Raw genomic sequence first — 71775 nt, 5'->3', positions numbered from 1 at the left:
CTGTGAGTCTTTGGTCGAGAAGAAATTGATGACTCCTTCTGCTGCTCGTGGGAACTCGTCTGCTGCCGAAAAGTTCATCATTGATCTAACTTTCCCCAATAGGACGAAGATGATCCTTGAGCCTGAGCCTTTGAAACCTACTACTCTAAAGGTAACCGCATCCATTGCTGAGAGATTTACCCAGCAGAAAAGTTCGGTAGTGTCTCCAATGTCCAGGTTTGTATTGAGGCATCAGTCAGGAGCTAAGTCTGGCTTCGCTTCTAAGAGGCTCGCCGCTATGAAGAGCGGGAAAGTGGATTATGCTGCTAAGGTGGTGTCTAGGCCTGCTCCTTCTTCTGCTGTGACTGACTCGTCTGCTGAAAAGGGGAAATCTGCTCGCATGGGCAGTTGTGAGAAATCCACTAAGTCTGAGGTTGGAGAGTTTCCCGAAGTTTGTGCGCTGCTGAAAGTTGACCTGCTTGAAGACGTTAATGCATGCGCCAAGTTTGCTGACAGTGTTGGGAAAGTTGTTGTCCGTTCAGACTCTTTTGCGAAGCGTCCTGCCTCAAAGAGGTTGCCAGTAAGCTTGAGTCCAAGGAGATGGCAAAGTGTGCTGTCTGCTAGCGAGAACCTGAGAAAAGAATTAGATAAGTTACAGGGTGCTCACATTAGGCTTGTTGATGAGAATGTGCAGCTAAAGAATGAGAAAGTTAGTCATGAAGTAGCGCTTGCTTCTTATCAGGCCAATTTCTGCAAGCTTGGCTATGTACACCATCTTTAGGGCAGGCCGTCGGATTATAAGTTTTCCGAGAAAGACTTCGAGACTTTTTCCATTTCTCCAGTTGATCTGCTTAATTTCTCATTTGAGGCTGCCTTTGGTGGAGCAGCTGAGGGTTAGGCAGTCCAAGCAGAGGCGGCTGAGGATGAGCTAATGGAAGCTTTAGTTGCTGAGAATGGCACAGCTGCTGAAGGCGTAGCAGTTGAGGAACCAATGGTTGAGCAAGCAACTAAAGAGTGATCATTTTGCTTAGACTTAGGAGTTTTTTCTTTTTCCTTTTCGTTCCACCTTGCTTAAACTTTGTTGGCCTTCGAGCGGGTTTATCAATTTGCTAGAAATTTAATAAACAGCTTTCCTTGTTTTTGCTTCATCCTTCTATTTTGCCATGTCTTTTGTGAAACTTTACCGTAGGACGGGCAGCTGGGTGAGCTGCTTCAAAGAAGCAGTTGATCCCACGTCGTCACTTAGGTATTAGTTTTGTCTTTGGGGCTTCAAGAGCCTTACCTGCTAGAGGCGACTTGCAAAACTGCGTAGTAGAACGGGCAGTTGAGTTGGCTACTTCGATAGGGCAGTTGACTTAGTTGAGCAGCTAAGGGTCAGGCAGTCCAAGCAGAGACAGCTGAGGATAAACTGATATAAGCTTTAGTTTCTAGGAATGGCACAGTTACTGAAGGCGTGGCAGTCGAGGAACCAATGGTTACGCAAGCAGCTAAGGAGTGGTCTTTTTGCTTAGACTTAGGAGTTTTTTCTTTTTCCTTTTTGTTCCACCTTGCTTGAACTTTGTTGGCCTTCGAGTGGGTTTATCAATTTGCCAGAAATTTAATAAACAAGTTTCCTTGTTTTTGCTTCATCCTTCTATTTTGCCATGTCTTTTGCAAAACTTTACCATAAGACGGGCAGCTGGTGAGCTGCTTCAAAGAAGCAGTTGATCCCACGTCGTCACTTAGGTATTAGTTTCAGCTTCGGGGCTTCAAGAGCCTTGCCTGCTGAAGGCGACTTGCAAAACTTCGTCGTAGGACGGGCAATTGAGTTGGCTACTTCGATAGGGCAGTTGACTTGCGTGGTCACTTTAGGCTTCTATTTTGGCTTTGATGCTCATAGAGCTTTTCTTGCAAGAGGAAAAATGCGAGATTTCTAACTATAGAGCCGGCGGCCGAACTCATGCTCCCGTAGGGAGCAGATGAGTTCGCGTAGCTACTATAGTTGTGAATCTCAGCTTCAAATGGCTTCATGAACCTTTAGCCTTCATAGGGCGTATTTGCAAAATGTTTAACCTATAGGGCAGGTGGCTGGACACGTGCTTCTTGTGGGAAGCAGAGGAGTTCGCGTAGCCTATATGGTTGTATTTCAGCTTTCAAGTGGCTTCTAGAACCTTGGCCCTCCTGGGGCATGTTGCAAAGTGTTTAACTTATAGAGTTTTCGGCCGAACTCATACTTCTCGTAGGAAGTAGAGGAGGTCCGTGTATCCACTATAGTCGCACCTTAGCTTTAGAGTGGCTTCTTGAGCCTTAGCCTTCCAGGGGTGTGTTGCGAAGTGTTTAGCTTATAGAGTCGTCAATGAAACTCATGCTTCTCGTAGAATGCAGAGGAGGTCTACATATCCACTATAGTCGTACCTCCGCTTTGGAGTGGCTTCTTAAACCCTGGCCCTCCCGGGGCATGTTGCGAAGTGTTTAACTTATAGAGTCATCGGCCAGACTCATGCGTCCCGTAGGAAGCAGAAGAGGTCCGCGTATCCACTATAATCGTACATCGACTTTGTTCCAACAAAACTTTAATCATAGATCGTCGACCGAAAACGCTGCTTGTAAGTAAAAAGGTGAGTCCATGTAGTTATAGCAGGTGTAAGTCTCGACTTACGGATTGCATTAGGCTTTTAGCCATTGGGTCATCGACCAGGCGCCTTACTTACAGAAGCAAACGACCCACGTAACCACTTTAGGCATTATCCCTAGCATTTCGAAGGCGTTTTAGGCACTTCATGAAGATTAACGTCTCTTCCAATTAAAGACGCTAATCTTCTCGATTAGCGTTTTAGGCACTTTATGAAGATTAGCATCTCTTCCGGTTAAAGACCCGGGATCCCGCAGAATTGAATCCTTCAATTGGCTAAATCTATCATTGGGGAAAGATTATCGTGGCCAATTCTGGGAGTCGTCCGGCCCAGGTAGTAGTTGCATTCAGGGGGAATTGAGCAGTCGTATAACCCATCCACGTCTGGATATTTTGGAGTAGTTTACCCTCTCGCATTGGAAAGTAAACCCTAGATGGGTGTCGGGGAATTAGTTTACCCTCTCGCGTTGGAGTACTTACACTATGTCTACGTGGTAGTAGGCATCTTCTGCTTGTCACAAGGTTGGTCAGTTTGTCTATGCATTTGGCCTAGGCTTGTGAATAATTTCTTCAATCTTCATTGAAAATATAGGCTTTTATTAACTTTGCTCGTAGGCAGTAATGGCATAGCAACTGATAATTCTCGGCATGCGAGGTTTTGTTCGTCGAGCTGCTTGAGTCTTCAAACTTTTTGTCTTGAATAGGGTCCAAGAAATGATAGGAGGTCACACGTAGTACTTCCTTAGGTTGTAGGCATTCCACTGTTTGTTGATTTCTTTGTTGCTCATAGTGGTGAGGGTGTAGCTGCCCGTTCCGCTTACTTAGCTAATTTTGTACGAACCTTCCCAAATGGGAGCCATCTTTTTGGAGCCTTCTCGTCGGACGGTGATGAAGGATTTTCTGAGGACTAAGTTTCCTGGCTGGAACTGCCGAATTTTTTCCCTCTTGTTATAGCTGGAGATGAGCTACTGCTGATATGCCGCAATACGGGTGATAACTTTCTCGCGCTCTTCCTTTGCCAGGTCTAAGTTGGTGGCCATCTCCTTTTCGTTCTACTCGAGGTTCGACAGTACAGTGCTGATGCTTAGCATTACGACGTTAGGAGGAATGATCGCCTCAAAACCATATGCTAGGGAGAATGGAGTTTCACCGATTCCTCGTCTTTTGGTGGTGCGATATACCCATAGAACACTAGGGAGCTCGTTTGGCCACTTACCCTTATTGTCAAAGAGGGTCTTCTTAAGACAGTCAAGGATGGTCTTGTTGGACACATCAGTCTACCCGTTGCCTTACGAATACCGGGGCATGAACATGTGCTGCTTAATGCCATATTTTTCGAATAACTTCGTCAAATCTTTGCCCATGAAGTACGGACCATTGTCAGTGACGATGGAGTGTGGGATGCCGAAGCAGCAAATGATGTTCTTCCATATGAAGCGTTCTATGTTCATCTGGGTAGTTGTAGTGATGGGTTCAGCTTCGACCCATTTTGTGAAGTAGTCCATTGCTACAATCATCATGCATCTACCCCCAGTGGCAGAAGGCATTGATCTTACCAATTCAATCGCCTACTACATGAATGGCCAATGCCTTATTTGCGGGTAGAGTTCATTGGTAGGTAATGCGGGCACGGGCTTAAAACGCTGACAATTATCACATCTTTGTACATACACTTTAGCATCTTGATGCATGTTTGGCCAATAATAGCCAGCATTGAGAACTTTTTTCGCCAAGGAGCGGCCTCCAGAATGGTTTCCACATACGCCTTCGTGGATTGAGCTAAGAATCTTTAGGTCGTCAAGAAACGATAGGCAATGGAGATAAGGTCATGAAAAGGATCTTTAAACGAGGATGTATTTCCACATGTAGTGGCACGCTGCCTTCATCTGGAGCTTTCTGGACTCCAGTCAATCTGCAGGGAGTGTTTCATTGACTATGTAGTTGATAATGGGACCTTGCCAACTCAAGGTTATGTTGATCTGCGCCACCTCGACTGCTGGTTCTTCATCTATGCTTGGTTTTTCCAAGCACTCGACTAGGATGGAGTGCCTGAACTAATGGTCTAGCACGAAGCCTAGGCTTGCTAGTGTGTCTGCATGGGCATTTTCTGCTCGTGGAACTTGAGTGAGTGTGTATGCTTGGAATGTCGCTAGCTATTCTCGTACCTTATCGAGGTATCGGGTCATCCTTGGATGCTTTGCTGCATACTTCCCTGAGGTTTAGTTGGTGATCAGCTGGGAATCAAAATAAATCGCGAGCTTCTTCACCGCTAGGTCTTTTGCCAATCAGAGACTTGCTAGTAGGGCTTCATACTCCGCTTCATTGTTTGATGTTTTGAAGCTTAGAGTGATCCGTCTACTTGAGCATCGAACCATCCGAAGTAGTAAGAACTAGACCTGCCCCTAATCCTTAGTAGTTGAATGATATGTTGACGTGCAAGCGTCAGAAATCTCCTGTAGGTGGGGCTAATGTGGCTACAGTGTGCTCAGCTGCCTCTAGAGTGTTTCTGGGCTAAGTTGCTGTTTTCATCTGAATGTTAGTCATTTTTCGAGCCTTTAATGTCATGCATTTGAATTGTGCGGAATATCGCGTCATGATGATGATTGTGTATGTTTGAAGGTACATCTTGGGGTTGCAACAACTGGCGCCAAAACCAAAGTTTTGATTTTCAAGTATCTGGTTTCTGCATCGAGGAGAGTTTTTGAACTATGAAATACAGGTGGTCGGGCCCCCAACTCTTCTCGTATGAGGGTAGAGCTCATTGCTGCTCAAATACCACCACATAGATGCATAGATCCTCAGCTGCTTCCGGCTCAGGTTGCTCGGTAGGTCGTAAGAAGAATCGGCTGAGTGCAGCTGCTCGTCAGGTCTGACCTTGGATCTCCTTTAGAGTAGTAGGGGACTTCATATCCGGGATCGCTCAAATCTTCTTTGGATGTGTGTTCAGCATAGTTTGATCACTGCTTAAGGTCAAGAAAGATGTGTTCGGCGTCTTCTCTGAGTTTCCATCCTGATTCATCTGCCAGGGCATTGTTGACCTTAACACCATCTTCCTAACTTGCCTACTATGATTGTTATTGGGTGGAGGTAAAGTCGTCTTTTTGCACTTCAGGTGCTACTTCTGAGGCGAAAGACTTATTCGTCGACTCCTTGAGAACTTGGTGTATGTCTTAGGCGCTGTGCCTCCTTTTGTTGGGGACCGGTCTCTGCGTCTGTCCCCTGGCCTGCTTTTGATGTTTAGCGGTTTATCGCTTGCTTTCTTCTAAGTCCGTTCCTCTACTCTGCATGGCTGCCCAGGAAGCTTCTGGGAGCACTTTTCTTCATCCCAGAAGGAGTGCTTTTCTGCCAAAGCATAAGAGTTTGCCAATGACAAGTTCTCGCCCATAATCAATTCTTTGAAAAACGAGTGATCTGTTGGGAACCTCTTTCGCAAAGCTGAGCATGCGATGTTATCATCGCATCCGACAATCTTGGCTTTCTCCACCTTGAATCTCTTGACGTAAATGCGGAATGATTCCTTTGGGTCCTTCTTCATGCTGAAAAGATGGTCAAACTTTTTCTTAATCGAGCGGTATGACGAATATTCCTTAGTGAAAACCAAGGAAAGTTCGCTGAAGTTCCGGATTAAACGTGGAGGCAGGGTGTGGAACTAGTCTTGCGCCTTGCCTTAGAGCGTCATGATCAAGATCTTGCACATGAGAGTGTCATTGTTGGCTGATAGGAGCATATTCATGCGACTTAAATGGCTTGTTCTCGTGCATTTACGTGATGTTTCTTTAGTTATTTTAGTACTTTAAGCTATTTTCGTGTGTTTGTAGGTCCAAAGGGCTAAAGGAGCAAAAAGATGCATTTTGGAGACTTTTGGAGCACTTTTAGGCTAAGGATGGATAGCTTATGCTTGGAGCCAAAGTGTTGGACGAAATTGAAGACCTAATTGAAGACCAAAGTGTTGGAACCTTGTTCCCTTTAGTTTTAGGACATTTAAACCTTTCCTAATCCCAATCATGCCATGCATTCACACCATTCTCTCCCAAAACTGTGCATCTCCACAATCCCATTCATCAACACATGCATCCACATGCATTCACCCTTTAAACCATTAAATCCACATGCTTTCCTATTCAATTAAATCAGCCACATGCATTCATCATCATAACCTAGCTGTCATTCCACTTCATTGCACATGCATCTTCAAATAAATCAGATTTCCATCATATTCACATGCATTCCATCCTTTAAAACATTGCACATGCACTCCCCTTAATTAATTAAGCCACATGCACTCCCATCCATTTCATCATTGCAGCCAACACATGCTTTCACATGCATTTTCAGATTGTCTCCTTGCACATGCAGCCACATATTCATTGCACATGCAATTCCAACCCACATGCATCCTTTAATAATTCAAACATGCAGCCACATTCCCTCCTAGCTGTCATGTTCCCCCCATTTCACCTATAAATAAGCATCCATTGCATTCACACTCATTCATACACATTTCAGTCACAACACTCTTCCATTTTCAGAATGTAGACATCAAACCACAACACCTTGCCGTGCTCTCCCATACAATCCAAACACCATCCTTCCATTTCCACCACTCCTCTTCCATTCATCCACCACTCCCCAAACCATTCACACCATCAAACTATCCTTAGACCTTGTGCTACAAAGAAGAGGAAGATAAGAGGGCCTAAACGTTCATACAATTCAAGTTTGAGTTGTTGGAATGTTTAGGTGTTTCTTTGATTTCAATGTTTAATTTCAATACTCTTTGTTTTGTACGAATGAGGAATGGAAGAGAAGAGTGCCTAAACGTTCATACAATTCAAGTTTGAGTTGTTGGAATGTTTAGGTGTTTCTTTGATTCTCTTTATTTTGTACCATGAGGAACTAAAACCCCCCTTGGCTAGGGGGGGATTCGAAATAAATGTTTATGCATGCATTTTGATTTGATTACTTCTAATTGCGTTTCATAAGTTGTGGATTCAATTTGTTTAACTGTTTGATTGATAACTTATTTATGTATGTTTATTGAGAGTGCACGCTTAATTTTCATGCATGAATATGACGCTAGAATATAAGTGAGTTTCACCTAATCGTTATGAACTTATATTCACAAGTAGTGGAGGTTGCTTATAAACAATCGCGTTAAATGAATTCTTGGCATGAGTTTCATGCTCATCATAGTAACGAATGCCTCGTCAACACTTATAGTTTTCATAATGCTTAATGATCTTTGATTGTATCTTTATTGTGCTGTTCACGTAAAGGACTTTTGGAGAATGTAGTGAATTGCGTTGCGCTAACCCATCCAATTCATTAACTTAAGGAAAACTTGACGGTTAATTTAAGCGGACCTAATTGACCCGGGGTGATGAGTTTCATAATTTATTGAAATGCAATTGGAAATCGTTTTATTATGCAAGTGTAACATATGTGGAGATGAACCCCTTAGCTAGCCTTCATTCCATTCAATTCTATCACACATTCACATTTACATTTTGCTTTAATTTACAATCTGTACATTTAGTTTAAATTCGTCAAAACCTAAATCCCCCTTTACTTTATTGTCCAATTTAGTTAGAAAGTGTCTTAGTTTGTGTTTCTAAGTGTTTTGAATCAATTTATTTCCCAATTTCGTCCAAAGTAGTCAAAGTGCTCAAAACTGCCCAGATTGTGTTTTTAAGGCAGTTTTGAGTGTTTTGGTGCAGTTTTGAGTGTTTTGGTGCTGTTTTGAATCTTTTAGTTTGTTTGAGTGTTTTAAAGTTTAGTTTTGCATTCTTTGAGTCTAGTATAGTGTTTTATATTGTGTTTTTACGTTTTTGAGTCAAATCCAAGTGATTAACAATCCCTCCTAATCCCCGGTCCAGAACGATCCCTACTTATACTTATGCTACAATTGTCAAAAAGAGGGTTTAATTTGTGTGCGTATAAATCCCGCATCAAATTTTGGCGCCGTTGCCGGGGATTAGAAAATTTGCTAATCCCTTGGATTGTTTTATTTTCGTTTGTTTTTATTTTATTCCAGATTCTTATGTTATTTTGTTTCTTGTTCTAGGTACCAGTTTATGACTCGGAGTTCTCATCCGATTCGTGAACATATCCTGGAGTGATTGGGTTCTTCGTCCGGCTGCAAGACGTAACAGAAAGCGCTACTTGGGAGGCAACCCAATGCATGTTCATAAAAAAAAATAAAAAATAAAAAAAATAAAAAAAAAATAAAAAATCATATATTAAATAAAATAAAAAAAGAAGATACTAAACATGGAGAAAGATGGAGCCTTCACAGAGGTTGTTTGCGTGAAGCCACACTACGAGGCATCGGAGCAGAAGGCATCGGAGCGGAAGGCATCGGAGCTAGAGCATTCCAGGCCTCAATACTTGGCCAAGCGCTGGATGACCCAAGAAAAAGGTGCCTCTGGAGATAAGCAGCAAGCTTTTGACGGTCACTTTGAATCCGACCTTCAGATTCTTGCAGCTCATCAAGCTTCTTCTTCATGCCCGCCGAATAGTTATTTGCAAGCACATGCAAACTTCTATTCTCGTACTTAAGCTGTTTGATCTCCTGCTTAAGACTTTCCACCTCTCCCATCAACGATTCCACTTGGCGGGACCGAGCAAGCAAGCGTTGGCCCATGTTGGACACAGAGCTCGCACACTGAACACTAAGTGCGAGGGACTCTTGAACGGCCAACTCATCGGACCGTCCTGACAGCAGCCTACTATCTTTTGGAGTGAGGAGGTTCCTAGCTACTATTGTAGCTGTTGTGGCGTCCTGCATCACAGAGTCTTCACCTGAAAGAGGACCGTTAGAAGATAAGAAAGAAGGGCGCCATACGTTACCTTGACGCGGCGCGCCCGTATCACTGCTGAGACTCAATTCTAAGCTAAGGTTCGATGGGTTTGCCATTTTTCAAAAGTGTTCAAAGAGATGGGGTGGATGGAGTTAATTCTCAAAGGGCCGGAGTCGATTTTCAAGAATGGGAAATCTTCAGTGTGTGTTTGTTGTGGTGATCGATAGCTCTATAAAAAGCCAAGGCGACACGTCCACCGATTCAAAAAGCCGGAATTTCCGGCGTAATTTAGGCGACGCTTTCTCAGCTTTTCAGAAGACATGTTCAACTTTGTCAAAAGATTTCTTCTTTTCAGAAAACACGTGGAGGCCATCATCGCAACTACACATCTTTAGCCGACAAGCGCAAAGTCCGGCGACGCTTTCTCTGCTTTTCAGAAAACGCGTGCAGCTTTGTCAAAAGGAGCCGCATCCGCACTACTACGTGTCGTTCAGAAAGCAAAGGGGCGCCTGCTCAGAAATCAAAGGGGCGTCGTTCAGAAATCGAAGAGGCGCCACTATTTCAAAAAGCCGGATTTGCGGGATCAAAACGTTTGTTGACAAGGGTAAAAGAACAATACCACCACTTGATATTATCTCTATATATGTCGACCTTCGTCTTTTATGGCAAGGCAAACCTGAAGAAAATGCCCAACTCTTCCTCACCTCTGAGGGTGCACTCCCAGCAAAGCCTCTTGAAATACTCAATTTTTTCTCCCCCAAAGATGATACCAGATGCCTGGAGTACAGATGACCCAGGAGGAAACGGCACAACAAATACATGTGCTGATTCATTCACCGCTTCTTCAAAGGCAAAGGTATCTCATATCATCAAGGTCAAAAGCAAAAGTATCTCATATCATGCTCTTTCCCTGTCTTTTTCTTTGTCCTTGTTCTTACTTGCATGGCAAAGTAAAAGAAGCAATCAGCCGGCACTTGGAGTCAGTCTTCCGATCTGGAGCCGACTGCCTGGAATCTATTCCTGATTGCTTACCTTGCGTTGCTCTCGAGTAGTCATCTTCAACGGTTGATACACTTCCAGAGAAGGGACCACTTCTGCAAAGATTGAACAAAGAAACAGAGAGAAAAGAAGGAAGCTCAGACCTTCGGGGGAGACCAAAAGAAATCCTGCTGCTCAGTTCAAGGGTAGCACAAAGGAAAATCAACGATGGGAGGAAACCAGTTCAAGAGTAAGCCTGTGGAATCACAAAGATCAAAGCCTCAATGCAATCACCAAGGAGAAGAGGGAATTTACACTCCATAACCAGATTTGCGTCCCTAAACTCTTCTCTTTGTTAATTACATTTTGCCATGTTTAGTATGTTTAAGTGCTTTTTGTGTGTTTACTTATGTTTTGTGTGAATCTATGCTTAAAACATTGAGGACAATGTTTGATTTAAGTGTGGGGGGGTAACTAAGTATATTTAATGCAAATTCGTTGGATTTTATCACCCATTACTTCAAATGTTGTTCCTTGCTGTTTTAAGGTGTTTTTAAGATGTTTTAGAGTGTTTTTAGTGTGTTTTGTTTTATAACTCCGAAAATCACATAAAAATTTGAAAAAAATGTTTTGAAAAGCCTAAAAAGAGTGTTTTGAGTCATTTTTGTGTGTTTGTGTCTTAGGGTACCTTCCAACACAATGATAAGGATTTGGTTTGTAATTGCATGACGGTTAAAAAGAGTTATAAACATAGAGAAAAGTTTGATTTACTCTTGGTATATGCTTGGTTATGGTTATAATGTATGACTTCACATGCAATCATAAAAGAAAAATTCGTTTTTGTAACATGCTTGAAGGAAGGAACTCAAACAAACGCTACAACCTTGTGAGACTCGAGCCATTACCTTCGTTGGAGAGTTATTTTCTGTGATTCTTTGTTTTCTAAAGTTGTTGCATGATCTCATTATTCCTTGCTTGGTTGCTACTTAGAATGCAATTGTATCATGATAGAACTAAATGCTAGAACTTATATCCGTTTCATTCAAAGCATGACATTGAATTGCATAACATATATCAAGATGAAGTTGTGTAGTTGCCACCATAACCAAATAGCCTTACTTCCCATATTTCGTATTTGTTATTAGTTTTAACCCCGTTGAGCCTCGTTTAGCCTATTTTCTTTGCTAACCACATCACCCCTTACCTAGCCTAGATTAGGACCATCCGTACCCTTGTTCTTAAAGCATAGTAAGCATGACGGATAATGAATTCCTTTTGATTAATATGTTGCAGAAAATAAGTGTGGGGGAAGGGATTTTTGTGTGTATGTATGTGCCTAAGTCTTAAAGGAGGCACGGGAAAAAGAAAAAAAAAATGTGAGAAAAAGAAGAAGAAAAGAAAGAAAAAAAAAGAGTGAAAATAAGTGAGAATGGACTCACAAGTGTGATTGTTGAAGAAAGGGCCCAAAAAGTTTGAATATGGCCCTAAGTTTTGTGACTTCCCCTTGGGTGTTCAAAGTTGACTTCTGCGTTCTAAAGGGAATTCTAAGTGCCTAATTCAATACTTTGCTCACTATTGCTTTAAGAATGTTTGTTTATCCTTCACCTTTCATTGTTAGCCAATACCCTAGCCCTATTACAACCCTTTGACTTCTATCTTGATTGTTATGTGTTTCAATTTGTGGAGTTTGAACTTGGTATGAGCTTATGGTGTCACTGGTTCTCGATTCTAATTAGTAGCATTCCATTCATGAGATCATACCTAAAGATGCTTATTAACTCCAGAAATTGCTCTCTTTATGATACATATATGTGAGTGTTCATTTTCATGTTTACATCAATCTTCTCACATATAACTAAGTTAGGGTGTGGAGTTAGAAAATCTGTGTGAAAATTGAGTGCATATCTTGTAAGGATTTGAGGGAATTCTCTAAGGCATGTTACTACATTCAAATCATGGTTTTAAATGCTTAATTGTGAACTGGTGACTATGAGTAAGAATGTACTTAAGTGTAAAGATGGCTAAAATCTGTGGGAATAATGATTTTTAACTTGTCATGTGCATTGGAAATCCCTGAGACGATTGTTGGAAGGTGTAGGTTGTGTTTTGTTCGTTTTGTCTAGTTTCGTGTTCTTTTGTTGTTTTTGTTTTGCCCGAGGACTAGCAAAAGATAAGTGTGGGGGTATTTGATAGGAGCATATTCATACGACTTAAATGGCTTGTTCTCGTGCATTTACGTTATGTTTCTTTAGTTATTTTAGTACTTTAAGCTATTTTCGTGTGTTTGTAGATCCAAAGGGCTAAAGGAGCAAAAAGATGCATTTTGGAGACTTTTGGAGCACTTTTGGGCTAAGGATGGATAGCTTATGCTTGGAGCCAAAGTGTTGGACGAAATTGAAGACCTAATTGAAGACCAAAGTGTTGGAACCTTGTTCCCTTTAGTTTTAGGACATTTAAACCTTTCCTAATCCCAATCATGCCATGCATTCACACCATTCTCTCCCAAAACCGTGCATCTCCACAATCCCATTCATCAACACATGTATCCACATGCATTCACCCTTTAAACCATTAAATCCACATGCTTTCCTATTCAATTAAATCAGCCACATGCATTCATCATCATAACCTAGCTGTCATTCCACTTCATTGCACATGCATCTTCAAATAAATCAGATTTCCATCATATTCACATGCATTCCATCCTTTAAAACATTGCACATGCACTCCCTTTAATTAATTAAGCCACATGCACTCCCATCCATTTCATCATTGCAGCCAACACATGCTTTCACATGCATTTTCAGATTGTCCCCTTGCACATGCAGCCACATATTCATTGCACATGCAATTCCAACCCACATGCATCCTTTAATCATTCAAACATGCAGCCACATTCCCTCCTAGCTGTCATGTTCCCCCCATTTCACCTATAAATAAGCATCCATTGCATTCACACTCATTCATACACATTTCAGTCACAACACTCTTCCATTTTCAGAATGTAGACATCAAACCACAACACCTTGCCGTGCTCTCCCATACAATCGAAACACCATCCTTCCATTTCCACCACTCCTCTTCCATTCATCCACCACTCCCCAAACCATTCACACCATCAAACTATCCTTAGACCATGTGCTACAACGAAGAGGAAGATAAGAGGGCCTAAACGTTCATACAATTCAAGTTTGAGTTGTTGGAATGTTTAGGTGTTTCTTTGATTTCAATGTTTAATTTCAATACTCTTTGTTTTGTACGAATGAGGAATGGAAGAGAAGAGTGCCTAAACGTTCATACAATTCAAGTTTGAGTTGTTGGAATGTTTAGGTGTTTCTTTGATTCTCTTTATTTTGTACCATGAGGAACTAAAACCCCCCTTGGCTAGGGGGGGATTCGAAATAAATGTTTATGCTTGCATTTTGATTTGATTACTTCTAATTGCGTTTCATAAGTTGTGGATTCAATTTGTTTACCCGTTTGATTGATAACTTATTTATGTATGTTTATTGAGAGTGCACGCTTAATTTTCATGCATGAATATGATGCTAGAATATAAGTGAGTTTCACCTAATCGTTATGAACTTATATTCACAAGTAGTGGAGGTTGCTTATAAACAATCGCGTTAAATGAATTCTTGGCATGAGTTTCATGCTCATCATAGTAACGAATGCCTCGTCAACACTTATAGTTTTCATAATGCTTAATGATCTTTGATTGTATCTTTATTGTGCTGTTCACGTAAATGACTTTTGGAGAATGTAGTGAATTGCGTTGCGCTAACCCATCCAATTCATTAACTTAAGGAAAACTTGACGGTTAATTTAAGCGGACCTAATTGACCCGGGGTGATGAGTTTCATAATTTATTGAAATGCAATTGGAAATCGTTTTATTATGCAAGTGTAACATATGTGGAGATGAACCCCTTAGCTAGCCTTCATTCCATTCAATTCTATCACACATTCACATTTACATTTTGCTTTAATTTACAATCTGTACATTTAGTTTAAATTCGTCAAAACCTAAATCCCCCTTTACTTTATTGTCCAATTTAGTTAGAAAGTGTCTTAATTTGTGTTTCTAAGTGTTTTGAATCAATTTATTTCCCAATTTCGTCCAAAGTAGTCAAAGTGCTCAAAACTGCCCAGATTGTGTTTTTAAGGCAGTTTTGAGTGTTTTGGTGCTGTTTTGAATCTTTTAGTTTGTTTGAGTGTTTTAAAGTTTAGTTTTGCATTCTTTGAGTCTAGTATAGTGTTTTATATTGTGTTTTTACGTTTTTGAGTCAAATCCAAGTGATTAACAATCCCTCCTAATCCCCGGTCCAGAACGATCCCTACTTATACTTATACTACAATTGTCAAAAAGAGGGTTTAATTTGTGTGCGTATAAATCCCGCATCATTGGCATAAAATGTCATGGCAGTTCGGTAGTGCATCAAGTGCCTGTCCGAATCTTCATCTCCTTTGGATAATGTGAAATGTGGCAGGCTGAACTTCCGCAGTGGCTATGACTGCTCGATTTCGTTTGTAAAGGGTGACCTGCTGAAATTGGCCACATCTTTACGAATGGCATCGTGGGTAGTGTTAATGTGCTGGAATCTGTGCAGCTGCTCTACTACGAGTCTTTGTGCTTCCTTCTGGATTTGCTCCTGGTGAGGTAGTAGAACCTCCAACTACCCCCGGTGTTGATTTACTGATCTATGTTGCTCTTTGGCATATCCTGCTCATCTGTGTCACAGTTACTGTGCACGTGGTTCATGTTGTACTACTTGCCGTCGCTCTTGACGGGGGCTGCTAGTGGAACTTGAGCTGGACTACTCACGTGCTCTTCTCTGGGCGTCAGGTGGTTGCCTACTCTGTTGCCTCGTAGGAGGATCTCCTTGTAGGCCTAGCCTCTAGTGGACACTTGGCCTAGAATGTCCTAAGTGCTCGTCAGAGTGTGGACCCAACCTCGAATGTACACTGACTCGTGAGTCAAGTCAGAAATGAACGTTTCTCTGCGTATTTAGGTGGGAGAAAATGTTTCCCCGAGGGCCAAAACAAGAGTGCACACTACCTGAACACACAGTTTATGGCGGGCTGAGCGGCTCTTTGCCCGGATGTCGTTGAAATGAGTCACATTCTTCCACCCTTGCCCTGCTTCAGGACACCTCGTCTGAGCCACGTTGCATCTCGATGAGCTCGAGAAGTTAGTTCACCAGGATGGTCTGCTGCGCGAGGGCGTTCGTCAAATTGGCGACCTGTTGGGGCAAGTAGTGCTCGCCATTTGGATTAGAAGAGCTTGGATGATGGGCATCTCCATGTGTGGTGGAAGTATAGTGGACTGTAGGTATAAAGCTTGAGCCCAAAGCAGGCATTCCTGCAAAAAAAATAGGGTGAAAGTAACCCTGAATCGATCGTGGGACCTGTGGTCAGAGAGGTGGCTCGGAATGGATTAGGCCATGGGTCAGGTCGTCGGAGCAGGTCGCAGGACACGTTGGACCAGCACCTGCTCTCATTGAGCCTACATGGCCATGAACTCTCCTGACCGTTGGGCTGCCACATCATGGCCTGCTGGTTTAGTGGCTTAAGCCTGGGCCTGTTGAGCTGCCTGGCTGGCAGCAGCTGCCGCATTCTGGGCTCGAGTTTGAGCCTGACGGGGAACAAAGCCTGCTACTACAGTGGGCTGGGCCTCCTGCCCAAGGCTTGCTGTGGCAGCTACCAAGGTTTGGGCCTCTTGCTCATGGGCTTGGAAGTGGACCTAGGCCTCCTGCCTAAGGTTTGGTACCCTAGGGTTTGGTAGGGTGCAGCACTGCAAAGGTGGAAATGATGCCATGGCCTGGTGGGTCACGGTGATGGCGGTAGCGGTGGGGCTTCTCCTACCGTCGTGTAAAGCCTTGAGGACCTTCGACGTGGGGCTATGTCCTCGTCTCCACTTTCCGGTCCAAATCCTTGAACATACGGGGTTCCGTTCGTTGTAGTTTCTGAATTTCCTACCATTGTATCCTTTCTCCAGGGATTGATCAAGAAACTTTTCTAGGAAAAATTAATTGATACGACGTGTGAGAAATTCAACGTAATAGAAAATTCAAGAAACAAATGCGAGAAGCTTCTTTGAGTGTTTTGAATCAGCTCTCAATGAAAGCACCAATTTGTCGATGCAAATTTCCGCCGTCTTCAGTCTTGATGAAAATGCACCTGCAAAACAATCAACATCTTTGATCAAAGAGAGGGGGTTAGGTCAACGGATCTCTAAAGCCTAACTTAGTTTCTCTGAGAAAGTAAAGTGTATAGGGCTTTTTTAGGGTTGCAAAAGCTCTCAAAATTTGGTAGAATGTGGGGTATTTATAGGGCTAGGACCGGCCATATAGTGTTTAATGGAGAGATATTCTCTAAATATTCCCAAGATATTTAATAGGAGATAATATCTTGAGATAATAGGGTAATTATCCCTAATTAATTTAAATTAGGATTACTTACTTTATTGGAGTCAATCTTCAATTAGGAATATATTAAAGACAGGATTTGGGTAATTAATCCTTATCTTTAATTCCTTGCCAAGGTCAGGTGAGTTGTTGGCAGTTGTCTTCAGGTGCTGAGACCTCCAGGGGTGTCAGCTGGTCGTGGGAGCATCTGAGAAGCCTGCCCATTTATTAAGGGCAATCTTGTCTTTCTTGAATAAAAGTCCACGTGTCGCCTCTATAATTTTTGGGATTATTTTAAGCTCCACAGGTGCGACAGTAGAAGGCAGAGAAGGTCGGAGGGGATTGAAATGCAATCGCCATTGATGGAGGGTCAGCCTTTCGGGAATCAAAAAATGGTGGTGTGTGGTGGTTTTGTTGGGAGAAATCAATGGGCGAAGGAGAGAGAGTGACGGAAATTACATTTGCGGTGCGATGGGGTGGAATTTGATCGTGAAGGCGCAGGGGGAGGTGGGGGTGGGTTTTTTGGATGGGGGGAGAGGTGAAGATAGTGGAGGAGATGGAGAAGGTGTCGGGGAAGATGGGTTTCGGGGTTTCAAGGTTTTTTTTTTCTTTTTTTTTTGTATTTTTTTTAAAGGTAAATTATTATAATATTTTTAGTGCATAAAAAATTATTTTTTTGCCTCGTGGCACAAATGTGGCAACCATGTCAGCTCTTAACGGATCAATGGATGGAAAATGTAACGAATGTATTATATTGAAATATAATAGTACGTGAGGTATGAAAGTGAAATGTTTTGAAGATGTTGTATAAGGTTGCAATAAACCTTAAACCTAAGGTGGTAATGTGTAATTTACCCAAAATGAAAACAATTTAAAATAGATTTGGTTTGTCACTTAATACATAGGCTCTACACACACACACACACACATACACACACACACATATATATATATCCCACAATCATTCCTTCACTTCTTCATTCTTCTTAACATCATATACTTTACTTTCACAATGAAATTGGTATCAGGCAAAATATCCTATAATTTAAAATTCAATATAGACTTGACTGACTAGTCAACATCTCTAGTCAACTAAGATCAAATTTGTTAGTTTACCAAAATAAAAAATAAACAATTATAACTGGTTTACTAATGTAACCCTAGTTAACAAAGGTCCAATTCAGTGCACATTTAAATTCTATGAAATTTAGTTGAAAGCACATATCTATTTACAAACCTTAGAGTCAATGAGTTACATGCAAATTAACAAGATATGTGAATAACAATAACAATAATCAACACAAAGAATTTTTGGCCGAAAAACCCCACCTTTGGGTTAAAAAACTGAAGACTCACCACTGAGTCTAATCCACTAGTGTAAAAAGTTTCATACAAGGTATCCACACAAGCTCAATTCCTAGATTGTAATCTACGGAGCAACTTATAGCTTTGTAAAACCTTGACTTACATGAGATGGACTCCTTCGGTCTTCACAAAGTGGTAACTCCTCCTAAGCCCATCATCTTGTGGCACCGAGAACCAACACAACCGATGCAAATGATATGACAATGATGGTTATGTGAAATTTGGATTCAATAATTAATCAGTTTCTCCAGACAAATACTTAAAGGAAGACACTGACGAGAATCCAAAAACAAGGTCTAAATAATGATTTGAAACGTAATGCTAGACCATGGAAACAATGCAAACCTACTTCCTAATAATTGGTGTTTAATGCTTGAAGAAGATTTGACCGTTAGAGTTTCATAAATGGAGAAGAGGCAAGCTCAAAGCTTTTAAGACAACTCTCTTACTCTAAAATAAATTATGAACCCCTTAGAGAATAAACTGAAACCCTAAAACATAGATATACCAGAGGAAACCTGATTTCCATCAGCTAACTTGTGCAAATGACGCTTGTCAACTGCAAAAAAAAATATAGGCAGATTAATGGCCAGAAATTGACCACCAGCAAAAAGGTGTCAGTCAACCCATATAGGTTGTCTTAATTTGTGTGCCCAAACAACTGGTAGTCAACGCTCAAAACTGACTAGACAATCAAACTAGTTAAAATGCAACATGAATACAAACATGAAATCCACATGCATGAACAAACTTTTTGAAGTGAAATGTGCCACAACTTGAACGTTTACTCCAGCAGCAACATCCCATAATCAGAATATAGCCTAAAACTAGATTGAGCGTGTGTGGTTCAATTACAATATTTGACAATAAAAGCTAAACCTAAAAAGACTTGAATTCACACACTATATTTCAATAACAAAAACAAAAACAAAACGAAATGATTATGAAACAATACCTTTAAATAATTTTGGTTGTTATTTTTTACTTTTGTATTTATTTATCTTTCCTTGTACAAAATGTTTTACAATCATTCCATCGTTCTTCATCCACTCTTTTATATTTCCTTCTTTTTAATTGTAGTTTCCTTCTATATCTAACAATAGTAAAACAAAAAACAAGCAAAAAAATTAATTATTAAACAATCCTTTTTTTTTTTTTTCCTACAACGAGTAATGCTAAGGAGATTATATCTTTGTACCACATTGGTGTGTCATATTATATGTGGCAAATCAAAATCCAATGAATATAAATTCATCAATTAACATGACAGATGATACACATTACTTACCACATTAAATGATACATAAATGTAATCTCCTAACATTTACTTTATCAAGCATATGAAGTAATTTATAGTCGATTCAACAATCAATGGCACAAAAACACACCTACCATGGGATGACACAATGGTTGGAAATAAATTACAAACCCATATAATTTCACACGGCACATGTCTTGGGTTCAATAACTGGTGCTAATGTATCACACGTTGATAATCATGAGAACTAAAATGTTTTTGTGAGTTTTTTCAGCTTTCAAAAATGTCAAGAATACAGCGGTAAATTCTACAATTTTTTTTTTAAAATAAAATGGCACAAAAACACAGTAACTCCTTTATAACTCGAACATTCCACATGCCATCTCCCGGGAGTTGGAATGAAATTATGAAACTAGTACACAGCCGTAAAACCCACGCAAATGCCCTAAGGGGTGTGCAGGCTCATCATGTTGCCTCGTGCTTAATGAGGAAGCAAAAGGAAGATGATTGGCCAGTATTCCATACTTGGCGCCTATAGGCCCTATACTCTACATTGTCAATGTCTACTCTACATAAAACGTTGATGTGATGATTTCCACTATATGTAGGTCATTTAGGCAAACTCAAAAGTTAGTTAATTATGTAAATTACATGAGCGTTTTCACGTAAACGTTAATTGTGTTTCTCACATCACGTCATATGATCTATAAAACATCTAATTTATGCAAAAAAAAAAAAAAAAAAAAAAAAAAAAAAAAAATTGAGTAAAACTTAAATTTTAGATTCTAAATTTACTCTAACTTACTTCAACTCTTGGAATAAATATGAGTTAAAACCTAAAATTCATTTCTGGGCCAAATTTAGTCAATGATTCCTCCCTGAGTTAGTGGGGTTTGTCCACCATATATGTGTATTTTTTTTAATTTTATATTTATAAATTCATTGAATCCAACAGCTAAGATATAATTTGATCAAATTCAACAGTAAAAAAAAAAAATCTAACTGTCCAAATTTAAATCTAACGACTAAAGTAATTTAAAAAAATTATTTTATGTGTTTCATATTCTTTCATAGTATTCCACGAGTTTCATGATGCCGGTTTAGTGATTTTTCAATATATATCGGAATCTAAATATTTTTAGGCTAAGATGTTTATAAAATTAAATTAGGATAATCTACATAATTTTTTTTTAATTTACTTTAAGAAAAAAATTATCCTAAATTCATTTTTTAATAATCTCAGGCTAAAAATTTAACCCATAAAGGTTGGAGGTTAAAAACTGTTTCTGGATAAAAACATAAATTTTCTTGGTTAAAAATTTTAAGTTTTAACTCAAATATTGGAGATGGTCTTAGAGATTGAGATAGGGTGTGGGATTTAGGAGATGGTTTGGAGGTATACAAATTCACTTAAGAGCACCATAATCATGGCGTCCATCACGTTACCATGATAAAACATGCATCTTATAATAGCATCTTCATTGTCAATGCTATTAAATAATGATCTATATATCTTCACTTTCAACACTCTTTGTTATTGTTGTACTTTTAAGGCTTTTTAGCCAAAATGGTTTCTAAGATTTACATAACTTCTCATTTTGATCCCTGAGATTTGAAATAGATAGAATTGGTCCCTGAGTTTGTCCACTGTCAATCATTTTGGTCATTCTTTGGAAAATCTCCATAAAATAAGAATAAAATGACAAAAATACCCTCAATTTTGGTCAAGTCATTTTGGCTTATTGTTTATTAAGTTAAGGGTAATTTTGTCATTTTGATCCTTATTTAACATAATTTTTCACTCAATGACCAAAATGATTGATGGTGGACAATCTCAGGGATCACTTCTATTGATATCAAATCTCAGGGACCAAAGTAAGGAGTTATGCAAATCTCAGGGACCAGTTTGGCTAAAAAGCCTACTTTTAATAATGAAGGATAAAGTGAGTATAACTACAACATTATCTTGATTTTGCTAAAGAATGTGGAGAAAGATACGGAAACCCCCTATTTAGCTTCGCATTGGAGGAAATAAAAAGACTTTTTAGCTATGACTCACCACTTTGGTCCTTCACATTTGAAATCAATAGAAGTAGTCCATGAGCTTGTCCACCATCAATCATTTTGGTCATTCCGTGAAAATTTCTATTAAATAAAGATCAAAATGACAAAAATATCATCAATTTAATTGACAATGGGCCAAAATGATTTGACAAAAATTGAGGGTATTTACGTCATTTTATCTTTATTTAATGGAGATTTTCATGGACGACCAAAGTGATTGATGATACAAACTCATGGACTACTTTTATCGATTTCAAATCTTAGGGACCGAAACGTGGAGTTCTGCCAATCTTAAAGACCATTTTGACTAAAAAGCCAAAAAAAATATTTGTAACCCCATTTTTTTAGAGATTGTCTCTTATAACTAATTTACTGTGCAGTTGATAAGAGTTGAAGAGTATGATATTTTTTAAAGGATAATGCTAGGGAAACCAAAATTTCAAAACTAAATTTATAAACCCAACAATGTGGTTGTTGATAATTGTATTGTTATTTAAACGTTAATTAACATGTTTATTTTCTATTGGTGATACACTATTTAATTTGTAAAATTAATTTAAAATTTTAATCTTCTTTGTATTATTTTTTTGAATACATGATAAATATTTATTGAATATTACGAAAGAATCTATCTGGATTTTCGTCCCGTTAAATCTCAAAGTTCCATGTCATTAACATTGATAATTGACAATTTGGTGACATCATTGACTCACAACTAGTAAAGCAAAATAATTGGTAAGAAAACAAAACAAAAGTAGCGTGACAACGAATGCTCGTTACACCGAACGTGCCACCAGAAATTTTCCGTAAAAGCCAGAAAGCCAATATTCGAAAGATTTTATTTAATGCGACGAGAATACGGAATAATATCTTACGTATCATTATATAAATAATAAAATATGTATAATAATAAAATTAATAATTTAAAAAATTAAAATTTTCATTATTTATATAATAACACATAACGTATCATAATCACATTTAAAGATTTATCCAGAACGCCCTTTATCTATTACTCTTTACTCTTATCACCACCGAAAAAATAACCGTTGCAAAAGGACACGTGGCGCACTGTTGTTCCACTTGTCACCTCTGGATACTGTCCTGTATCCTCTCCTTCATATTCCTTGTTTGCTTCCTCCACTTTGTTCTGTTTTAAGGCAAAGAATACGACTCCCCATCACCCACTCTCTCTCCCCTCTTTCCTCTCTCTCTTTCTCTGTCTAGAAACCCAAACCCGTGATTCATTCATTCCATTTCAATCTTCTTCTTCTTCTTCATCTCAACACACACCACAGAAAATTTTCTGATGGGTTTCCTTCGTCGCCATTGACAATGTTGGATTGTCACTGCTTCCTTTACTTTCTGGTTCTTTGCATTCCGAACGCAGCCGTATTCGCCTTCGCGGCCACCACTGAATTTGACTTCGGCACCTTGACATTGAGCAGCTTGAAGCTCATCGGCGATGCTCACCTGAACAATGGGAGTGTGCGGCTCACCCGCGACCTCACCGTTCCCAACTCCGGCGCCGGCCGCGTTTTATACGCCAAACCCATCCGCTTCCGCCAGCCCTCTTCCCCGTTGCCGGCGAGCTTCTTCACATTCTTCTCATTCTCCGTCACCAATCTTAACCCCTCCTCCATCGGCGGCGGACTCGCTTTCCTCATTTCTTCCGACGACTCCGCCCTTGGAGAAGCGGGCGGGTCCCTCGGCCTACAGTCGGGTCCCGATACCAGGTCGGATTTCGTCGCCGTCGAGTTCGACACACTCATGGACGTCGAGTTCGAAGACATCAACGGGAACCACGTCGGATTGGATCTGAACTCCATGGTTTCGACACGTGTCAGCGATCTGAGTTCCGTCGACATCGATCTCAAGAGCGGCGATCTGGTGAACTCGTGGATCGAGTACGACGGCTCTAGTGGGGTCATCAACGTCTCGGTTTCGTACTCGAATCTGAAACCCACAGACCCGGTTCTATCATTCTCTCTCGATCTGGGCCAGTACGTAAGCGATTTTATGTACGTTGGGTTTTCCGGGTCGACCCAGGGAAGCACGGAGATTCACAGCGTCGAGTGGTGGAGCTTCAGCTCGTCGTTCGATTCCCCTGTTTCGCCATCCGGGTCTCCGCCGCCGCCGACCACCACTCTGATGAATCCAACTGCCAGTTCAGTCAAATCTCCACCGCCGTCAATTCCGCCAAGTGGGTCTTCTTCTAGTAATGCTACCAGTACTAATCAGAAGAACAGCAAGTCGTCTTCTTCCTGCCATAACCATCTCTGCAGAGAAGGTCCGGGAGCCGTCGCCGGAGTTGTCACCGCTTCCGCTTTCGTTTTGGCTCTGTTCGCCGGGGTTTTGATCTGGGTGTACTCCAAGAAAGTCAAACTAGTCAAGAAATCGGATTCGAATATCGCTTCGGATATCATTAAAATGCCGAAGGAGTTCACTTACAGGGAGCTCAAGGCAGCTACCAAGTGCTTCAATGCCAACAGAATCATCGGGCACGGCGCTTTCGGAACAGTCTATAAGGGCATATTATCCGACACGGGCGACATTGTTGCGGTGAAGAGGTGCAGCCACAACAGTCAGGGGAAGAACGAGTTCTTGTCGGAATTGTCGACAATTGGAACTCTCAGGCACCGGAATTTGGTGAGGCTCCAAGGTTGGTGCCACGAGAAGGGCGAAATTTTGTTAGTGTATGAATTGATGCCGAATGGCAGTCTGGACAAAGCACTGTTCGAGGCAAGAACGCCGCTGCCATGGCCTCACAGGCGTAAAATTCTACTGGGAGTTGCCTCTGCTTTGTCCTATATGCACCAAGAGTGCGAAAACCAGGTGATCCATAGAGATATTAAGACCAGCAATATAATGCTGGATGAAGGGTTCAATGCCCGTTTGGGGGATTTCGGTTTGGCGAGGCAAATCGAGCACAATAAGTCCCCGGATGCCACGGTGGCGGCCGGGACAATGGGTTATCTGGCGCCGGATTATTTGTTGACAGGCAGGGCAACTGAGAAGACTGATGTATTTAGCTTTGGGGCGGTGGTGCTGGAGGTGGGGAGTGGGAGGAGGCCAATTGAGAGGGAGGTGAGTGGGGTTGGGAAAGTTGGTGTGTGTAATAACTTGGTGGAGTGGGTGTGGGGATTGCACCGAGATGGGCGGCTGTTGACGGCGGCGGACCCGAGACTGGAGGGGCAATTTGATGAGGGGGAGATGAGGAATGTGTTGTTGGTAGGGCTGGCTTGCTCACATCCTGACCCAAATTGTAGACCGGCAATGAGAGGTGTGGTCCAAATGCTGGTGGGTGAAGCTGAAGTCCCAATCGTGCCAAGAACAAAGCCTTCAACAAGTTTCAGCACCTCACATCTTTTGATGAGTTTGCAGGACACAGTTTCTGAATGCAATGGCATGGTCACGATCTCAACCTCCTCCTCCGAACACAGCTTCGGCGGCGTTCACATCGTCTGATTAATTATAATATTTAACGGTGTAGATTTAATGTGATATTTCATTTGTTTTTTGTATTTAATTAGCAGCAAAATTTTGGTGTTGAATTATTTGTGTAAAAAAAACATAATTTATACTCTCCCAATTTCCTTTTGAAATGCAGAATGACTTGTAACTCAAACAATTTTGCATCTGAGTTCTCGAGTTTGGATGTCAGTGATTAAGAGTACTTCTTACAACATCCGAAATGACTTGTAACTCAAACGACCAAGAATATTTGCTAGTAATTAAGACTAATCCCTCGTGCATCGAAGGTTCCGAGTTTAGTTCCTCCTCCTCTTGCATCAAAGTTTCCGAGTTGGTTTCTCCTCAAACAAAACATGAAGCGGGGTGACATTGGTAGGAGAGGTTGAAGAATGAGTGGGAGTCATTGTCTAAATTTGATTGGTGAATGTTGATGAAAGATTAGCATTATGGAGTGGAGAGGGAGGTGGGGTTGGGATATAATGCTTTGTTTCACAAGCAATGTCAAGTCCTATTGTCAAAAGTGGACATTCGAGTTTGAGTAGGGGCTTGGTAAAGTATAGCATAGGAAAATGAAAACATATTTATTAGTAGCTTTTTAGAAACTTCTTTTCATCAAGACTGCTGCTGCTGCTGGTGGCTGGGTGTGATTGAATCTTCAAAGGCACTCTTTTTTTCTTTTTCTTTTTTTTTCTTTTGTTTTGTGTTCCCAACTTTGAGCTTTGCGTTTCCTTTTTAATGTTTCTAAAATTAGTTGTGTTTTTTTTTTTTTTTTTTTTTGGTTCTTCAATTCAAGGCGCTTATCTTTGAAATGTATCATGATTGCTCTTTATAAGATATTAAGCTGGTTTACATGCTTTACCTCTTTCCTTTAAGCTTCTTTACTTTCCTTTAAGCTTTTGGTTAATTTGATCAACTAATGTTAATTGCAAGTGGTAATACTGGTTACTTTTGGGCGCACAAAATGGTGCAGGCTAAAAAGAGAGGCTACGAAAAGCTCAAAGTGAGATCAAAGACCAAACAAGCTTAAGAAGCCAAAGGTCCAAGGGGTTTAGAGGAAAATGTTCCTGAGCGCCAAACCTGATAGCCTGAATAAAGTATTTTCTAACCGTTAGGGGTACGTGGGCAGACTGACAACTTTATGGCACAAGGTTTCAGGACAAGGCCTACTCAGACGTCAATTAAGAACATGACGACTAGCAATTGAATGCAGAGGCTTAGGATGAGACATAAAGGTACCGTCAGGATGAAACCTGGGGAGGCGGGGTTATTAACCAAGGCCGAGCAGGGCGCTCGACGTGCCTCATCCAGAAAAGGTGTGCGATTACGACTGGGCAAATGTCACTTCACTGCCGAAGGTTCAGCTGGTGGGTAAAAAGTTGTCAGTATGCCATGGCGCATTAAGTGCTAGGAAGGTGAGAGAAAGGTTGCATGGGTTCATTGGGTGCCTATATCTTAGCCAATCACAATTTGTAGTATTGAAATCAATCATTCGACACAGTAGATATAGTATAATTTTGAGGGTTAAACCACTTAAACCTTGAGTCCTTCTCATTTTAATCTACATCCCAAGCCCACCAATGGTTATTGTTTTAATTTGTTAACTTGCAAGTTTTGAGCATTATTAGCAAGAACATTATGGGATGATGATAAAATCAGTAAAAATTAATCTTACAAATTTATAGGATGAATTGAAATTTAATAAAAAAAATAGAGGTGTGTGGTTGTTTAGAATAAAATGTTAGATACTCTTCCTAGTTGGTATGAAGGGAAAGCTTTAGCAAATGTCTCCTGAATATTAGACCTTATACTATTTTGTTTTCTGAAATTTCTATTGATTTTTGAGCCTTTAAACTTTCAGTTAGCGCCACCGTGAATTCTGTCTCAATTTTTTCTTATTTCAAAATAAATTCCATACTGACAATTATAATTAGTAAATACTTGAAATTCTTATAGGAGGAATTGAAATTCAAACACACATGCAACAAACTCAAATGCTGCTACAAAATAAACGTAAGAACGTTCAATTTGATGAAACAATTGACAAAATTAACAACGTGACGCAATTTACATTGAAATTTAGTGGCTTATAGTCCAAAGGGCGTCGCTAAACTTTGTCTTCGTATACGTAATGCATTGTTGGACCTTTTACGAATCTCGCTGTCCTAAACCATGACGTGCAAATTGCATGGCAATTGTCCAATCCAATCCAAATCCAACTCAACCTTATCGGAATTATATACAAATTTTCAAAGTACTTCAAGGAATACTCTTTTTATTTATTTATTTATTATTTTATTTTCTATTTTTAAACTCCCTCAATTGTTCATGAATATACCAAATACCAAGTGCCTTTAGATGCAGAAAACGTAGATACCTAAGATTTGTAGCTCAAAGTGATGGATTTTATTTTATTATTACTATTATTATTTTGGTTGTTGTGAATTTACAGAACGGAGGACAATGCCAAACCCTATTTGCTGAAGTGGCATTCACAAATTGGATAAAAATACAAATAGTTTTTTTTTTTTGGGTAAAATATGATAGATTTTATTAGATTAGATATTAGATTAGTTACTGAAAGAATTCGAACTCTTATGTTATGTAAGAACTCAGCTCATTTTCATCATTGAAGTAAAAAACCATTTGTATTAAAAAAACCCCTTGCAAATACAAATGGTTACAACTCTTATTTTTTCGGAAAGCCCAAAATCTGAGATAAAGTGAAGTGTGCCTTGTACGGTTGTACCGACCATTCATATATATGACCATTTTCTTTTTGGACAGGGACTCTACGTAAGGTTCATTGACATGCGTAATTTAGAATCTTGTCTGCACTAAATAATGGAACTAAAATAGTTGAAAAGTGCGTAATTAGGTGCATTGATTTAAGAGAAAAGGGGTGTTAGCAACTTTCACATTCAAATCTTTTTATTTTATTTTCTTGGTTTCCATTTTCATCATATAATGTTGTTTGATGATTAGAGTTATCTAATTTCTAAGTCACCTTTTAAGGATCAAATCTGAAAAAAATAATCAAGTATAAAATCGTTTAACAGTTCAATTAGCATTTTTAAGATTTAAGTGTTTAAATGAAAAATATGATTCATCTATTTATTAAATAAATGTTATACAATCGATTTCAGATTCAATTTATTTAAAAAAAAAAGAAAAAAGAAAAAAAAAAGGATGATCTTTTAATGATGACCTAGAAAATAAATGGATCGAATTATCGTGTAATATTGTATTATGAGAAGAAGAGTCGAAAAAACAGAATAAATGTCTAAATGAGAAGATTGCAAAATCAAAATGCCAGGTAGGTTTGTGGGCCTGTGGCAGCTAACTGAAATGGGCCTAACACAGAGGACAGACTTACCAGAAAGATAAGTAATTATGACGCCTTGAGGACATAGCATTCTTAACCACTTTGATACTTGATTTGAAATTTCAGTGGGGTAGTAGGAGTGATTGTAAATATGATGGGAAGGATTTGGGCCCGTTAATTCCCTACTATGTTTGTCATCCTTAAGGTTTAAGAATATATTGAGTTTGGTAAGTGATTTGTATATGAGGGGAAAGATTTGGATAATACAACCTATGAATCACGTGCCATCATGCCTAATTTTTGGTGAGATTTTTTTGCAATCGGTGACACTACGTGACAACTATGTAACGAACAGATTGTGCACTATCTAAATCCATAACACTTATCTCATCATACAGGGTGCAACTGAGACATTATATTAATTACAAGAGTTTAAGGTATGTTAAGAATTCATGGATAAAACATGGTCCTTGCAATACTTGCTTTGTAAAAGAGGGGTTCTAAAGAGCTTTTAGGTATGTTGACTTTAGGCTTTCTCGAACCCTGGGCTAAAACTCCGATTTCCACTTCTATTCCCCCCAAAACCCAACCCAACCCAAGGCTAAAATGTGGCCTAAAACCTAAAACTCAAATGGAAGCCATATTTAGCCCAGGATTAGTGGGGCTGGCCCACCATATATGTATATTTTATTTGGTTTTATACTTATAAATTCATTGAATCCAACGGTTAAGATATAATTTGATGAAATTCAACAGTAAAAAAAAAAAAAAAAATTTAACGGTCCAAATTTAAATCTAACAAGTAAAATAATTAAAAAAAAAAATATAAATCTTTCATTTGTTTCATATTTTTTTCATAGTGTTTAACGAGTTTCATGGTGTCGGTTAATAATTTTTCAGTATTTGTCAGAATCTAAATATTTTTAGGTTAAAATGTTGATAAAATTAAATTAGGATAGTCTACATAATTTTTTTATTTTAAAAAAGTTACTTTAAGAAAAAAAAATAGTCTAAATTCATTCTTTAATAATCTGGGGCTAAAATTTTAGGCCAGAAGGATCAGAGCAGAAAAGCTGTTTCTAGGTTAAAAATTTTAGGTTGTAGGCAAAAAGTTGAAGATGGTCTTAATATGATATATTGGATCCCAACAAGGTGCCCAAGTTACAAATTAAACCCTAGCCAAACCCTAAGCGGTCGTTTGGTGGGCTGACTAGCGCAAGTTATCTTTTTTCATATTGAACTTGGAACTTAGCCCATGTTTGATGAGCTAAATTGTATCACTTACTGGATTTAGAGTTCGGTATTTGAGACAATAACACAACCTTGGGTTATGAAGCTGATCCCCTCAGCCTTCGTGAGCGTCGTCTCTTCTTTCTCTATTATGGCAGCAAATTCCAATGTTCTTTCTCAATTTCGGTGCCAACTCGGGCGAGCTCACCTATTCGTTTCACGCAATTCTCTCATCTCCTTTCTTCTGGTGAATTAGAGGTCTGATTTTTAAGATGTGGGTCACGGGTCGTTGATGGTGTTGTTGCAGAGTGAAGACCTGCGTTGTGCCTCTGTTTTCAATCTTTTTATTTTTTTTAGGAAGACCAGCCTTGTGCCTCTTTGTTGTTTTTAATCTTTTATTTTTTATTTTTAGTTTTGTTTCCTTAATTTTTTTTTTTTTCTGAGTAAATTTATTAAAAGTTTTTGTTTTATATTGAAAACATTGAAAGTTTAATATTTAACAAAATAATAATAACCAGAGCCAGTCGAGTCCTGCTGGCTAGTGAGTACCAATCAATGGACATGAATCCAGTCAAGCCTCATCCAATTAATCCAGTCCAATACCAATCCATGCTAACCCACCAACCTAAATGGTAATCCTTTACCTTACATGGTTTCAGTTGTCGAAGCAAATTCAATGGGTTAGAGTCTGCAAGGTTTTGGAGTGGAAGTCGGATTTTGTATTAACCCCATATTTTGTTTGTTAGAAATTATAGTGATTCTCGACTTTTTGGCATCTACTAAGGCCTGATTTGGTAATGAGGTGATTCTAAAAAAAGTTTGGTATCAAAAAAAGCTGGGCTGTTTTTGTGCTTGGTAAACATTCAGCTTCAGCTTTTTTTTCACAGTTTTGGGTGAAAAAAAAAAACCAAAAACAAGAAGTTGCAAAATCTAGCTTTGAAAAACCGGTTTTTTTTCACATCTGTTTTACATAGAGTTTACCAAACAGTATAATACTGCTTTTTTTTTTTTTTTTTTTCCCCAATAGCATTTTTACAAAAAAGTTTACCAAACACTCTGCTGCTTTATTTCACAGCTGCTTATTCTCACAGCACAACAGAAACAGTTTTTTTTTCAAAACACAGCAATACCAAACTAGCTCTAAAACCTAAGGAACTAGAAGTAAGTGTCCTGAATTTAAGATCACTATTCAAATACTCTATAGACAAGTAATGTGAGTTTCACTAAGGGTAGTTGATCTGAGTCTTATTTCTTATTTATCTTATCCTTGTTTACCAAATATATAATAAACCATCATGCTATAGAAGTTTCATGTAATGAGACTTACGACCGAACTAGACATTGGGAATACGAAACGAGGTTGATTATCGATGGCTCTAGTGAAAGAGAGACTTAGGTTTACTAAAATGACAGAGTTAGTATTTGGCATATGGCCAACACACTTTGACATTTTTATGAATGGAGTAAAAGAAATTGAGTGATGTCACTCATGTGACACATATTTATAGTTTTAGAGTGTTACTAGAAAATGTGCCCGCGCGTTGCTGCGGGACTTGAATGCATCACCCTGAACTGCATGAATAAGAAACATTTTACCTGAATAAATTCAACGCAATCATAAATGAAGAAAGGGATAGATGAGTGAATGAGGTCCGTAAGATATGCAGCTTCGTTTTTATATACATTCAACTGAGCTAACATGAAAAGACATTGTACAATGAACAGGATGAAACTGAACATTTTGGTTCCCTAATAAACAGAAGTAACATACAGTACACACAAATCTTGCCGTTGTAGTCAATGTGGCAAAATATACATCCTCTAGGTTAGGCAACATAAAAACTGTTTCGTTCTTATTCTAGCATCTAAGTTTTCAAGCACAAACGTGCAAAGCAAAAACACATGCAGGACACCTGTTTCCGTAAGAAACAGAAGTAACATGCAGTCCACACATATTTTGCCTTGCAGTTAAGATGGTGTTTCGTTCTTGTTCAAGCAGCTAAGTCTTGAAGCAAAAATGTTTAAAGCCAAAAACATGTAGAACGCCCTGCAGCAGTCGTTCTTGTTCAAGCAGCCAAGTCTTCCGCACTATAGCAAAGAAAATAAATCATAGTTTAAAAGAATATCTCACGATGGTCCTGTTTAGAATCACAATTTACTCCCTCCCAATTTCCACCTAACTCCGAACAAACAATATTGATAAATCTTTATCATCACCTTTAACAAAACAGATCACAGCGAAAAGAAAAAGAAAAAAAGTTCTTATGCAAACAAATTCTTCTGGATGTCCAACTTAACCCATCTATGGGAAGGCAAGCAATCGGACGTAAATTGTGACCAAGGAAAATAAATTATACAATTAAAAACATCAACCGATTCTCCTGAAGAGAACACACACACATGCCAACATATTATTCACCAGATACTAAGCTTTCATTTTCATTCTATCCCCTTCGTTATCTAAACTTATACTTATCAAAACAGTAATAGAATCATAGAGCAACCTTCAATCATTTATCAACACTGAATTAATTAAACTTCTGCTCAGCACTCCGTTAATTTTAATTGCAACTCTCGTTCTAAAAATTAAAAATTTTGCATTTGAATAATCAAACGCACTTACACATTACATTCCTTTTATTGGTTCTTGACACAATACATTTTAGGATTTGATGTTACAATACTATCACTGCAAACATGAATCGCGATAGATATAGAAACCAAACTTGCACACAAATGTTCGACTGAATTCAGAACCACTTAATTCAACATAAAAAATTACCTCACATGCTTGCTCCCCTTCTGCTCTCGAATCGTTGGCTGCGCTTCCAAACGGTTAATGAAGTCCTAAAAGTAGAACAAAAATGTTTACCTATCCAACATTTCAACATATGGTTTTGGCAGGTATAACATTTCAACGTAAGCATGATATAGAAATCCACTTTGTTTTCTCAGAACCAACAAAAAGGGCAACTATAAGAGAATGTAACCAATTTTAAACAGTAAATCAGTCTCCCAATAAAGGAGAACATAAGCATGACATACAAAGATCGAAAGGCAGATTTAATTTGGTTTCCTTAAAAGCAACGAAAAGGAGGCTAAATTAGATCAAATTAAACAAAGTGAAAACCGGATAGACAAAGATTAGAAATTTGCTTGCATCTCTATCATATCCCGCATTTCCTTTACAAAATAAACAATCATGAATACAAAGCACATGAAAATCAGCAAACCCAAAAAAACAAAGATAAACGCACAAATTTCCAAAGAAAGCAAAGAAATTGAAATTGTGTCATGAAAACTAACTAACGAATCATATTGAGACATCTTTGCTTGGTGCTTGGGTACAATGATGGGGATGCACTGCCAGCTGATGACCAGTCATTTATACTTGATAATGTTCTCAATTACCACCTGGATAAAGCTGTTAAAATGCATTCTGGAATCGGTCATCTCACAATATGCTTATCTACCCTGTTTTTGCTTAACTGCGTTTTATTTAGAATTATGTTTCAGCGCACTTTTGATGCATTATGCTTGGAATCTGTGACTGATTTTATTGTTATATTGGTTATTGTAATGTTCATTTCATTGTAGGGCAGACAGGAAACATTAAAATAGTAATGAAGCTCAGAATATTCGCTAAACACCAAAACCCACAGCACATGCCCTCTACCCAACAAAGATAAATTAAAAACTACAATACAATGCTGAAAAACTAAAGTAGCCAGAAACCAAAAGATTTTAGTGACAACTTGCACAGACGTTACAAAAATGCAGGACTCAAAACACATCAAAACATCTAGAAACTCGAAGTTATCGCTATTTGGTTATGAAGATAGATATATATCACCAGGGAAACCAAAAAAATGGCCAGGACCTGCCAAAATTTGTAAATCAAACACAGATGCATCAACTCCTTTTCCTCTATTAGTCTGTTATCATCTCACATGCCACACTATTCGAGACAGGATCAATTCGATCACAGCCAAACTGCCAGTATTAAACTAAAGTAAGTACTGATCAAATGATCTAAACATTGTGTATTACAGATCCAAATCAATAGTGGTAATAAATAAGATAATTTCAGCTGCCATTTGCAATTAAATTTGAACAATGCTTACTCCCAAGGAATATCTGACATTGATTGCATCAATCAAATGTGCGTTTAATTGAATTAGCTATGCATTTGAGGATTTGGGAAAGGTTTTTTGAGAGTAAACAGACATTAATTATTAGCTATGTATTTGCTTAACAAACAGTAGCTGAAATTGCTATGTATTTTTCAATGGGGAATTTAAAAACCAATCCCAATTTGTCATTGCTCAAACAAATTGGAGTTTCAGAACCAATCTCAATGATCAAATTAACGAAATATTTCTTAAGCTAATTTAGAAAGGCAAATTGCAAGATTTAGAAGGAATTTGAACAATGAGGGAGAAAAAACCAAATTAGAAGGTCGTGCCTTATCTCCCTCACAAAATCAATCGCACAAAAACCCTTGCTTTTGATGGGATTTCAAAACCAAACAAATCTCAAAGATGAAGTTGTCATGTAAACATGTCTAACACAGATTTCTCAATTATTAACACTACTCTTTCTCAATTATTAAAAACATAAAGATCAAAGTCACTTGGGTGTATAATTATATACCTCATCATGTCAAGCAAAGCAACCAACTTCTGCCTCCAACAACCCAAAATTCTGAAAATTCCAAAAAAATTAATTTAAAAAAAAAAAAACAACATAAGAAAGATAAAACCCGGCATAAGAGAATTCTACAAACTGGATGCCAGATCATCAAAAGATTAAAAACCACTCATAATCTATTAGCATTTGAGTCTAAATATGAGAAATTGTGAATTTGTTCCATAGGATAGTTAACAGGATACTATCATGTCAAAACCAACGCTGAATAAAATCGAGCAATGAGATTGCGATGATATAACGTCATTTCTTTAAAGCTGCATATACTAACCTAAAAAAGAAAATATGGGAAGAATAGACTGCCTCCATTGGCCCTCCAAGTCTCCTAACCACCAAACCACCCGTCTAGATGCATTTGCCCGTTCTTTCCCACAATTCTTAGAAATCAAATAGAACCCTCGGGTTGACTGGGGACAATATGGAAATCCTTTTTGAAACTGTAATACAGGAAGAAATGAATAATTTTGACAGAAAGACACACAAATTGTTGAGGGAGGATGTAAAGCTTCTGCACGGAAGGCTTCTACTCTTGTACATCTAAAAAAATTAAATGAAGCAAGAGAAATTCAACAAAAAAAAACTTGTTAACCCTTGCCCAAAAGAACTCACTAAATTCAAAGGATAGCATCTACACTGAGTCACTAACATACATTGCTCAGTTAGGACTCTGTTATACTCATCATCCTTGATCAATGTAATCATATATTTCATAGCTACACTCCCCATTGACATACACTAACATAGCATCTACTTTTTTGCTGACTTTATTTGCTCAGTTAAGCAATAGCCAACATACACAATCTGACAATCATAGCAGCTACAGCAATCATCCATAAATGGGCAGAAATACAAATACTATTATATTGGGGTTTGGAACAAATAAACCAATCATCTAATTCGAATGTCGTTTGGAACAAATACACCAACCATTCAATTGAAATGGCATTTGGTACAAATACATTTTTCTATTAATTGGATATTCAATTAACTGGGATTAAAAAAAGATTACCAAACAAAAGCCAATTTTCTAAAGAAAATTAGTGTTTTATACCTGCCAATTCCAAAGGCCTGTATGAGGCCAAAATTGAGGGATGGTGACATCTCCAATTTGGAGTTGGGGATCTGCATTTCCTGCAATTCCATAGTGTACAACAGCTTTCACCTTGAATAGGGTTTGTAGTAATTGAGTTGAGATGCTTGCATTGAGCTTTTCACAGGTTTCTACATCAATTTTTTTTTCTAGCAGGTTTCTAGAGAAAGTACTTCAATAATATTGAATGATACGGGAAATAAATGGTTAAAATTTACACTAAAAGATTTAATAATTGTCGAATCTAACGGATAATACACTTGTAGTATTGAAGCCAGACACTGTTTCCACATCATTTATTAAATACATTATCGATGATATGCACTGACCAACGAAATTAATCAAAGTAAAACAGATGGTCATCTGCATAATTAAAGATACCATGCTCAATCCTGTCATAACAATTATAACCATTTTGTCTTCCAATAGTCCGATTCGAAACCTTCTTTCTGTCAAATTGAGTATGTAGAATTCGGTCCAAAGTTATTTTTCTTTCAATTACAATATTCTATGTATTTATAAATTTCAGAGCAGAACATGCAAAGGCAAGAAAAGCAACAACAACAAAACTCATATATACCATGAGCTATAAAGATAAACATTTTAGCAAATGATACTGATTTCCGCATACTCATTATTCTCCATATACACTCGTGTTTATTTTGGTCATTTGAATTGAATAAATAAATAAATAAAAGGACAAAAATTCAACAAAGGTGCAGAATAAGAAAATAGTGTGAGAAATCAGTTTCTTTTAGGAAATATGTACATAGCACTCAAAGAACACCCATGTAATTATACAAACTTAATGAATATATATATATATATATATATATATATATATAATTTTATGCTTACCAGCAAAATCCAAATACGGTAGCTTCTGATTAGCCACAAAGCTTGTAGATTGAAGTTCTAACCAGAGAAATCTTTGAAAAAGGCAGATCAGATTCATGAGGAAATAAAAACTGTATGTTCAAATGCGAAAAGCAAATCAAGAAACGCAAAAACTTGAGAACTAATCGAAACCCAATAGAGAAAAACGAAAATCCAGAGAAACCCACTAACCTGTTCGAAGAGTGACAACCATGCAAACCTTCCCCATTGTGACAAGAAGAATAGCAGGGTGTGACATAACCATTCTGAAAACTATAGTAGCAGGTTTCCAAATCATTGAAGATAATAAATGAATAGCTAGACATTGAGAATCGTTTTCTTCATTAATTAAACAGTAGAATGTGTACAGGGCATAAGTGAGGTTTGCTAATATAAATATCCTCATTATAAATATCACTAAAGCGTGCATATACATTGTGAGGTTTGCCAATATTTCCAGCTATTTTCAAGTGTGTGCTGGTGTGTTTTTTTCCTTTCAAATATGCAGTTCTTTTCATTTGAGTCTAGATGTTAATATTTCTACGATTCAAGTGCCATTTTATTTCTTCACTTGGAAAAAGAACTAAGTCTTTTAAAGTGGCCGTGGTGGAAAGTAGTTGGACACCATTGTATAATTTCTTGACTCACTGCCCATTTTGTACCTAAAATTTCCACTTGATTATGTTTTAGCCTCTACCTATTCTCTTCCTTAATTTGGCTTTGCCTAACCAAAGTCTTTTCCTGTTTAAGGACGCGCGCCCTATGTTATTTCCTTCTCCACTGCATTCTCATCTTGCTAAAATTTATAACATCAAACCATCAGAATCGCAACCCATAATCAGTTTTACCCGCCCACAATAAATCAGAATCCTCAAGCCAACTTACATTTGATTCGGGAAGTAAAGTGACTTGTGAAAATACTTCATCAGTGTCTGGTTCAGCCTATAATTCAGCTGAAAGAAACATATTATTCCCTCGCAAAGCCCAATAACTTGAGTACAAAAGAAGCAGCTAAACAATTAAATCCAAAATTCTTAGTTTTCTTTATAAGAGCAGTCACCATACTACCTTCAATGATACATTGATAACCCGACAAAGAATCTTCGATGCAAGATTATACACTGGCATCTGCTGATCAGCCAGCTGATTAGTCGATGCCTCCACCTATTTTTGAAACCAGAAAATCCAATTGACAATTAGTGATAAAACCCAGAAACACAAAACCTAATATGCATCAGCTACAAAAACCCAAATAAATGAATAAACCACTCAAATTTCTATGTAAAAGCGAACATATTTTGACCCCAAAACAAAGATGCCATAGATGGAGGAAGAGAGAAGCGACAAAAAGGGAGAGATACTAACTCAACCCCACCATCTCTCTGCAGCTAACACACTCATTCCCTCAACCCTACCCTCAAATCTTGTACCCAATCAACTCTCTTTCTGTCCCCCTAATCGTGCACCCGCCGTCACATTCTCTCTGCAACCAACCCCCTCTCCTATCTCCCCCAAATCACACCCCCACTCTCTGCAACCAGCCCCCTCCCCTCTCTCCCCCATATCACACCTGCACCCCGTGAAGGCACTGACACCAGACCACCTCCCTAAAAACCCATACCCATACCTCCCTTACCCGTTACCTTTCTCAAAGCAAAAAGTGTTATATATGATAGTACTCACCCCAATCTGGTTAATGACATTCACTGCATAACGCTCACCAGTAGGTATAGTCTCGCTCTTTGAGAAAGGCCTGAGGTCAAAATTGGCAACAACAAATTAACAAAGCCAAATGAAAGAATAAATCTACAGTCACCACAAATATTTTCTAAAATGGACGATAGACCAGAGTCAAACAGGAAAGGGATAGCAGACACGGTGAGCTTTGTCTCAGTTTGAAAAGAAAAAAGAAAAGAAAATTGGGTAGTTTCAGGAGCAAAATAGTTCATTTGTGTAGAACTATAACAGCGTCCGAGAGCTAGGAAGTTATCACCCAATAAATTTTGTTATACCAAATATTCAGAAAATGGGATTAGGTATGGTAGTACCCTTTCTCTTCACATTTATAATATACGGAACTAATTAACTATGTTGAGTATAGTGAAGGGGGAAAGCCATACCTTCCTATGAATGAATTTAAAAGAGGGGATTTTCCTGCATTTTTAGGACCAAAAACGAAGCAGCTAACATTTCTTTCTGTTTTTTGCGTTTTACGATCTACTGATCTTCTTCTAGTAACATGGATAGATGAAGCAGGACTGCCATTGTATCCAACATATATCAAATTCGCCAAACTTCGGTTTGGATTTAACAGTGTCATGAGGGCCCACTGGAATCACAAAAAAACAAAGATATAATTACAATTTACAATTGGCTAAGGAGATTCTTTACACAAAGAAAAAATGGAAACATGTATATCATCCAAAATAAATGGAAAAAAAAAATTCATGAAGAGCATATGTAAGCTAATTTAAACAGGGTAGCAATGAAAACGAAGATACCTCAGACAAAAATGCATTAAGAGGTAAATTCCCAGATGCCGTTCTCCCTGCAGCATCCTTATAAGGAGCTTCACTCCAAGGACTGAAATTTCAGTAAACAGCGTATTAAAAATCTATTTTTGGAGAATAAAAAGAAACCATGATAGGAACATACATTATTTTATCCACAAATAACAAAAGGGTAAAAGGAACATACATTATTTTACCCTCACCAGCCATTTCCAACTCAATCCATACCAGGGGCATTTTATACTCTTCTGGAGGTATCTCCGTAATTTGCTTACTCTGCTTCTCATTTACCAGCTACGACTCATTTCCACATAAAGATACAAAATCTGGATAACAGCAACTAACGCCAAATCCGAATAATGCACAAACCCTAAACCCTAGATTAACATAAATTACATAAATCATGTGAAAATACAGAAATTACAACTTGAATACCAGAGACAGACCTGAAGAGGGGAAGACTGACTTGAAGCTGCTTGACAACTTGTGACCTGGTGACGTACCTAGCGGCATTTCCTTCCTTCTTCTTTCCCTGCAAATTCAACGGACAATCAACGGGAAGTGTGAGAAAATGGTGAAATTAAATATTGGAAATTGTTCTTTTAATATTGATGTATATAGGAAAGCTTATAGGAGAAGGAGGAGGTGACCTAGAACTCACCGCAGGCCTGTAATGCTTATGCTTCACTGGGGCCTCGATTTGCAGATAGAAGCTTGGCCCGATCGTAACGAAGCACAGCCTCTCTCCCGCTTGAAATCTGAAATCCCCACCCAAAAAACCACGCACGGGCCTTCCTGATGCGAAAGACGACATAAGCGAGAGAAGGGATCACCGAGGGATCTGAGGGAAATTACAGTGTGAGAGAATTTTTCTTGGGATTTTTATTGTGTAATTTGAGTAGCTAAAAGAGGACTACAACAGTCAAATATAGTGAAAGAATAATTGAGGGCAAGCTGATTGTATGATTAAAGAAATCTCAAACCTTGCATAAAAAAATCAAAGCGAAAACCAGAGAAGCGTGAGGATAGGAAGAGATTGATACCTTACCGGACGATGGGGGTAGCCCAAGTTGACTGAAATCAACGAAACCTTGCTCGACCTCTCTCTCTCTGTCCACATGAGAAAGCAACATCACCCAAAAGGTCAGAGATTTCCAAAACCAAAAGGAAATTAAGAGAGAGAAACGGAGGAGAGAGAGAGAGAGAGAAAGAGAGAGAGATCGGAGTACCGTTAGTTAAAGCGTGGACGGCGTTGGTTCTCCGACCACTGTAATCCCTGAAGATCTATTCCGCCCGCCGACTCGAGCCCATCTCTCTGCTCTTCTCCTTCATCTCATCGAAGCTGTCGAGTTACAGAAATGAAGCTGAGTTTGTGTGGTTTTGGTTTTAGGAAGCAGGTGCCGATGCTATTCCAGAGATGGTGTTGTGGCTGCTAGGGTTTGAGAAAGTGGAAACGAAGCCAGAAAGTTGGTTAAAAGCACCTGAGTGGTAATCTTGTAAATAAACTGAAATGTGGTTTAAAATACTGTTCATTTCAATTTTGCCAGCTTCTTTAGACTAAAGTAATGTGAGAGAATATGACTTACAGAGAAAAACCAAGATTCAGATTAATGTTTGGGACGAATTTATAGGCCTTTTAAAACAAATCCGTAGAAGCCCAATTAACCATTTTTTTATTTATTGGATTGATATCTTCAATTCCAAGCCCATTCAACCCCAAAATTGAACATAAACCGAACCCATTTATGGCGGTTTGGCAATGGTAGTGACAATTAGTCAATCCAATTGTCCGTAGCTGATAGGTCCAAACACCTCATATTTTTCCAATTTACACACAGATCCGGTTTCCATATGTTACCAGATCTCACCCTTCGTATTTACTTCTTCTGGATTCCTCTCTCTGGTCCACATTTAGATACAGTGAGCCGGATCTCTCAAAGTTTATCAGGCTCGGAGCTGCAGGACGGCCATGGCTGACCAGTTCGAGGACAAGGTCCCTCCTCCGGTATGATTTCTCAGAAACCCCAATATCCCCTGCAATTTATTCAGATATTTTGATTTTTCATTTGTGGAATTTGGATTTAGATTTCTCAAATTTTCAGCTGTTTTCAGGTCCTGCTAATCGAAAATTAGGTATGCATGCCTAGATTTTGTGGAATATTAAATGTCTGGGACTTGTGTTTTGTTCGATTTGGACAGAGATATACATTTCTTGATGAAAGATTTTCGTGATCTGAGAATTGGTATTCTAAAACTTGGATGAAATCCAGATTTTGGGTTTTTTTTCATGATTGATTTTGAAATTTCATTTTCTTACCGTTCTGAAACAAGCCTGTTTTTATTGGATTTGTTGCGTTAGGTGTAAATTAAGAACCGCCAAATCAAATGCCACCTTAATTTTGTAGGAATTTTGTTAATTTATTGCTTGATTTGTTGCTGATAAAAAACAAGCCTGTCTTCAGTTATATTTCGATTGAGTTGCTGATAAAATGTTGGTCTTTTTAAGGGAATGATGGTAATCGTTTTTGCTTCAAATGCATGTAATTATGTGGAACCAATGTGCATGATATTTCGACTCATATAGAATGGGTTTTTGGTCCATTAATGTAAATGTAATAGCCTAATAGGTCTATCGTCGATCCATCATATTCATATTTGGCGAACTACCCAGTGGATGGGTTTGGTGGTATTGTATTGATCTTCTCCATCGATGAGTTCCAGTCTCACAGCTCTCACCAGTCCATTCGACTATTGGGTTTCTACCATGACCTATTGTTTCATGGCCTTTATGAGTCACTTTCTATTTCACTATGAAGTTTGTAGGTGGGTGGGTGGCTTTTTAGTCAAAATGGTCCCTGAAATTGTCCATCATCCATTATTTTGGTCCTTCCATTAAAAAACTCCGTTAAGTTGAGGGTATAACACATAACTTTGGTCCATGAGATTTGCATAACAAATAATTTTGGTCCCTGAGATTTGCATAACACATAACTTTGGTCCCTGAGATTGTCCACCATCCATCATTTTGGTCCTTCCATTAAAAAGCTTAGGGACCACTTAATAGAGTTTTTTTAACGGAATGACGAAAATAATGGATGGTGGACAAGGGACCACTTCTATTGATTTTAAATCTCAGGGACCAAAGTTATGTGTCATGAAAATCTCAGGGACCATTTTGGCTAAAAAGCCTGTGTGGGTTCATATATGCGGGTTCATATATGCATGCTTGTCAATAATTCTTCCAATTGATTTACACATATTTAAGACCCCTATTGCGATTGAATCTCATTCTGTCCTTTAAACAAGCTCTGTTCTAGTTTGGATTTTGTTTATTAGCGAAGAAACAGTGAAATAAGCTTCACACTTGTAATTTTCCCCTGCAAATCACTTATAATTTGTTTGTAGGCATAATATATTTATGCATTTAATGTGGATTTGTAAGGAAGAGAGAGTAACTTACAAAAATATGGGTTCCTAGCAGGCAGAGATTATGGTCATTACTCATTAGCCTCTGTCTTAAAATTGTTATATTTCATTGAGCTATTTTATTACACACCGCTTTGTTTTTTAATTTTTTTAAGGAATACCAGGACTAAGCCAGTGGGATCTTCACTAGTTTTCTATGTAGACATAAAATAAACCATTTTTGTACCCTGAGTATTCGGTTTGATAACCTGCTACTAATTCATCTTCTGCTTCTGGTTAATAAAAATGTAATCTCTCACGTTCTATTAGGGAATAAATGATAAAAATGATAAAACCCTATAGGCCGGTTCCATAAGTTCAATTCCCAAAATCATATTTTGATATGTCCTGCAAAATCACACAATTCAATTCAAGTGAACCTAATTCTGGAACTTGGATGCTATTGCATCTTCTATAGGCATTATCATATGGGAAGCGATTATAAATATCCGGTTGAATGAGAGAATGAATATTAATTACAGTGGTAGCTAGGGACTGTTGATTACTTGAGGCAAATGTTGAGCGGTGGATTCCAGTACTATACATTTTCCCTCTATTTTGTTTTATCTTTTCTGTTTGTGCGTGAGTGTCTGTGACGAAATATAATTGCAGTGGTGATTTTGCAGGATGCGAAAGGGTTTAACCCTGGATTGATTGTGTTGATTGTTGTTGTTGGGCTGCTGCTGCTTTTCTTGGTTGGAAACTACGCGCTGTACGTGTATGCTCAGAGAACTCTTCCCCCGAAGAAGAAGAAGCCAGTGTCTAAGAAGAAGCTGAAAAAGGAGAGGCTGAAGCAAGGCGTCTCTGCTCCAGGAGAGTAAATAAGAAAGACTTGGTTTTTTATTGCAGCTCTCCATCATGTCTTCAAGTGTTGTGTTGAGAAGTTTCTCCAAGCGCCTTATGTGTTTGGGATTCAGAAGTATTTTTCTTTATTTACGTTAATACTCGAGGATTGAACTTTAGTTGGAACGTTGGAAGTTACGTTAACCCTGTATCATCGTAGAGACCAGGGAGTGAGATGCTGTTACTGAAAAGCAGTTTTACTCTTCAATTTCCCATTTGTACTGAAGCCTTTCCTTTGTTGAAGGAATAGTTAGAACTTGGAAAGATATCTGTTACCAAATGTTTGGAAGGATTAGAGTAAATTGTCGATTTTTCCCTTGGACTTTCACTTAGCTTTCAATTTCCCTCGTAAACATTTTCATTGGAAAATTGAGGACACAAAACTAATTTGTTCGTGACCAAGTGAGATTTTGCTTGTGATGTAGAAGCAACAAACATCATGAGTTGTAACTTGAAATTGAGATTGACTTTTGAGATTGAGCTTGGAAGCATATTCCAAACTGTTTCTCTTAACCATACCCAATTACCCATCCTAAGCATCAAGTATGTGTAGATGCTTTGTAGCAAACTCCGAATGGGCTTATCTTTTGCTTCCAAGATAGCAGCATTTAACTTGTTACTATATCACATTTGGTATGAGTATTGAAATGCGATTTACTCCAATGAGGAGTCGACTTATACTCAAACCAATCAAATGCTGACTTGGTTTCTGTGATGTCTATACCACTTTGTTTCTTCCCAAGTTTCATCGAATCACCAACACTCACACTCACATGGCCAGCCCTGACATTTAAGGGTTATAACCACTTGTGCTGGAACTGTAATTATCATGTACATTTAAATATATATTACATGCATCTATGTACACGTAATAAAATTTGGGGGCCTGCGCAGTGACACCTTTTGCACACCCTGAGAGCCGGCTTTGAACACTCATATTTGGTTGATTTATGAGCTCCTCATTAAATCTTTCAGCTAGCCAAGAAGAAAGGGCAGACTTTATCTTTTGTGAATTGTTGTCATCATCACCCTACTCAGTCCCAAGCTCCTCATCAATGCTACTAATCTCTCGGGCGACGACGACAACAATTCAGCTCACCATCAACTTGCTCCCCGTCACCCATTCCACAAGCCCCAGTAGCTCTCCCAAAGATTTCCCTTTTTTTTCTTTTTTGTTTTTTTTCATCATCCAAACACACGGTAAAAGAAATTACAGTTGTCTAAAAGGGTTAAAAACCATTTTAATCTTGTGGTCATTTGGATTCTACGGATACCCATTTGAGTTTTTGCCATGAATTCACGAGCAAGAAATGCATTCAGACAGTTGCTACGGAGGATCATGGACGGGCGACTCAAGTTTTCGTTTACTAATTATCACAACACACAAGGTAGGTATAAAAAAAAATAGCTTCCTTTAGAAACGAAACAGTAAAAAGGAGTTCCAATCAAAGTCTGCATCCAACGAACAAGCACGTCCACAGATATCACACGTTACATATACACAAAAGTCTATACTTTCATCTTTATCTTATTTAAACTTGATTACGAAAACCAAAGTAAAAGATGTGGTTCGGTTCAGATAACTCGATGCAGTTAACAACAGTTCCAGATATCAAAACACGCTTACGTATACAAAGTACGAACATCCAATGTCCCGGAAGGACAAGCTCTCAATTCTCAAGCTCCACGGCCCATGCCCTGCTCCTCAGGAGGAATCATAACCAGAACTGGCTGCGCATTGAAACCAGGATGAGGCAGCCTGCGACGGATCTCACGACCTTCCTGGCATAGAGCACATGGATGGCAGAACACATGAGTTGCAAAATCACAGGCAGTCTCACACTGTTCCTGTTGTTGCTCATCATCCACAAAGCTTCCGCAGCAGCCACATGACCTATGAAGTGCCTCACAACTTCCCTGCTCATCACCAAAATATCATAAAAACCACACATTTAATAACTCCTGAATTCTCTGGTAAGATTATAAAAAACGATATATTTGTTCTCTATGTAATGCTTTGAGATGGACAACTAAAGTACTTTGTGTTATGATTATCAGATTCGTTGTGAAGCCATAAACAAAACAAAGGTAATAGAGTATAACTGGATCAAAAAAACCCATACGCATTGCAAAAGTTAACCTACAATTACATACACATTTTGCAAGGGAAAATATAACTTGCCTCTAGGTTGAACTTGCGGCGGATGGCAGTACGGCTAGGATATGAAAACCACGGTGCAAGGAAATTCCAACCGAAAAAGGTGTTTCCAATCAGATATAGACCAGAGTAAGGCAAACAGTGATTTGCAAACGTCCCAGGAGTAGATCCAAGTCTCTCAGCATTACTTCCATACAACACACAAGGAGCCACACTTCCAAGAAGACCTACCAAAATGACATCAATGTTAGCATGCAAATTGTCCATAGCACGTAGGAGGTCACTGAAATGTTTATTTATGAATACTATGATCTTATGGCCCCAAACCCTTATTATCAAGTATTAGCAAACCCTTTATCCAACTTTTTCTTGTGAGCACACAATTTTTATATTTTCCGATGAGAAAATAAGTTGGAGATTTCTTGACTAACAGGTTTCTTCACATTACCGCTTCAATTAAATGTCTCGGCCCAAACAAAAGATATTGAACAAACACTTTCTTTTAATTAACCACTCATGTTTTCTGAAATTTAGGGACTAGATTAATTTCAGTTTTTGATATAATGCTAAGCAACAAACCTTAAGCTATAAGAATTGAAGAGTATCCATTACAGAAAAAGAAAAAACAAGGTAACGACATATGATTGATGAAAAATCATCAAGGACAACAAACAAAAAAAAAGCTATTTCCTAGTGTAATCCATCAAGAACAAATACCAAATTGCAGAATGGTACATCCAAGAACACATTCTGGCCATTCGGGTTCATGCTACCCCTTGGGGTCCGTATAGTAATCAAGAGGATGCATAACTATTCCAGAAAGTTTGCAAAACCCCCTCTTCTTTATTAAGCAAGAAAGGCGCGGCTTAAACCGTTCAACACAAGGAACCTAGCCACTGAATTCTAAAATTTTCATTAATTATAGAATATATCTAATCCAATAAACAGAAATACCAATGCAGAATTAATCGAAAGGATGTCATGGGATAATTATTGAGCTAATTTAGCATAATTTCGTATACACAACGACAATTAAACCAATCTGACATCGAAAATTGAAGAAATCAAAGCTAATTAAAACAATATGTCATTGAAAATCGAAGAAATCAAAGCTACTGAGGTTACAATACAACACAGACAGCCAAACATCGCACAATTCCAAACCGTTAATTCAAGAAAATTAAAAGAAAAAACTTACAAACTTCAAGATCGCTGCTACAGAATTCATCATTGCGGCCAAGACAGGCAAGGAGGCTGGAGTCCCACTGGGCCCGGCCCATGGGCTCACCCATCACGCTCCCGTGCCCCAACGGCAGCCCATCGGCGGTCCACGCGCACCCATTACCACCGCCATTCACATGCCCCATCTCCGTGGGAGATTTCTCCGGCGACTGAGTCTCCGGCGAGGCCTTGGCGGGCTTCTCAGTATCATTCTGGGTCTCCTCGAATTGCTTGCCCAGAAGCGGGTTCGATTCCTCCTGGACATTATTCTCCCTGTTGTTGCTCGCCATGATTGATCACAGAGAGAATCAGAAACCCTAGAAATCGAATCGCAGAGAGAGAGAGAGAGAGATAGATTGAATTTTGAACCCTAAAATTGGATCGACGGAATGAAAGGGGGACAAAACGTGTTGTCTCAATGCGTCTCAAACCCGTTGGCAGCCATTGACCAAACCGCGTTAACAGCATAATTGGTAATTTACGTTCGTCCACGTCACACCACAGTCTACGCCGTTACGTGGTTTTGATCTGCTGTGGCAGCTTCTAGAGTCATAAACCTTATGCAGCTTTAAATTCTTGCCACGTACACCATCTCCAACTACTATCCTATTGCATGGCAAAGAACTAGCGGACGGCGTACGTAATCATGCTATCGCAAATGTTTCTTTCGTCAGTTTGGTCAAGTTTTAACGAATACGTTAAGAATTTTGGGTACCTTAAGGAAGAAGAAATCATCCAAATAGATGTTTTGTTTTAGTGAAATCCAGATTAAAGAATCAGTTTGACATCTTTTAAATTCATTTAAGAAAGAATTTTCTACATTGGAAGATCATAATTACTAGTTTTTTTTTTTTTTTTTTTTTTTTTTTTTTTTTAATACCAATATATGTATATTTGGTGTTGAGCTTGTCATCTACGAAAATTGAATCTACAAAAACACAATAGATTGGTTGACGATAATAATTTGGTGACCAATCATCTACGAAAACTGAATCTAACACCCCCCAACTTATGAGTAGAATGCAATAACACTAGACTATAATACTAAATGGCAAATACTTAATTTGAGTTTGATTGGTTTTTATTTTAAGATAATCCAAAATCTGCAAAGTTAAAGTTTAACAAGACGTGAGTTTCATATTCCTAATCTCTCTTCTTCTTTTTTTTTATTTTTTTTATTTAAGGTCAACTAGTGGCAAGCCACAGTTACTCACTCCTTCTGTGCCTAGAGAGGCTATGAGAAATTTCACTGTACCCGTAGCCACATTTTACCAATTAAGTTAAATTAAAGTTGGATTAAGATGGAAAATCGTAAATTGTATAAAAAAAAAAAAGAAGGCTACAAACATACAATAACTGTTCCCTAGGTTGGAAGCCCATCTACACAAGTTGATGCATTACCCTAATTTGTTGATTCAACATCTCTCCAAGTTTATCGCCACTTGCAACAGAATATTGATCGAAGTTTAAGGAGTAATCCCAGATCCTCTTATCTTGTACAATCCTCTAGAAGTGGTATGATGAATGTTTATAAACAAAGGAATCATTCCTTCAGACAACTCATTCAACGTGAAATTTTCTTTGGTATTGCTATTTCTACCGCATAGTAATGAATAATCTAACGACATTAGAGAGTTCGATAAAGTGATTTCCTTTAATATTTGAGCTTGATACATCACCATCATATAGTTTTCATGTTATTCAATGCAATTGATATATATCTGCATATTAGCGAGGGTTTGTTTTGTCAACTGACCCTCTTGTTGGAACCAAAAACTTGCAAAGAATTTATGTAATGCAAAGTTCAAAAGCTTACAAAAAACCAAGGAGAATTCTTATTAGATGGAAAGCAATTATCATGGCTTTTAAATAACCTTACACTTGAACAGAAATAAAAGCAACTGCCCACGATTTTACAGGTCCTATAATTGTGGTAAAGACTACGTCAAAACAGGAAAATGCAACTTGTCCCTCAAGTATAGAGATTATTGGACTCCTATGTGATTAACAACCCTAAAAACTAGGAACCCTAGCAGTAAACCTTATCAGTTAACGGCTAGAAAACTCAACAACTTCAACATCCTCCCTTAAACTGAACCACAGATATTTAGTTTACTCCTGGAAACTTGCAAACACCCAGCAAATCTCGCATCTTCAGAAACATATCGACCTTCAGTGGTTTTGTTAAGACATCTGCAACTTGTTCTAGAGGTGAACATTGCACCAGCTCTAAAACTCCATTATTGACCAAGTCTCGAAGGAAATGAAACCTTACATCAATATGTTTGCTTCTACGATGCATCACAGGATTCCTTGAAAGTTTGATAGTCGAAACATTATTGCAATACACCAAGGTTTGACTATATTGTTCCTGATTAATACTCTTCACAATCCTTCTTAACCAAACAACTTGGCATTCACTCGATGCTGCTGCTATGAACTTCGCTTCAGTAATGGATAAAGTAACTACTGGCTGCTTCTTTGAGGACCAAAAAAAGCACCTGAACTCATCATAAATACATAACTTGAGGTGCTTTTCCTATCATCTTGATCACCTGCGTAGTCACTGTCGGTGTACCCAATAAGTTCCTCATTTCCTCCCTTCTTGTAGAGTATCCCTAAATCAACAGTCCCTTTAATGTACCTTAGCTATTTTTGCTGCCTGCAAGTGAGCCTCAGTTGGACGCTCCATGTATCGACTGATCAAACTCACAATGAACATTAAATCGGGACATGTGGCTGTTAGATACATGAGGCTTCCCACCATCTATTTGTAAACAGTGTTACCCACTTCTATTCCTCCTTCATTCTTTGTGAGTTTAAAACCAGGAACCACAAGATTTAGTATTGGGTTGCACTGATCCATGTTGAACCTCTCCAAGACCTCTTGAGCATACTTTCTTTGACCGATAAAGATCCCATCAGAACCTTGTATTACTTCAATATCAAGGAAATATCTCATTTTTCCAAGGTCAGTCATGTCGAACTCAAACATCATAGACTTCTTAAATTGTTCAAACATTATTTCATCATTAACAGTGAAAATAAGATCATCGACATAAAGGCACACTATTAAGATCTTACCTCCCCCCGCTGTCTTGATGAACAAAGTATGCCCATAAGGGCATTTGTTGAATCATTCCTTGATCAAATATGACTCTATACAACTATACCAGGCTCGGAGGGCATGCTTAAGTCCATATAAAGCCTTTTTGAGTCGATAGACCTTTGACTCCTGCCCCTTTTGTTCATATCCGGGTGGCTGATCAACAAACACTTCTTTATCTATCCCCCCATGCAGAAATGTAGACTTAACATTAAGCTGATATATTACCTAGTTCTTTTGCGCAACAAGAGAAATTACCATTCAAATGGTGTCTAGACTAGCAACTGGTGCGAATACGTTTACATAGTCGATCCCATATTGCTGACAGTAACCTTTGGCAACTAGTTGAGCTTTATACTTATCCATTTCTCCATTCTCATTAAGCTTCGTCTTAAACACCCACTTTACTCCAATAGTTTTTCCTCCTGGTGGTAGCTTCATTAATTCCCACATATTGTTCTTCTCGATGGCTTGAATCTCCTGATCCATAGCTTGTCTCCATTTCTCATACTTCACCGCATCTTCGAAGGTTGTGGGATCTTGATCAATGAATAATGCCAAGTGAGCCATGCCATCATTTTCTTCATCAGGTAAGCCCTGACCTGTTTCATTATCCCTTATCCAAATTGGTGGTCTTCGAGTTTGTCCCATGCGAGGTGAGATTTTGTTAATTTGACTGTTCTCTTCAACCATCAAGTCACCGTGATCAGACTCAGTTTCAGTTTCTTCCATAACTTCATTACTTTCAGACTCGGGATCACTTACCACCCTTAGAGTGCTATTTTCTTCATCAATATCCTACTCGAGATCTGCCACTATAACTTCCTTGTGACTGTCATCCCAACTCCATTGTTGATCCTCTTAAAACACAACATCTTGGCTTATAATTATTTTCTATAAGACAAGATCAAACAATCGATAAGCCTTAGATTCCTCACTTACCCCAAGCAATATGCATTTATAGCTCTTGGTATCGAGCTTCACCCTTTTGTTATTAAGTACGTGAGTATGAGCAATGCAGCCAAAAATTCTAAAATGATCCATGCCTCCTCAGGTGTCTTGTTCCTCACGGCAAAAGTAAGGCATCAGTTTAACACATGTATAGTCCAATTTATTGCTTCAGGCCAAAAGGTTTTGGGGATTTGCTTAGCTGACAACATGTTTTGCACCATGTTCATGATGGTGCGATTCTTCCTTTCTGCCACACCGTTCTGTTGAGGGGTATATGCTACAATTAATTGCTTATGAATCCCATTCTCTTGACAGAAATTTGCAAACTCATGCGAGGTGAATTGTCTTCCTCGATCTGTCCTCAGGCTTTTTATAAATGCCCCAGTTTCTTTCTCTACCCATGCTTTGTAGGATTTGAATGTACCTAATGCTTCTGACTTCTCCACCAAGAAGTAAACCCATGTTTTTCTGCTGAAATCGTCTATAAATGTGATAAGATACCTTTTATTGCTGTTCAAGATAGGGTTAATTTATCCGCATATGTCAGCATGCACCAATTGAAGTACTTTAGAGACTCTCCATAGACTTTCGTTGGGAAATGGATCTCGGTATTGTCTGCCTACCAAACAATCTTCACACACCCTTTGAGAGGCTGCGAACTGAGGTAATCCCTCCACCATTTGCTTCTGTTGAAGTACTTTAAGCCCATTCTAACTAAGATGCCCATAACGACAATGCCAAAGTCATGCTTAATCAGTGGTTTGAGACGAAAGACATTTTTGTTCCTTTGGTGGACATCGAGCCAACACTACAAACATTCTATGATAACTCATTTTAGTCTCCATGATTAGACCTCTCTCAAAGTTAAAGATCTTACACCTTCCATGTTGGATGAGTACTGTAAGTCCATTCTCTTGCAATTGACTGATACTTAACAAATTATTCTTCAAATCTGGCACGTAGAACACACATATGATCACATGTATAATGCCATTCACCTTCATTCGCACGTTTCCCGTGCCTTGCACAGCCAAACTTGAATCATTTCCAAGCTTTACCGATTCTCTAAAACTGCTGTCAAACTCACTAAACAGGTCTTTCTTGCCACACATATGATTGCTGCACCCAGAGTCATGAAACCATATGTGCTCCATTGTTGCCTCCTTGAACTCCACAAGTGATATCAACAACATCTCTTCCTTTGTCTCCACATAATTCGCCTTCTCTTCCTTAGGTTTCTTAGGGCACTCCTATTAAAAGTGCCCTAGTTCATGACAATTATAGCATTCTAGGGTTGACTTGTCGAACCCTAGCTTTCCTCGTCCTCGTCTTCATCTTATTCCTCTTCCTCGATAACTTCCTCGACCTCGTCCTCCTTGCTGGACTCCATGAGTAACTTGGAGTGCCTATTCATCCTCCATATGTCGGCTTATCCTTTGCTCATGCACCAAAAGACTACTTTGGAGTTCGTCTATAAATATGATATCTAGGTCATTCGATTCCTCAATGGAACAGACAACATAGTCGTATTTCGAAGTCAAGGACCTCAAAATTTTCTTGATGATCACCACATCATCTATCTTCTCTCCGTGAGTTCTCATCTTGTTAGCTATGACAAGTGTTCTTCCAAAATAGTCATTGATTGTTTCTCCATTCTTCATGTGCAGCACCTCGAACTCTTTGCGAAGAGCCTGCAATTGAGCACATTTTACACGTGCAATTCCTTGATATTTCTATTTCAAGGAGTCCCATATGTCCTTCGCCGTGTCCTTCTTTAGAATGGTCTCCAATATTGACCGATCTATGGCTTGGAACAAATAGTTCTTGGCCGTCAAATCCTTCAGCTTCAGTTCATCTAAAGTCTTCTTCTGTGCTTCACTAGAATCCGGTCCTCCTGCTGCAGTAGTGATCCCAACCTCCACCAAGTTCCAATACTCTTTGGAACGAAGGAAATTCTCCATTAGCATACTCCAATGGTCGTAGTGTCCATCAAGCCTTGGAATACCTGGTTGCACGAAACTATTCTCAGATGCCATGGTTTTGTTTCTTCACTGGATCACCTGGGTTGCAAGCTTTCGATCAGGCCCCGTAACCTGGCTCTGATACTATATGTAATGCAAAGTTCGAAAGCTTAACAAAAACCAAGGAGAATTCTTATTAGATGGAAAGCAATTATCATGGCTATTAAATAGCTTTACACTTGAACAAAAATGAAAGCAATTGCCCACAATTTTACAGGTCCTATAATCGTGGTAAAAACTATGTCAAAACAAGAAAATGCAACTTCTCCCTCAAGTATAGGGATTATTGGACTCCTACGTGATTAACAACCCAAAATCTAGGAACCCTAGCAGTAAACCCTATCAGTTAACAGCTAGAAAACTCAACAACTTCAACACCTCTTGAATCTTGATACATATTAAGAGACAGTCTTGTATGTATTTAGTAAGAGGTAATGCTATTGACTGGTCTCCCTTGTCAAAGCTTTCTTACTCATGGCTCTTGTTGACGTGCATGGTAAAACTTAATGAAACCGATGGCATGAAAGAGAAAACTTACACATGATTACAATACATTACTAGATTGAGGCTCATCCTGGCCCAGTGCAAACAACGTTTCTGTTCAGAGCCCAAATTTGATTGAAGTAGCAGATATATAGGTCTATAAAAAAGTACGTAATTTTCCTTTACAGCTTAGACAAAGAGAGAAAATACAGAGCCTTTGAGTCTTATTCGCGACACCACCACCTGGCCACCATCGCATGTCAGCCTACCCAATGGTCCCAAGCCCAATCCAAGGATTCCTACTGACCAAATGGTCCAAATCTGAGAGTCATGACTCCCAATCCTTCCGACCAAACAGCAAAACCCCTCTCCTCCAACTGCAAAACCACCTCTTCTCATTTGAGTTCGAGGCTCCGACTGGCAACTGCAAAACTCCTCTATGTCAACCAAAACCCCTCTCTTCTAAGGCTTCACAGTCCGACTACAAAACCCATCTCTTCTGAATCTCATATTGGCCATTGGTTTCATGGTTTGCTAACTTGGTTTGTTATCAGGTAAGTTTCCGTTTCTACAATTGAAATGCATGATAAATTGATAATTGATATGTTGGTTTGGTAATCTAAAAAGAAAAGGATAAATAAATTGCCGACAATTTAAAAGAATCTCTTAATAATCTTTTTTCTATAAAGAATGAGTTGGTTGAAAATTTGATAGAAAGTGATATTGGTGAAGAGTTACAAAATTTTGGTGATGAGTTTGATGATCATGAAAATGATGGTAATGTAGAGAAAAATGCAGGTGTGACCATTTTGAATATAGAGGAAAAGATTAAATCTTCAAAACATGTATTCCCTTTAAACATTTATGATCTAAGAGTTTGGGATCATCTTAATGCATAAATGAGAGAAATACTTGTAGAAAACAAGCCAATTAGAGAAAGTAATCTCACTTATCCTAAAGATAACCTCTCTAGATAATTTTCTTAAAGGTTGACATTTCAAGGAGTTTGGAGCCGCTGTATATGATTTTGCTTTTGATCGTCCGGCTTTAGGTACTATGCCAACCTATTGTATGTTTTTTTTTCTTCAAGTAATATATTATGTGTGAAAGGGCTTAACCACCACCCCCCCCCCAACCCAAAAAAATAAAAAATAAAAAAACTTCAACTGGGTTCCTCTCTTCACGTATATATTTTTAATAGATATTCGTGTTTTGAAAAAGAAAAAAAAACATTTTAAGCATTCACTCCGAAGACCAAAAAACTCAGGGACTGCCCTGATTAAATCAATATGCCATATAATGATGAGCTTGTTCTATTTAAATCATTCTCCAAAAAACCATCGCTTACTCACTTTCTTTCTCAACAGTTGCATGCAATGTTTGCTTACTAAAAAGATGGATCAAAAGGTGGTGAAGGGCCAAAGGATTCACCATTTTTATTCTTTTAATATATAAACATGTTTTTTTGTACAATTATAATTATTGGATATAATGTGGACTAGTTTTATAAGAGCATTTTCAAATGAGATGTCAAAAAGTTCATATTAGCAATAACAGTAAAGAAGACAATATTAGTGTTTTTTTAACTAAAATTCCAATTTTTATGTAGTATGGCATGTATTGACAGCAACTTCAAATTCATTTTTAATTGATTAATAAATATTTTTTTAATCATTTTTATTATTATTTTTTGTTTTAAAAATATTTATTACAGGTAGAAAAAATATATAATGCAATACATAATAGTTTATTGATATATCTAGTGGAGAACAGAACTTTAAAATGATAAAAGTGCCACATAGGCTTTCAAATTTAAATTTTCTATTTTAAATTTGACATCTTTGGGAGAAATTATTCAGTATGCCAAGTATATAGCCCGGTACACTAAATGACATAACACAAGTGCTTGAAATTTTTTTTTTCAAATATTCAACTACTTGTATTATGTCACCTAGTATACTGGCCTATTTTGCCGACACATTGAAAAACTCACCTTCTTTGAAGATGCTCTAAATAGCTTTTTTTTTTTTTGGTTTTTTTTTTTTTTTGGAAAACTAGACATTTTATCCCAGGAGCAAAGGCCAAACAAAGATACAATGAGGTCCACTAACTACATAAGTACAAAACAAAACATTGGACCTTAAAAGCACACACCAAAAAGCCCAAAACAAGAACAAGTGGGGCCTAGTACAAACACAGACACATCCAGAACATCCTAGAACCGTGCAGTCCCCGCCGTTGCCGGAAATCTCCAAAGCCACCATCACCAGCCGCCCAGCGAACCAACCAACCAAAACCCCTGGAAGGAAGGAAACCATTGCTCCAGCGCCCTGCAAACAACACCACAAAAGCCACTCCCACAAAACCAAGGAATCCAATGGGAAAACACAACCCACCAGAGACAGAGCCAATAAAGGCAAAGACGAGGAAGGAGGTGGTGCGAACACCCGAGCTAGAGCTCTACTCACCTTCCAATAAACCAGTGACACACCCTGGTAAAGAGATGGGAGTGCACAACGTGGTTTCGTGAGGGGAGGGAGCGAAGTGGTCTGAGAAGGATGGAAGGAAACAAAATGAGAAGAGAAGAAGATGGAAGGATCGAAAGGGAATCGGAGTTGGGAGCTCAGATTGGTAAAATTGACAAGAATAGGGGATGGAGGACAAGTGACCGGGAATGAAAGCAGGGAAAAACACAAAAAGAAGAAAAGAAAAAGAAAAAACAGGGGGTTGCCACCAACCCTAGCCATAGCTAGGACCGACGACAAGAGGGAGACCGGAAACGGAAGTGAGACTCGCATAGACGGCGGAAAAAACTCTCGAAGAGAGAGAAGTGCTCTCGAAAATGTTCGGATCCTAACGCTGCTTAGATGCTCTAAATAGCTAGGTTGAGAAAATTGGTAAGCATTAAATTTGGAGGAACTGGCTGCAAGTCCTGTGGTTCCCCAAGCGGCATCCAACTGCTCAATCGTAGTAATTAATTATGTGTTACTGTCATGCAGATGCAATGCCAAAGTCATGCTACCAAATTACGTCTCACAACATGCATTATGCATCTATTGCTCTACAAGTATATGCACCAAACTGTAACGCAAATTAATGTTCATCCAACCCAGGAAATAAGAGAAATCTAATAATATATGTCGATCCCACTGGCATTCTCAAACCATAACCCTAAACTGTCATACCGCTTAAATTTAGCAAGGTCCACTAAATATAAACTATGTCACGCTAGCCTCACATGAGTTGCCAAATTCAACTATCGTAATGTTGTGCTTTACAGTCCATCAACCGGACCAAGCAGCGGGGGTTGTTTCAGAAATTAGTAATAGTTCATGACCTTTAATCTATCTATGATGGTGTAACGATCACAATAAAAAGTTTCTTAGAACCACCTGCTAAATTTGTGAAGGAATTCTATTCCAGTACATGTGATTGATAAACTATAGATTGACTTCTTTAATTCCTAGGCGTGATAAATGATAATCACAAGGATAATATATATTCATTGTTCTGAACATATATAAGATCTTGAAGCCCTTCATTTACACAAGGCAATAAAAACATGTAATAAATTAAAGATTGCTATATATATTTATCTATATATTAATACATATTTAGAATTGATATCTATACTAAAAGGGACCAAATTGAGAACCAAAACTATCACTACTCCCACTGTCCAGATCAGTATCTTCATCCATGTACTTTCTTCACCTGCAAAGCAAATTACAACATACGAGTCCAGAACAAACAAAAAAAATTATATAAAAACATAGAATATCATACAAATTAAGTTATCAAAAGTTTTAGGGTAAAGTACAAAAAACTACATCAACTATTGGTGTCACGACACTTTCATACCTCATTTTTTAAATTGACAATGTCATACCTCATCTTTAGAATTTGGTCCAATGTTCTACCTTCCGTTACTTGGTCGTTTACTTTTCAGTTAAATGTTGACGTGGCTTGATCCGGATCCCACTTTTTATTAAAAAAATATTAAATATTATTAAAAACTAAAAAAAATCATTTAATAATTTTTAAATATTAAAATAATAAAGAAAAGTTAAAAAAAAAAAAAAAAAACCTTATGTTCGTACCCCTTCCCCCCCCTCGCCCCTCTTCTCTCTCTTCTCCCCATCTTCATCTTCTTCTCTCTTCTAGTCCCCTTCCTGCAACCCAGAAAAAAAGAAAAGAAGGAGGAAGAAGAAGAAGGAAAAAAAAAAAAAAAAAAAAAATTCGAATCTGCAACCCAGAAGAAGAAGAAGAAGAACGAAGAACGAAGAAGGAGGAGGAGGAGGAAGAATAAGAAGAAGAAGAACAAAACAAAAACCCAAATCTGCAAAAGAAGGAGGAAGAAGAAGAAGAAAATTAAAAAAAAAAAAAAAAAAAAAAAAAGCCCAGATCCCATTGAGGTGGAATTAGGAAACCTTTATGACCTTCTTCTTCTTCTCCTTCTTCTTCCTCTTCCTCCTCCTTCTTCCTCTTCTTCTTCCCGGGGGGGGGGGGGTGGTTACTGAGGGTTTTTTTTTTAATACTTTTCTTTTAATATTTAAAGAATATTAAATAATTTTTTTTAGTTTTTAATAATATTTTATTAATTTTTTAATAGAAAGTGGGTCCCGAATCAAGTCACGTCAGCATTTAACTGAAAAGTAAACGGTCAAGTAAGGGAAGGTATAACATTGGACCAAATTCTAAAGATGAGGTATGACATTGTCAATTTTAAAAGATGAGGTATGAAAGTGTCGTGGCATCAATAGTTGAGGTAGTTTTTTGTACTTTATCCTTAAAAGTATATAAGGAGCTTGTGAAATCAAAGTGATCCAATATTTATGTTTTCCCATAAAACTAATTCCTAAAACCTCCTAAATTAAAAAGTGCTGAAAGACAGGTATCAATCAAATTGGCTAAAGCAGCGCTCTGAATTTTCACCCAAATTTGAATCCTCCTCTCTATAATTTATCTTACATTAATTAAAATATCACTCGCCCCAAAAAGAACTTGATATAAAAATTAAAAGAGCTAATCCAACTAATCCATGTAAGTGCATGAGCTCTTACCTTTCTTCCCATGTTAGCACCTTCAATGCTCTTAGGTTTTGGGGTTGCCATGGCATTTTCTTTGTGGATCAAAGGCAAAGGCTTCTTCCCATGAGAGTGACCAGGTGGTGGAACTGATGAGTGAGTCTCCGGACCTCTATAATCGATTTCATAAACCTCAGTATCCATCAAATCCGATTCACCTACTACAACACAAACCACCAAAAAAAATTTGCAAATTAGTAGACTTAATTACATATGAGCATTTTACCGCACAATTCAAATTAATTTAGGAGAGTGATTCCACTCACCATTTTCTCCGTTTATACATCTTGTTGATTTCTGACATTTAGATTGAACAAATCAAAAGACAGAAATAATCAAGAATGTACGGAGAAAAAACACATGCGGAAACTATTTTCTTTTGATTCAAACCTTTGGAAAAGCAAGGTGTGGCAAGGAGGAAGAGAAAAAGGCAGGTGGTGAAGATTGTAGAGTTCTTGAGTTTCTCCATTTTTCATGCCAATATATGGCTGTCAGAACATAAAATGAGCACTTATATAAAGGGAAGAATGAGTTCACGAAAGAAGCAACGCATGATATATGATTTAGTTTTTTTTTTTATTATTATTATAAACCGTCACCATCGCAATTCCCACACAGCAATAAGTTGCGAGGTACCGATATCGGTGTGTTGGGTTGGACATTAATGTTAGTGTGGGTCGAGTACTACTACATATGCATAACTTTTTCCAAGATAAAACAGTTCCCGTTTTATTAGAACGTTAGAAAAATACAAATTAAAAAAAAAAAAAAAAAAGGTACACTAGATTGAATCAGAAAAGTCTCAGTATAATTTAGAAAACAAGACTAGCTTAGCCACTTCGATAGTGATTATATTGACCAATTTGTGGACGTGATAAGTACGAGATAGTGCCGACTTTGAGGGAGAGCAATAGGAGCCATTGCAGAGGCCCCCAGTTGAACAGGGGTCCCCGATATTTTTGCACCCCATAGATATATTATACAATAAATAATTTCTTCAATAATAAATAAACAGAAAATCGCCTAAGAGGGAAAATAATATGGAATATTTGTCTCTCATAAGTCCATAACTCATAATAGTGATCTTAAGTGAATCCTCAAATAAATGAGATCGTTCAATTACTTGGACTGAAGTGCTAACAATTCGGTTCATGTAAAGCATTTAACAAATATTATAACACGATTGTTGATTGAGTTGACATAGTAAATTTAGGTGTTTTATGTTTTTACTGTTATTATTAATTTGACTTGAGTGTTTCTTAATTGATCATGAGTTTTTGTTTTAAAGGATGTGTTAGTTTTCATAATAGATTTGTTTATTGGCAGTTGATTTTCACACAAATTTTTAGCTTCTCAAACATGATTAAAAGAGTGTGTGTTTTTCATTTCTCTTGTTTAATGTCTAAAACAAAAATTTATCAGTACTTTTTAAAAGATTATATTAAGAAGTGTTGAAATGTCGCACATCAACCGTATCAATAAGAAAAGAAGAGTTTAAATATCATAACCCCATTCTAACTAACACTGAGGCATTTTGTGATAAAACCCCACACTTGACAGATTATGCAGGTGGTAATTACCAAGTTAGGGACAATATCGGTGTTGTTGGAAGTGGGCATTTGGATCATCTCTCTGATAATTCTATATGGTATCAGAGCCAGGGAGCGGGTCCGTACTGTACTGCCACGTGATGGATGGGTCCCCTTGACCCCGTCACAATGATGGTGGGTTTCTTGACCCTGCGTATAGGGTGAGTCCCCTTGACCCTATATGGTTGTCGATGTGTGAATCTTCCACGTGTGGCCCACTAATTGGGTCTCATGTGAGAGGGCGTGTTGAAATGTCTCACATCAACTATATCAATAAGAAAAAAGAGTTTAAATATCCCAACCCCACTCCAACTAATACCGAGACTTTTTGTGATAAAACTCCACAACTGACGGATTGTGCAGGTGGTAATTACCAAGTTGAGGACAATATCAGTGTTGTTAGAAGTGAACCTTTAATCCGTCTCTCTAATAATTTTACAAGAAGGACCACATTTAACCGGACCCCCTAATCCTTAGAGACGACTCTGATACAAGAAGCAACAAACGAATGCAATCAAATTTTAGTATCATCAACCACCAAATGAAGTATTTCTTTTTTTCAGTGACTTTCGTATTAATTTGGTTCTTTTTCTCTTTTAATTTTATAAATTTGCAGAATTGAATTTTGTGATAGGACAATTACATGTGTGTAGAATTCAAAGGGTTTAACTTCGCTGCTGAAAGAATCAACAGCCCCTCCTGCTGAGAGCCTATTACGGCACGACACGTGTTCAAGTTGTGATTAAAAAAATTACAATTTGGACACATATCCAACCGTGATTAGCTCTCAGCAGGAGGGGCTGCTGATTCTTCACCATCCAAGTCTTATTCTAATTCAAACGTCCATTTGGGGGACACCCCATTTAGATTTAGTCCTGGCTGGACTTCACATTGCTCGTAATTTCTCAAGTATAAAATTCGTATGGGAATGTGAAGTAAATTAAAGAAACCCTTCCGCACATAATTTCTTGTATAATTTGTGTATCTTTTTACATGGCATGCAAGCAGAGCCAATCTTTTGGCTTTTCACATTGACACAATGGTCCTAGATTTGTTGCCTTTTTTTGCTCCCATAAAATGAATCAAAGGAAAATAATTTGGCCAACGAAAGCTCAAGTCACTTTCATGCATAATCAATAATTAGTTGGCATAATACGTTAAAAAAAAATATATATAAACGAATGGACAAGTTTACTTACAAAAACAAAACAAAACAAAAAAAAAAATAAAAAAAAAATAAAAAATAAAAAGCCCCCAATCATATTGACAATAGAAAACTGAAATAATAAGTGGTGGATTGTTTGTGGTTACGGTCTTCTTATTCAATCCGATACTGGGATTTGAATTATCTTCCTCTTATAACCTACATGTAATAAAACTCTCTTTGTCAATCAAAAGATGATGAAATAATAATTTAGTCTTTTATTTTAAAATAAAATCATTACCAGTAATGGAAATATTATGCATCAAAAGTCAGGGTAAAATTGAAAAAATAAGTATAAAAAAAGAGTAAAATAGGAAAAATATGGATATGATTGTCATTTTGTCAAAAGGTACTCGGAATGTGAAGTAAATTAAAGAAACCCTTTTGCACATAATTTCTTGTATAATTTGTGTATCTTTTTGCATGGCATGCAAGCAGAGCCAATCTTTCGGCTTTTCACATTGACACAATGGTCCTAGATTTGTTGCCCTTTTTTGCCCCCATAAAATGAATCAAAGGAAAATAATTTGGCCAACGAAAGCTCAAGTCACTCTCATGCATGATCAATAATTAGTTGGCATAATACGTTAAAAAAAATTTATATATATATATATATATAAACGAATGGACAAGTTTACAAAAAAATAAAATAAAAAAAAAATTAAAAAAAAAAAATTAAAAAAAAAAAAACCCTAATCATATTGACAACAGAAAACTGAAATAATAAGTGGTGGATTGTTTGTGGTTACGGTCTTCTTATTCAATTCAGTATCTGGGATTTGAATTATCTTCCTCTTATAACCAACATATAACAAAACTCTCTTTGTCAATCAAAAGATGATGAAACAACAATTTGGTCTTATTTTAAAATAAAATCATGATCAGTAATGTAAATATTGTGTATCAACAGTAAGGGTAAAATTGAAAAAATAAGTATTAAAAAAAAAGGTAAAATAGAAAAAATAAGGATATGATTGTCATTTTGTCAAAAGGTACAAAATTTCTATTTTGCCCTCCTTTTTTGTCAATAATGTGTATCAAAAGTGAGGGCAAAATAGGAAAAAAGGGGGAAAAAAGTTGACAAATGTGTGGACTTTGTTTTTTGTTGTATTTAAAAAATAGAATATTGTATTTGGGGTTAATGATATGAAGACCACGTCCACATGCCAATGTAAAGTTGGGTTTTGTATGATCTGGGTGTTTTGTTGGGTCCAATATTTCAACAACAGCTAGGCTTATATGCATGGCTGGAAGGGACTGGGTCCTTTGGCTATCAATTGTAATTCATTAAAATTTTCGAATTTAAAAATTTAGGGCACGTAGGAATATTTTTGCAACCAATATGTACGAACTAACAGTATGTAAATGCAATGTAATTTACTTTTACTTTTTCTTTTTTAACAATATATTTTTTTTCCAATAAAATTACGGTTCAAAAGATATCACACCTAAATTTGGAAAGAAATTGAGGATGCAACATCATTTATTTTACTAATTTTTTTAGTTATTAATTTGGAGTAGAGGTTAATTCATTTAAGAGTTTTATTTGGCTTACCTCTATTCAAGAACCCTAATTGATTAAGAATATAAAATAGGAAGTAGTATTTGATTATCTTAGATTATTTAACGGTTAAGTAAATCAATAATTAACGAGATATCTATCCTATTAGGTCATGGATTCTGGCGGTGCTAAAAATATGTATTATGACTTTCCCTATGAGCAAGAAACCTAATACTTTGACCAATAAAATAAGGCTTAGGCCCCACTCTTATACACATTATTCTACCACAAAACCCTACCCCATAAAGAGGAGTGCATGAGGCATGTACAGAGAGAGAAGATATTTGCTTGTTGCTGCAGTTTGTGGTTCATCTTTGCTCTCTATCAATGGCTTTTCAATGTTAGTACTTTCAATGTGCATATCACAAATTGATTGTTTTCGTTTAAAAAATTGAATATAATGAGGTTTCTTCCAAAACACCAAAGATAAAACGTCGTGCAAACATAATTTCTTTAATCTAGTATTTTAATTTGAACCTATTTATATATCATCATCTTCCATGTATCTTCGTTCTTTGATCATCTAGCTAGCATGGAGACTATGTGCGTGCGTGTACCCTTTTTAAGTCAAGAGATCTGCACTTCAATTTGTGGCGTCCGTCTTACTTTGCATGTTTGTGTCAAAGTCTATCATTTCACTTCACTTCACTTCACTCCACCAAATGATTGTTTTCGGATTAATGGTCAATGGGGACGAGGTTTTGCCACGAACGTATGCATATCACCTTCTTTATCCATTGCTCAATGATTAGTAAAGTTTTCCTTGATTTTTAGATAAATAAATTATATACTTTCTCATATTTTATAGACAATGACAAAATCAGATATCATATATCAAATCAAATCAAATATCAAAGGCACATCGTTAAAAAAAAAATCGAGTAATAATTAACAAATAAAAAATGGTAACATATCCCTAAAAACAACAATTTGTTGTGGCCTATATTTAATTGACAGGGAAAGGGGGCCGACGGTACAGAGAGAATAAAGATAAATGTGTTCGTAGGGTTGTGTAGAGGATATATTATTCCCCTACGCAGTACCTTTATTTATAGTAATAAAAGAGAAGAAATTCTTCTCCTCTAAGAAATACAAGTCAATATATGAAAGAATAACTAGAATCAAATATAATCTAGAATTTATACAATCATAATTAAGCTACAAGTTTACAACACTCCACTCCCCCTTGAGTGTGTAAATACTCAAGTAGATTCGGCATCATGTAGAAGTTGAGGAAGTCGATTTGTCGACATTGATTCTAGGAACACGCTATTCTCAATGAGGTAGGAACTTGCATAAGGAATTAAGTCTCACAAGAAAACCTATGGTTATAGCAAAAACCCGAGTAGGGACAAAATCCATAGTCTAAAGAAAAATGTGTGAGTACTGCAAAGTCAAATGAAACGTCTACGGGACGTCATCAGGGATATGATCAACCCAAGATGGGTGCCTTGTTAAAACCTAGTTAGGTAGCAAAAACCCAGTGGGCAAAAATACTCCTAATCGTAGGGAAAAAGAGTACATTAAGATCAAGCAACTATACTTCAGGATACTCCCCCTGAGTTTGACAAAATTCCAAAGAGAACTAGCAATGTTACAACTCAGAAAGTTTATGCATAACAATTCCTTGAACAAGCTTCAGAAACGTTGCCTTCGGTAGTGACTTGGTGAAGAGGTTGGCTAGATTGTCTTGTGAATGGATTTGCATTACTTCAATCTTCTGATGCTCTTGTTGTTGATGTGAGAAGAAGAACTTCGACTCAATGTGCTTGGTGTTGTCTCTTTTAATGTAACATTTCTTGAGCTGTTCAATGCATGATGCATTGTCTTTATAGATCGTCGTCGGGATGTCAACGACGGGGTAAAGATCGCATGAGCTTTGAATATGATTCACAGCTGCTCTCAACCAAAATCATTCCCGAGTTGCTTCATGTAATGCGATAATTTCAAAAGGGTTAGACGAAGTGGCAACTAAGATCTGCTTAATTGACCTCCAAGAGATTGTGGTGCCTCTAACGGTAAAGACATAACCTGTTTGAGAGCGTTCTGCAGTGCGGATCAGATAACTATCCTGCGTCGGCATAACCAACAAGACGAGAATCGACTCGAGAGAAAATGGGTGCGGCATCACTCGAGGATCCATATGAATAGAACAAGCCCAAATCCGTAGCACCCTTAAGGTAACGGAAAATGTTTTTAACACTAGTCTAGTTTCTGCGTGTAAATGCATTACTGTATATTGCCAAAAGATTAATATCAAAGGAGATGTCAGGTCTAGTGCATTAAGCTAAGTACAATAAAGCGCCTATCGCACTTAGATAAGGAACTTCAGGCTCTAAAATCTCTCCATCATCTTCCTTTGGACGGAAAGGATCTCATTTTGCATCTAGCGATCAAACGACCATAGGAGTACTCGATGGCTTCACTTTATCCTCGTTAAAGTGGGGCAACACATTCTGGGTGTAGGTCGTTTGATGTACTAAGATTCTATCTGAACGGTGCTCTATCTCAAGACCGAGACAATATCGAGTCTTTCCTAGATCTTTCTTCTCAAATTCCGACTTCAGGTGCGCGGAAGTTCTCGCGAGCTATTTAGGAGTTCTGATGAGGTTCATGTCATTGACATATACTTTAACAATCGCAAAACCAAAATGTGACTCCTTAATGAACACACAAGGGTAAAATTCGTTGTTCACATATCCCTGACTAGTCAAATACTCACTCAAACGATTATACAACATTTTTCTAGATTGCTTCAGACCGTAGAGTGAACGCTTCAAACGAATTGAGAGCGTGTTCTGAGGTTTGGAAATATTTGATCCAGTCAATGTAAGTCATTTGGGAACTTTCATATAAATTTCCGTATCAAGATCCCTATAGAGATACGTTGGTACTATGTCCATCAGTTGAATACTCAGTTTTTCGAAAACTACCAAACTGATAAAGTACCGAAAAGTAATCACATCCATAAGGAGTAAATAAGTTTCATCATAGTCAATCCTAGGACATTGTGAGAAGCCTTGCACAATAAGACGAGTTTTGTAACGCACAATTTTGTTCTTTTCATTACGCTTCTGAACAAAAACCCACTTGTAACCAATGGGCTTCATATGTGGAGGAATAAGAGCTACAAGTCCAAACACCTTATGTTATGCAAGCGAATCGAGTTCGACTTGGATTGCTTCTTTCCAGTTTGACCAATCAGTTCTACGTCGACATTCATCAACATAACGGGGTTCAATGTCATCGCTCAACATGATCTCAGTAGCTACTGCATCATCGACGATCGTCTCATTTCTACACCACACATCATCTAAGCTAGCATAATAGACCGAAATCTCACGATTCTCGGGAGGTGGATTCATCTCTTCAAGGACGCTTTCCTAATCTAGAATTTCCTCATGAGTTGGATAGAATGAGTAAGCGACAGTGGGATTCAAGGTAGGCTCTTCAGGTGCCTGTGTCGTGGATTTCCTCTTCTGGGGGTGTGAATCCTTTGAACCAAGAGGTCTACCATGCTTTTGTGTAGGGGCAGATGATTGGCTAGCCACTAATTTACATGGATTGCCAAAGTTGGCGTCTCAGGCCTCCAGGAGGGAAGTTCATCGTACATTTGGTACATTGATAAGAGCATATTTAGGCGACTTAGCTAGCTTATTCTTGTGCATTTGTGTTATTATTTCGTAGTTAATGTAGTATTTCAACTCATTTTCGTGTGTTTATAGGTCCAAAGAGTTAAAGTACCAAAAAAGTGCATTTTGAAGCAGTTTTGGGCACTAAGTGGATAGCTTGTATATGGGCCAACATGGATGGACGAATTTGGAGTTCAAAAGGCTAGAAATCTGATGAGAAGATGAAGGAACTAAACTGAAGACAAAGTGGATAAGGAATGAGCTCAAAAGAGGAAACATTATCCAAAACCTTATCCAACATTATCCAAAACCTTATCTTATTTTATCCTATCCTAACCTTATCATGCCTTAATCCTAGTTGCAAGGGGACCTAAATAGATATTTCTAGAACCTATTTCCAGAAGCATTCTCTTCTAGAAGTCCCAAATCTGCCACAAAGCACATTATTTCTAGAAACCCTACAAAGGTGGCGCCTATTCCCTTTTAGAAGGCCTTGCCTTGCCTTGCAAGCCATTCCCTTTTTCCCTCCAATATGTGCTGCACCCCTCTAGGCCATATCCCTTTTGGATTTTGATTTTTAGGGCCTTATTCCTTGTAGATTTGGGTTACACAAATCCTTTTATGAAACTAATTGGGCCAAACCCCCTCCTAGGTGGATTTAATCACTTATTGTCGAACCCTAGGGCCCTAGTCCAATAAATCTGCTAAGTGTAACCCTAATCTAATTAACCCTAGGACTATATAAACATATTTTCAGCCACAAATTCGTATGAACCCCTTCAGAAAATCCTTGCCGCAAGCCCTAGCCTCCATTCTCCATCATTCATTCAACCCATACACTTCCATCTACAACCTGCCGCACCCTTTCACCCTAATCAGCCATCATTCATCATCCTAAGCAAGAATACACCATTCAAAACCCCAAAACCACCACCCCATCTTGTGCCGCAGCAAAGAGGATGGAGGAGAGCCCTAGACGGGCATGCCATTCGACTTGGAGTTGCTGGAACGTTTTAGGTGTAATCTTTCTTGTGTTTTCAATGTTTAAATTCAAGAATGTTTGTTGTGTTAGTATGAGGAACTAATCCCCTTTTGGCTATGGGGAATTTCGAAACCATGGCTATATTTGCAATATGATTTGATTACTTCAAGTTGTGATTTCATGAATTGTGGATTCAATTTACTTATCTATTTGAATTAAAAATTGTTTATGTATATGGATTGAGAGTGCACACTTAATTTGCATGCATAAATCTGATGCTAGGATATAAGGAAACTTCACCTAATCGTTGTGAACTTATATCCATAAGTAGTAAAGGTTGTTAGTCACAATCATGTTAAGTAAATTCTTGGCATAAGTATCATGCGCTTTCATAGTTATGAGTGCCTCGTCAACACTTATGATTTTCGTAGAATTTAATGATCTTTGATTGTTTCTCTATTATGCGCTTTCATGTAGAGAACTTTTGGGGAATAATTTGATTGCAATGCGCTAATTCCATTCAATTCAATGACTTAAGGAAAATCTGAGGGTTAATTTAAGCGTACCTAATTAACTTGGGGTGTTGAGGTTTATGGTTCGTTGAAAAAGCAACTGGAGATTGTTTTGTATGCAAGTATGTCATGTGTGGAGAAAGACCTCCTAGCTAGCCCATCATCCATCTAATTTCACCAAATTCGTGCAAATCTGCCTAGTTTAAATTGTTGTTTTGTTTACTTTATTTTCGTCCAAAACCATTTTCGTCCAAAACCAAATCCCCCTTTATTTTAGAGTGTCTAACTAGTTAAAATCTGTTTTAGATTGTGTTTTCAAGTGTTTTGAGTCAAGCTAGAACCAAATTTAGTCCAAAATTGTGTTTAGAGTCAAATCTGCCCAGTTTGTGTTTTTAGGCAATTTTGAGTGTTTTTAGCTTATTTTGAGTCTTGTGAACTTGTTTTGAGTCTTTTAAGTTGAGTTAAGTGTTTTAAAGGTTAGTTTTATCTAGTTGAGTCAGTTTGAAGTGTTTAGCAATCCTTCTTAATCCCCGGTTTAAGAACGATCCCTACTTACCTACATACTACAATTGTCCAAAAAAGGTTAATTTGTGTGTTAAGTTAAATTTTCGCATCAAATTTTGGCGCCGTTGTCGGGGATTAGCAACTTTGCTAATCCCTTGTTATTTCTTTTTGTTTATTTTCGTGTGTATTTGGTTATAGTTTTTGACCTTGTTTTGTTTCTTGTTTTTAGGCACTAGTTTATGACTCGGAGTTCTCAACCGGTTCATGCGCATATCTTAGACTTTGACGACGATTTTGAGCGAACTTTGAGAAGGAAGAAGAATCAACAAGAGCCTCAACCACCTCAACCTGCACCAGATCTTGAATAAGACGAAATATAAGTGGGAGAGAAGGCCACGACTCAGATTTTTGAGGAAGAACAAGCTATGGCAGCCGACAATCGAACAATCCAGGAGCTTTCCGCTTCGGGATTGGATAATGCCATGCCTCTATGCATTCAATATCCAAGGGCAGCCCTAGACAAGACCGACGAGTTAGAACTCAAGTCTAGCTTATTGCACCATATTCCTAAGTTCCATGGGTTGTCCATGGAAGATCCTAGTAAGCACTTGAAGGAGTTTGAGGTTGTTTGCTCAAGTGTGACCCCAGTGAATGTTGATGGGAGCATTTTGAAGATGAAGGCTTTTCCCTTTTCTCTCGTGGAAAAGGCTAAAGATTAGTTGTATGAACTAGCCCCTGGAACTGTCACATCATGGGAGAGTATGAAACGGGCGTTTTTGGAGAAGTTTTTCCCAACTTCTCGAGTCATTCTTTTACGCAAAAGAATTAGTGGCATTCAGCAAAACCAAGGTGAATCATTTCCAACTTATCATGAATGTTTTAAAACTCTTGTTGCTTCATGTCCACAGCACCAAATGAAGGAGAAGCTTCTTTTTCAATATTTCTACAAAGGACTTCTACCAATTGAATGCCAAATGCTAGACGCCTCAGCGGGAGGAGCTTTAGTGGACAAAACACCCATGGCCGCCAAGACTCTCATTGCCAATCGAGCTTTAAATGCTCAACAATATGAAGGCGTTGGTCAAAGGGACATACCATGGCAGCAACAAGTTAATGCGGTAAGTGCTATTTCCGAACTTCAAAATCAAATGGCTAATCTTACTTCTCTTCTTTCGCAGGTGGTTGAAATACCAAAGGTACAAAGTGTGGCTGTTTGTGGCGTGTGCTCTATGAATGGACATCTCACGGATAAGTGCCCGCAATTGATCGAGAACGGAGGGTGGAAATCTGCCAATGCTGTGGGTTATGGAAGCCAAAACCAACCAATGAGTGATCCTTTCTCTAACATATACAATCCCGGTTGGAAAGATCATCCAAATTTAAAATGGAGGGAGCCCCAACAACCCCAACAAAAAAGCGCATTTAGGCAGCAACCTCCGGGATTCTACCAAAGGCCGTATACACCCACACAACCCCAAGCACAATATGCCCAATCCAAATCAGGTTCGTCCATAGATAATGATCAAAAATTTCAATTACTAATTTCTATGGCGCAGGGAATGCAAAATAGGGACAAAAGGGTTGACGAATTAGAGAAGCAAGTAGGGCAGATTGCGGAGTTCATGGGCCAATTCAGAGAACAAGGCAAGTTGCCTAGTTCAACCGTTGTCAACCCAAAAGGAGGATTCGAATCTGCCAAAGCAATCATGTTGCGAAGTAGAAAACAAGTTGGAATGGCCTCACAACCATCTAAATCAGCCCCAATTGAGGACAAAAAGTTGCAATTCGAGGAGGAGGAACAAAAGCAAGCCACGGCAAGGGTTGCATTACCCATATCGCAGCCACCCAAACATCCCCATTCGGCTTCCAAGGGTAAAGAGGTTCCAAATTCAATTATTTCTAATGTTATTCCTCCAAATGTACCCTTTCCTTGTAGATTCATGCAAACGAAGAAGGAGAAGGCTGAAAGGACATTTTGGAGACATTTAGAAAAGTACAAGTCAATATACCACTCTTGGATGCAATTAAGCAAGTTTCAAGGTATACTAAGTTTTTAAAAGAACTTTGCACTACTAGGAAGAGAATTTCGAATAAAGAGGTTGTCAAGGTAAGTGAAAATGTCTCAGCCATCTTGCAATGTAAATTGCCCCCTAAATGAAAAGATTTGGATAGTTTTACAATTCCTTGTGTTATTGGAAATAATCGTTTTGAACATGCCATGCTAGACTTAGGTGCATCTATTAATGTCATTCCTTACTCAATTTATGCATCTATGAACCTAGGTGAGTTAAAAAATGATGGTGTGATTATTCAATTGGCCGATAGATCTAATGCCTATCCAAAGCGTGTTTTGGAAGATGTTTTAGTGCAGGTCAATCATTTAATCTTTCCGGCTGATTTCTACGTGCTTGAAATGGAAGAATCAAACCATTCCTCTTCGTTGCCAATCCTCCTTGGATGCCCATTCATGAAAATTGCCCGCACTAAGATTGATGTGTTTAATGGGACTTTGACAATGGAATTTGATGGGGAAGTTATTAATTTCAATCTTTCTGAATCTATCAAGTACCCTAGTGATGATCATTCATGTTTTGCTATTGATGTAATTAATTCGTTAGCGCAGGACCATTTTGAACAATTGAACGAAGATGCACTTGAATTAGTCATTACAAGAGGAATGGAATTCAAAAACAATGAACCAGCCCCATTGGCCACCACGGCATACATGGAGAACACCATGCCGTGCCCCCTAATGTAGATATGATTGAGATAATGGCTGTCCTTGAGTCATTGCCACTACAATCTGTTAAGTCTTTGGACCCAATTTCAATTCCAATTTCGACTAATAAGCCCATTCCTTCAGTTGTGCAGCCACCTTCCCTTGAACTTAAACCATTGCCAAGCCATTTGAAGTATGTCTTCTTGGGAGACCAAGAGACCTTGCCCGTCATTATCTCCTCCTTACTCACGACACAAGAAGAAGGTAAGTTAGTGAGGGTGTTAAAGGAGTACAAAACAGCAATTGGTTGGACCTTGGCTGACATCAAGGGAATAAGCCCTACCATGTGTATGGATCATAAACTTTTGGAGGAGGGGTCTAAAGCATCTCGAGAGGCCCAACGCCGACTCAACCCTCCAATGATAGAAGTTGTGAAGAATGAGATAATCAAGCTCTTGGATTGTGAAGTGATCTATCCAATTTCGGATAGTCGTTGGGTGTCTTCGGTTCAATGTGTTCCAAAGAAATCCAAAGTAACTGTGGTGACAAATGCCGAAAATGAGCTTGTTCCCACTCGAATCCAAACAGGTTGGAGGGTTTGTATTGATTATAGGAAGCTCAATGCCACTACAAGGAAGGATCATTTCCCTTTGCCATTCATTGATCAAATGCTTGAAAGGTTAGCGGGTTATGCTTTTTATTGTTTTCTTGATGGATATTCAGGTTATAATCAAATTGTGATAGCTCCGGAAGATCAAGAGAAAACCACTTTCACATGCCCCTTTGGTATATTTGCTTATCGTCGCATGCCATTTGGTTTATGCAATGCACCTGCCACATTTCAAAGATGCATGATGAGCATATTTTTGGATTATGTTGAGAAAATTATTGAGGTTTTCATGGATGATTTCAGCGTTTTTGGTTATTCATTTGATGGGTGCTTGAATAATCTTAGTTTGATTTTAAAATGATGCATTGAAACTAACCTTGTTCTAAATTGGGAAAAATGTCATTTCATGGTTAAACAAGGCATAGTTTTAGGTCATATCATTTCTGAAAAAGGTATT

The 71775-nt window shown here is 38.1% G+C and overlaps 4 protein-coding genes, 1 long non-coding RNA gene and 1 pseudogene across 55 annotated transcripts; 3 read left to right on the top strand and 3 right to left on the bottom strand.

The window, feature by feature from the left end:
• Positions 1–22467: 22467 nt before the first annotated feature.
• LOC137745808 (L-type lectin-domain containing receptor kinase VIII.1 pseudogene) lies at positions 22468–25066 on the top strand (annotated as a pseudogene). The gene has a single exon (XR_015954513.1). The product of XR_015954513.1 is annotated as an L-type lectin-domain containing receptor kinase VIII.1 pseudogene (transcript).
• A 6067-nt stretch (positions 25067–31133) lies between these two features.
• LOC137745043 (uncharacterized) lies at positions 31134–40141 on the bottom strand. Of its 50 annotated transcripts, none has more exons than XR_015954404.1 (18): positions 39900–40117; positions 39714–39780; positions 39332–39511; positions 39117–39202; positions 38858–39047; positions 38662–38743; positions 38281–38489; positions 37844–37913; positions 37229–37324; positions 37046–37113; positions 36353–36433; positions 36143–36252; positions 35246–35325; positions 34466–34631; positions 34141–34191; positions 33368–33480; positions 32270–32334; positions 31134–31575 (listed from the first exon to the last, which is right to left on the bottom strand). XR_015954404.1 is itself a non-coding variant. In XM_088681994.1 (16 exons), the coding sequence occupies exons 5-15, from the start codon at positions 38905–38907 to the stop codon at positions 34145–34147; spliced, it is 1020 nt and encodes a 339-aa protein (XP_088538120.1). In that variant the 5' UTR covers positions 38908–39047; positions 39117–39202; positions 39332–39511; positions 39714–39780; positions 39900–40117; the 3' UTR covers positions 33398–33480; positions 34141–34144. The 50 variants fall into 50 exon arrangements, 4 of the variants coding, with proteins under 4 accessions (XP_088538122.1, XP_088538121.1, XP_088538120.1 ...); XR_015954416.1 differs by having other exon boundaries at positions 39137–39202; positions 39900–40111; XR_015954427.1 differs by having other exon boundaries at positions 35246–35356; positions 38858–39040; positions 39900–40110.
• A 358-nt stretch (positions 40142–40499) lies between these two features.
• Positions 40500–43306, top strand: LOC137745041 (DNA-binding protein S1FA). Its single transcript, XM_068484897.2, has 2 exons — positions 40500–40675; positions 42762–43306. Exons 1-2 carry the CDS (start codon positions 40640–40642, stop codon positions 42954–42956), a joined length of 231 nt encoding a protein of 76 aa, XP_068340998.1. The 5' UTR covers positions 40500–40639; the 3' UTR covers positions 42957–43306.
• Positions 43307–44373: 1067 nt separating this feature from the next.
• Positions 44374–46818, bottom strand: LOC137745000 (cell number regulator 8). Its single transcript, XM_068484843.2, has 3 exons — positions 46335–46818; positions 45161–45363; positions 44374–44895 (listed from the first exon to the last, which is right to left on the bottom strand). The coding sequence occupies exons 1-3, from the start codon at positions 46645–46647 to the stop codon at positions 44656–44658; spliced, it is 756 nt and encodes a 251-aa protein (XP_068340944.1). The 5' UTR covers positions 46648–46818; the 3' UTR covers positions 44374–44655.
• LOC148692317 (uncharacterized) lies at positions 44818–45349 on the top strand. The gene is made up of 2 exons (XR_015954389.1): positions 44818–44952; positions 45037–45349. It is a non-coding gene; the product is annotated as an uncharacterized LOC148692317 (long non-coding RNA).
• Positions 46819–56347: 9529 nt separating the features above from the next.
• On the bottom strand, positions 56348–58536 carry LOC148692316 (uncharacterized; the record flags this gene model as incomplete). The annotated part of the gene is made up of 4 exons (XM_088681103.1): positions 56348–56632; positions 57982–58163; positions 58272–58302; positions 58396–58536. Coding segments are annotated over 4 exons (375 nt in total), but the record flags the coding sequence as incomplete, so codon positions are not given.
• Between the last annotated feature and the right edge of the window lie 13239 nt (positions 58537–71775).

This window comes from Pyrus communis, chromosome 12 (assembly GCF_041283825.1).
Source record: "Pyrus communis isolate YQ-2024b chromosome 12, ASM4128382v1, whole genome shotgun sequence".
Classification (NCBI taxonomy): Eukaryota; Viridiplantae; Streptophyta; class Magnoliopsida; order Rosales; family Rosaceae; genus Pyrus; species Pyrus communis.
This window is presented reverse-complemented; position numbering and strand designations above follow the sequence as displayed.

Bases quoted from the DNA above. Each gene is read 5' to 3' on its own strand.
- LOC137745043 (XM_088681991.1), bottom strand. From the start codon at position 39,484: ATGTCGTCTTTCGCATCAGGAAGGCCCGTGCGTGGTTTTTTGGGTGGG. The intron at 37,914-38,280 runs GTATGGCTTTCC...TTTTGACCTCAG, and splicing joins TTAAATTCATTCATAGGAAG to GCCTTTCTCAAAGAGCGAGA. The intron at 35,326-36,142 runs GTAAGCATAAAA...ATGGAATTGCAG, and splicing joins ACCGTATTTGGATTTTGCTG to GAAATGCAGATCCCCAACTC.
- LOC137745041 (XM_068484897.2), top strand. From the start codon at position 40,640: ATGGCTGACCAGTTCGAGGACAAGGTCCCTCCTCCG. The intron at 40,676-42,761 runs GTATGATTTCTC...GTGATTTTGCAG, and splicing joins AGGACAAGGTCCCTCCTCCG to GATGCGAAAGGGTTTAACCC.
- LOC137745000 (XM_068484843.2), bottom strand. From the start codon at position 46,647: ATGGCGAGCAACAACAGGGAGAATAATGTCCAGGAGGAATCGAACCCG. The intron at 45,364-46,334 runs GTAAGTTTTTTC...TCATTTTGGTAG, and splicing joins TAGCAGCGATCTTGAAGTTT to GTCTTCTTGGAAGTGTGGCT. The intron at 44,896-45,160 runs GCAAGTTATATT...GGTGATGAGCAG, and splicing joins GCCGCAAGTTCAACCTAGAG to GGAAGTTGTGAGGCACTTCA.